Source organism: Cebidichthys violaceus, unplaced genomic scaffold (genome assembly GCF_023349555.1).
Source record: "Cebidichthys violaceus isolate CVI_PGR_0920_01 unplaced genomic scaffold, fCebVio1.0.p SCAF_21, whole genome shotgun sequence".
NCBI lineage: Eukaryota > Metazoa > Chordata > Actinopteri > Perciformes > Stichaeidae > Cebidichthys > Cebidichthys violaceus.
Window position 1 is genome coordinate 9,509,172 of NW_027176384.1, and position 63,802 is coordinate 9,572,973.

The window sequence follows — 63,802 nt, forward strand, 5'->3', positions numbered from 1 at the left end:
ATTTAATTTCCCTTTAGAGGTGAGAGATTGGAGGCGATGGTGGAAAAAAAAAATACACATTGTGTAAATTGTCCACAGTTTGCCTCTGGGCACTGAAAGAATCCACCCACTTCCAAAAGTACCAATAACAATATTTTTTGTAAAGATGTAGAGTCATTCTGCCCATTCTAGGACACAATGACTCGCCACTGAAGCCCAGAATAATTTATTTATGACTAAAAAAAAAACTCTTTTAGCTCTTTGAGGGTGAGTGGCACCAGGGTCATCTAAAGCAATATCAATGCAGATATATGCAGATTAACTTTTAACCAAGTACTTAATCACATGCATGTTAAAACACAACACTGTTCCTGCAGATAAATGACACGTTTATTATGTAGATTATCAAAATCGACGAGGTGATTGCACTTGTTTATGCACTCAGAACTTTTTCTAATGTGAGTCTGATTACTCTCAATACTCAGAGCAAGAAGCGGTATCAGAAGTATTGATACTTCAGGCATCAATGCGCCTACTTTTGGACTAATAACTACTTTAATATGAACAAATAACACATGGAAATATGTGTTAAAGAAAATGTAGACGGGACATGTACATCCAGGACCAACCAGGCGACTGCTCCAAGGCCCCTTGACTCTTGGGGCCCTGAAAGCCCACAACAACGTGGTTTTTCCCAGGGGGCCCAACACACTGGCCATGAGCAACACATAGCAACCACCACTCATTCAATACAAAACAAATAGTGCCTTAAAATAGAGGCAAACCAACATATTACTGTAAAACTAGTCTACACTCCTTCTGCATGACAAGTGAGACATTCAGGCGAAGTTAGAGGAGAGGATGTTTTGTTTATTCTAAATGCAGTGAAAAGTCAGGACCCCCTGTGTCACCTGCCAGCTGGAGGTGCTCTGTGTTTGTTCTCCAGCCTGCCTCGTGAATATTGAAGTCCAAATCAAAGTGCGTTTCTGCACCGGCTAATTACATTCAGATTAGATTACCATGTGTGAGAAAATAAATGGATTCTTGGTTGTGAGGGGCCTGACCGATGGAGACAGCAGCCAACAGGCCAAAGGACAGAGCAGAATATGGGTTTCTAATGCAATCTCAAATAGATAGATAATGGGTTATGATGAGGGGTGGAGGGGTACACAGAAGCCATTTTGGTGATTTAGGTGACAGCTGTGTTGATAAAAACGGGCCAGATGGGAAGTGTTCGGATATGCTTTACAGCAGCTGATAATGTAATAGCTGCTGGATAAAGTAATAATCACATGTCAAAATGTAATAAAATGTCTTTTAAATGGGTTGAAAACCGAGTAAAGCCTTTTAATCTATTAATTCCTGGCTAATAATGTAGCATCACCATAGCATTATCAATTTACATTCATTGACGTGGTCTTTTTGTCACTTTAAATGTTCCCACATTTTGATATTATGCAGCTGATTCTCAGCGCTGAGGCCCCCTGCATCTTCTGTGGCGACTCCTTCATCCTCTGCTTCAATATTTCCTCTGACGAGCTAAATTATGCCATTCGGTAAATGTCACGCAATTGGACCGCCATTAGTTGATTCCTCTCAGTTCGTGAGCCGTGTTTGGTGTCCCATTGACTTTTACGGGGCCTTTCAACAAAGGGCAGCTCCACATGCGTTCCAGGTGTTAAGAGGAAGTGCACGAGGCGTCTGAAGTCTTGTTATGGCGGTTCCCGGCTCCGACGAGGCCGTTGTTTGTCTTCAGAGGACATCTTGGCCGTGCAGCTCGAGTTCAAAAAAAGCACTTTCATGGTGAGTGAGACTTGAAAGACAGTGAGGCCTTCTGCTGGAAGTACAGTGTGACATTAAGTTGTGAAAGCAGGTCTGAACGCGATAATTTCCCATCAGCAAGGATACTTCAATTTGAATACGGCCTTTAAAAATGTCACTGAGTTTTGAGATAATGACGTGTGAGTAGTCACAAAGTCATTTTCAGGCTGGCGGTTGAGAAAATGGGCTGCTGTGATAAAGTAGACCAGAAGGAGCAGGCAGAGGAAATTGCACAAATATGTCCAGAATCTTTTCCACCGATCCGCTCTCACTCTGTCTGGCATGCTGACCCCCCTGCCATCCTCCTCGTGGATGAGTGCTTCTCTGCACCAGGGACCCTGGAGATTGAGGAGATTGGCCGAAGAACCAGGAGCATGAAACCGCCCGATAATGAAATATGGCTGGGTTTTTCGACAAGAACAAGATAAGGCCTGCCTCTCATCTCTGTCCTGATTATCAGCCTCACAGGATCTAACGCACTTTGAGGAGGAAGAACGTGTCCATTATTCAAAGCCGTACGTACAAACAAACCAGACTGGACGCGTGGTCGTCGTTGCAAGGTGTGTTATAGCAATAACTGAATTTAAATGTGGCTTGTACGGTACAGAAAAGAGCCGTTTCTCAATTTAAAGCACAAATAGATTTAGAAAGAACACAGGAATACATTTGCACTGGGCTAAAGTTAAAATAAGCAAATATTGCAATGCAATTTGGCAGAACAAATGGAATCCTGATGTTGAAACTTGGATATGTTGTTATAACCTTTAAACTGTTTTCTGAGTAAATCCCTGGTCTCAAAAAAGGTTTATAAATGTGTCAGGAAACGATCTTTCTCTCCACAATTCAATGTCAAACAGATGATTTTGCATGTTGTTGCAGCTCCGTCCATTTTCGGCCACAGGAGGTTTGTTTTGCTACGTATAGTGGTGGACAGGAGGGTTGTACCACATCATAAACACACTCATCAGGAGCCCAGATGTGGTCCTCAGAAACCGCAAAACACGTCTAACATTCAGGGCCAAAGGCAGGATTTTAGGAATACCGAGGTCCTGAGTTAAAGGAATACCTCAGACTGTTGTATATCAATTACAAACCCTATGTTACCTTTCATTCTTCAATAAAACTTGTGAAAACAGAGAACATTTTTTGATTCTTTGTTCGCCGTAGAATTCACACATGTATCAGTTACTCACTGAGTGAGTAACTGATATACAAATGGCCATTTTGGGGGTGAAGAATTCCTTTAAGGGTCACCCAACACACACCCTTAAGAGAAGAAACAGTCCAAATTGTTTTCATTATTTGTATTTTTCAAATCTCAATTTATTGAGTTAATTAATTTAATTTGTTAACTATAAAAACTCTGTATGTATTTATTTTCTCTTTCATTATGCGGCACCAGATTAAAAAGTTGTACTTCGGGGCATGAAGATATAAAATGCTCTTTCAAAGCTACAAATTAATTTATTTTTAATGACTCTAAAGTAGTCTAATTGAATAGAATGTAAACAACAATTATGACCTCAGTGTCCTCACTAGACCATCTAATGCCGCCCCCCCCCCACACACACACACACACTATACAAGCTGAAAACACGGGCCGCCACTTATCTCAAAAGGTCGTAGACGTGATGACATTTTCTTGCACACCATCAAGACAAAGACCGAGATCCCCGTCTGCTGACAGCAGGCGTTCCCCCGCAGTGAAACCTGTAATTCACAATCTGATCGGATGCTTGCTGAACTCAAGAAGAGCTCCGACGTTGAAGAGCCAATGAGCAGCCTCTTGTGACGAACAAGAGGCAGATATGAATCGTCTTTGCACTAAATTTCCAAATGACAGACTCGACAACTTTTCATAAAAATGCTAATAGGGATTATGGAGAGAGCCCGCAGCCGTTTCCATCAGCTGAAAGAGGCCATTATCTGGAGATTTAGATGACATTAGTCCTGATACGCCTCTGTCCACTTCTCTCTCACAAGGTGAGGGAATTAATGCGCTTCAATAGCGTTCAGTGGAGGGAGGTTTCTCGTCCCGGGATGGTGGCCTCTATGCAGTCAGGTTGGTGATTGGCACGTTGAATCATCAGGAATGTGTGTGTGTGTGTGTGTGTGTGTGTGTGTGTGTGTGTGTGTGTGTGTGTGTGTGTGTGTGTTTTGAGAGCTAGGCGGAGGAACTGAACCCCCTGCCACCGTCACATTGCATTACCGACTCAGTGGCATGGTATCATCACATCAAATTAGTCTTAATGAACACAAGCGAGTCGACTGAGGAGAGAGATAATCAAACTTTTATTAAATGACTTAATCTTCTGTACATGCATAATGTCATGGAAAGAGAGAGAGAGAGAGAGAGAGAGAGAGAGAGAGAGAGAGAGAGATGGGTGTGTGATGTCTGTCTGCGGATGATAACGTGCGAGTGTACGTGGCAGCGGAGTTATCCGTCGACTACAACCTACAGAGGATTTTGCCGCAGTAGCAGGAGCTCCTCAGTGGAGTAAAATGATCTAAATACAGAAAGTAGAAACGCCACTACCAGTCAAGCCTGTTCCCTTGAGTAAACAAAAGAGATGCATTTCAAAGAGTATGTTCCTTCAGTTCATTTGGTTGTATGCACTGTAGCTCACTCCACACATCTTAGATGCCATAAACAGAGCAGCTAAACATCTATCAAATATTGCAAAAACATCAACTTGTAAACAAATTACAGAGAGCTTTTAAAAAAGAAAAGAAAAAAGAATCCAAGAAAGGGTACTAGAAAGGGTTTCACCCTAAGTATAATACTCAGATGTTAACATTGAAATGCGCAAAGCATATAATTCACATAAAGTCTCATTTAAATTTGAAATATGTAAAATACAGGTGTGTAGATGCCCCACTGGGATTCAAATAAAACAAGAAATGATCAGAGGGATTAGAGGCTCTAACTAGTTTTCTTTTTCGAAGAATACCTCACATGAAGGCACTACGCCCACTTTGGCTGATGGTACTGATGGAGCAGTATTCATGCTTCGAGGTCTCTGATGAAACTGCACTCGGACACAATTCAAACATCGCAACGCTGGAGATCGTTTTAACTTTACCTGGGTGACTGCTGTGTGCACGGAGGTTTCTTTTGCTTTTTTTTTAAACCTCTAAACAAGTTTGAAAATACTTTGTGTGCTCTTGTTTGTGCAGCACATACATTCATTTTACTTTATTACTTTATCAGACCATATCAAAAATCCCCCCCCCCCCCCAAAAAAAAATCTAAATGGCCTATATACAATAGATTTACATTAAATATGTACGATGACAGACAGTCCCCGTGAGACTGTCGGTCCCTAGATCGCTCAGCTTTCACAACACATGGAATAAATCCTCTCCGGGGGGGAATGTATTAAAGGCTGTGAGGCTCTGAACGACTAGTTTACAGTTTCACCTCTAACACAGAAAGAGACAGAACCAAACGGATTGATGCTGGACGTGACCCTGGGGCGGGAATGCCGAGGAGGAACATCGCGGGAGGAGGCTGCGTCGGTCTACCTCGTCAGCTGACCCACCACTTTCAGCAGAGTCTTGTTCTCCTGTTTGAGTTGCTCATTCTCATCCTCGATGTCGTCCAGGTCCTGGAACAAAAAGAAGGGGAAAACAGACAGCGCCGGGGTTAGAACTTTCTGGACACATTAATACACACAACCCTGCTGCTATACCTTAGTCCCTCCAGCCAGGCTGCCTTGATAGCAGCAAATTAGACTAACAGCTCCAATTAGTTGCAAATGAGAAAGGCTCTCAGTTGCCACAGCGCCGTCTCATCAAAGTGACACTCCTCATTTTCGCTTTCTTCCATCAACCGGTCGTGATCGCATGGCCGTAGAGAATGAGCTCAACTGAGTCAAACTAAAGAGGTCACGAGTTTCCACAGAGCACGTCGTCTCTGCTGCAGAAGAAGAGCGATAGAAAGACTGGTTTCAGGTGGACTTTACTCCACTATATCTTTACTTTACCACAGAGAATTTACAGCTGCTTTTGTTGCTCCACTCGGCTTCATGGAGCTTTAAAACAAGTTTCAGCTCATTGCTTGGCTGTCCAGCTCACACCTTTACCGTTTTGGTTCATTCTCTGGTGTAAAATCCACCTGTACACTACCTGCTCAGCACCAAACAGCAGACAGACAGAAGCAGCAGAGCATTTAGCAGCTAAAGAGCCAGATGTTTTCCTCACGAGTTGGTAAAGACCAAAAAAACGGCGGCGAAGTGGCCAGAAACACCACTTCAAATGAGTAATAATGTTGCTCCGTATCCGCTTGATGTGTAAAATTAAGATGGTAGATCCCATTAGCTTCGGTCACACGGACGTATGTGCTTACAGGGATGTGAGCTCTCAGACAGGATTTCTCTCTTCAAAGCGTAAATCAAGGGGGAGATAAAAGTTCTGCAGCTGAGCTTAATCTTTTCTTTCTCTCCCAAGTAAACTTCCACGGTCACTGAGGGTTCAATCTTCCCTCTGCGCAGTGACGGCAGACTGGTTCAGCTGTTATCTCCTGCTTTCCCATCAGGCCTTGCGGGAGCCTCTCTCAGGGACATTTCTGATAGCTATCACTAAGTTGACCGTCCTTACATGAAGGGCCTTCTCTCATGACCAGCTTCCTGACCGTGTGATGCTATCAGCCTGAAGCCTCCTGCAATATTGCACTCTGAGGGGGGGGATTCACCAAGAAGGGGAAGGCCGACGCTGATGGCACCATGAACTGCAACCTCCTTTGCCATTTTTTTTTTGTTTCCGTCTCATTGCAGTTATCCCTGCAGGCAAAGCATGAATGTTGCCTTTGCGCCAAGAACACAGTAAAAATGTTCTGACAGCGAGGTCCTGACTGACGAGGTGCAGAGGCATTCCTCAAAACTTCAGGCAAGGAATTCAAATGTTAGAAACGTTATTTAGGATTTAATATCCCAGTCTGTCATCTTTCACACTGTGTAAGAAGATGGCATGATTTAAAGAAAACATAATATTCAATGCTGCCATGTTCGCTAGAAAGTCTCAGTTCAGTTACCGCCAATTCTCTGAAGATACATAATTTTTGCAAATGTTAGCGCTGATGACCAGTGAAATGGTCAGTTTTTGCAATGAGGCTCATTTGCATACAGAAGGGCCAATTTATTTTTGCACCAAATGTATGCATATTACCTTATTTAAATAGCCCTGGAGCATCGCGACGCAGCACAGTTAGGGGTGCATTTCACGGTTTCTTTTTGTTCCTTTTTGCAGGTGTAGCGGCTTCACGAGCCACACAATCCTTTTAAGAAGTTGCCCCTCAGTGTTTGCAGATGGGTTGTGTGATGTGTAGCATGACGATTTAAGTGTCAAGATAATAACTAAGCAACATTCGTTCGGCTAGTGGCTGAAAATGTACACATCGCTGACCGGTGTCGAGCTCGATTTAGTGTTTAGATTGGATTGGCTCCGCAAGGGCAGAGCTGAGATCTCTTTTTCTCTGAACATTTGAGACATGAAAGTCTTTGAGATCTATCCGCTACGTTTCCCTTCAGAGATGCATTTTTACCACCTGCCTCTGTGACCCAGAAACACGGCAGAAAGCTGCGAGTTGAGGAGGAATTGTTGACAGTCTGCGCTGGGAGGGTTCACTGGGTTCAGAGGGTTCGGGGAGGTTTCACTCCGGCGGCTGAATATAAAGAGACATCAGCTTACATGAGTATCGCCCGACCTTTCAACCACGACCGCAGCGTGACGAGGCAACCGGACCTGGAGCGGTGAGGCCAAACCAGACTTACAAAACACACATGACCCCTCCCTGCTAGCGGGTTCACGTCCGTGAGAAACGTTCCCTGTGTGATCGATGCAAGAACTCTCAAAAGTTAGGCTGCATTTTCGTAACAGATCCTCCTGAAGGAGGACTTGGAGTTCTCTTCTTCGGAGAGACTTTTAAGAAGAGCCACGACTAATACCTGTTTCATGCTTCTGGAGGTGAGATTCGGCGCCGTGTGGAAAGTCCATGCTAACGTCTGGTCGTCCAAGAATGGTCCTCCTCTCTTCTGTAGTCTTGCTCTGATGGACAGCTGTGATTGACGGCTGCTTTGAGCCGATCACTGCGAAGCCGCCCTGCACGACTCAGCGCTCCGACCCTCGGTGCATAGCTGCCCAGCACGCAATAGCGTAACATGAGACGAGTAATGTAAGAAGCACCGAGGCCCTGTTCTTTGCATGTCGGCAGATTGAGTCTGTCGTTTCAGCTAGTGCCTCACGACATGTGTTCACGTAACAAATGGAATCTAGCGGCCGAATTATTTCAGGACAGGAGCAAAGTAGGAAGTCAGGTGACATTATTAGGCGGGAGGTGGCGGATGAGTCAAGAAAACATTGGACTTCAACACGGGAGTAAAGTGGATTTTTCAGTTCATCGAAGCTAGTTTAAAATTCAACTGTCAACAAGCCCTCAAGCCCAAAACCTGAGAGTGCAAGCGTATTCACAGTTAGCTGGACTATGACCAAGACGTCTTAGAGCGAACCCGATACAATTTCAGATAGAAATGACGGCTGGCAGGCAGCTGTGAAACAAAGCCATTTGTTTGATTGCAATCTATTTCTTACACCAGAGGCAGAATGACGAATCCGCACTGATTGGTTGAAGATGACAAGGTTGTAATCTGGTGATCATTTAGTTTGGCTTGTGGCTCTACTTTACTGAATGTGAAATGACACAGTAAGTGTGAGGTTAAAATTAATTTTGAAAGATGTAATTGGAGGCTTTTTGAACTCCAGTTGCCTGGGAGTAAAGCAAAAGAAAGTAGAAACTGTGGTGTTGAAAGTTGAAGACTGTGGTGTTTTCAGCTGCACCTTCACAATGCCTTTCTTATTGATCTCTTTCTTTTATCCTTCATTCAACAAAGAGAGCTGTCCACACTGTTTGTCCAATGTGACTGAAAAACCCCTCAGATTTAAACTGACAAAAAGTCAAAAAATAAAAATTCTGTTTGCTTGAGTCATACAATCATTTCTGAAATTCTTATCCACCAGGCAGCAAATTTGTTTTGGTGGATAAATCAATAAGGCATTAATGTCACATGCAACACCAGTTTTGAGGCTCAAATGTCATCAAACCACGGGTGAGTTTTTGAAAGGCAGATTACCAATACAATGCCTCCGAATAAAATATTTGCTGTCATCTTGTAACACGTGTACACATCCAAAAATAGGTCAAATCCTAACGAACTGCAAGAAAAATCATTGGAGAAAAACACACAGCTATGGTGATTTACAAGCCACACAAGTCACCCACGCATGAAAACACAAAGGAACGCTCAAAATATCAGACATCAGAGTAGAAAATCACGTAGGCTGGACTCACTCTGTTCAGCAAGTCAATTTCCTCCCTCAGCTTCCCGATGAGGTCGTCTTTGTCCTCGTTGGATTTCAGCAACCGGTCGTTCTCCTGACGCTCTCTGGCCAGCTCCTGAAAACACACACACACACACACACACACACACACACACACACACACACACACACACACACACACACACACACACACACACACACACACACACACACACACTTGCAACGTGATTACATGAATTATACATCTTTTTACCGGATGACAACAGGGCAGGAAATTTGGATTTACGTTAAAGCACCAATACATTGCTATGGGACTAAAATCTGTAATTACTTCAGTTATAATTAATGCTAAATGTCAGATCCAAAAACATTTGCACTGAAGCATTGCTGCCTGAAAGGTAGGACTTTTTGTGGTTGGGACAGGACTGCCCTAATGAAAGGAGTTCAAGTATGTGGGCATCGTACCAGACTGCTGTAGGGAAGAGGAAGTGGAGCATGAACTTGCATTCTTTCTACTGGCCATCAGGGGGCGACTCCTCTGGTGGTAAAAAGGAGTCTAATTGTATAGAAGTCTATGAGAAAATGACTCTACTTCTCACTTGATGTATTACCATATTAAACATTGTAAACATGATTGTGACGTAATGGAATTGCTGCTCCATCGTGTTAAGAGGACACAGCAGAGGTTGTTTAGCCCTCTGATTAGGATGCCCTCTTGAACGCTTGACTATGCAGTTACATCCAACTGGGAGGAATAGAATATCCTGTGAGGGTTAAACAGTGCGTCCTATCTGGCCAGGAAAAGCCTTGGGTTTCCCCAGGAGGAGCAACAGGAAGTAGCTACAAAAAACTTTACTGTTTGGTTGTTTTATCCAAGAGAATTGTATCCTAAGGGGAGACAAAAAAAAGTAACCTTAACCTTACTACTGACCGGCATTAGAAGGCCTTGGATGTGCCAAACATACAACTGCAAACAGCTGTATTCAACATTTGAGAATATTCAGGCCTGTGTATTAATCTGTTGCCATGTTAAGCTTGCATTAGACTTCTTTATTGAAAGAACATTTTACTTCCAAAAGCATCGGGTTTTAAAAGGCTTTAAAAACCTTTTGTGGCGTGACAGTTTGAATCAAATATATAATTTCAGATTTCAACCTACTCTTCAAAACAAGCAATCTGTCACAATCAACATAACAGATTGTCAGTGAACAATGCGTCAATAATTGCTTTTTTTTATTGTGCTTTTGTGTTTCTTTCAAATGTTACTTGGTTAACAGCCAATGTGTTCCTGTCCGCCTCCTGCAACAACTACAGTTAAATAAATGGATATTGTTCCTCACAGAGAGAGAGAGAGAGTCTTTGTCCTCTATAAACAGAGGTTCTAACGTCTCACAAGTTGAAACTGCTGTTTGTGTTTATGACTGGAATGAAGATCACACCAGAATTAACACATCCCAAAAAAGAATGGAAATTGTTTCCATAGAAACCAATCAGGCAGGTACAGTAGAAGGCGCAAAGCATTAATGTAGCCGACGTTCATGCGCTCACCGGTGAAACTCTATTCATCCTGGTTTTCTTTGAACAAACGCGTCTCGTGCTCCTTTTGCACAAATATAGTAATGCAGGCCGAGTCTCCATTAGCGGATTTGTTCTGAATGTGTCATCAGACCTCTCTATCCAACCTGGGCTCAGTGTAGACACTACTTTGCTTTGGAGAACACTTATTTCTGTGAGATATATATACGTATATATTTATTAAACTCAAATAAACTGTACGTCTCTGTGCTTTTATGCTCTGCTATCTTTGTTGCAGTTGCAGGCTCAGAGTCAGAGATGTACCCGCCAGAAATCTCATACGAACAGACCTTCGACATACACACCTCCGCCTGCAGAAACGGTGCACAAAAATAAATGTGTGAAATGGGATTTTGTAAGTGCTCCTAGTCATTCAAGTGAGAGAAATACCTGACGTCAAAGTCACTGAGGTCAAAACAGTGCTTACTTTAAAAACCTTTTTTTTTTTTCCCGAAAGCTACCCAAGTGACATTTGATTCCGAGTTGAGTTTCTACAGTGGCAGCGGGGAAGGGTTGAGTGTCTGATAGGAGCAGCGTGGGAGGAAAAGACGTATCTGTACTGTGAAAAGGTCATCGCTTCAACAACACTGAGGAGGATTTCTGCCAGAAAGTTTCCAGCCATAAAGTCAGAACGGAGGCGGCCGCTCAAAGGACCCCAAGTTCAAATCCATCTGACCAAAGTGCAGCTGATAGACGCTTTCAGTCGGCCAAAAGAGTAACAAAACAGTTTATAGGATTTAACAATGATAGGACATCAATCATCAAGCTGACGTTTACTCTATAATGTTACATTTCCACGGTGGTTTGGGTCGATTTAAATTTGGTTACACACACACACACAAGAGGGAAAACCCGCTGAAACTTCGATATATTTACTCTCACTCGCTGATATTTCTTAAAAATTCACGTCCCATTTCGAGGGTGGGACTAACTTGCCTTGTGTTTCTATTGGTGGAGTATTTATTAGTATTATTAGTGACTGTAACCAAGCAGTACTATTAAAGACAGGCTCTGAAGACACACCTTCTCCAGCTCCTCCATCCTTTTCTCCAAACTCCCCGGCGCAGCAGCTCCTCCGTCTCGGCAGTGACGGTTGTGTCGTTGTCTGCTGTTCCCACCCGCCTCTTCCTCAGATCCTGCAGAGCTGTAACAAAAAGGCACACAAAAACATTAATACAATACAGAACACAACTCAAACACTCAAGGTTTCTACACATGGAAAAACGAAGGATAGAAAAACGGTACATTTTGTGCAAATTTCACTATTCAAAGTGTCCAATACTGTATTCACAGTGAGGCTGCTTGAAGGTATGAATCATACCCACATTATTAAACTTCAATGGGATGACACATCCATCATCAAAAGAACAGGTGGGACTATCTTCTGCGTGTTTGCCCATTCAATTAGCCGCGCACTATTAACAACCCCTCTCCCTTTTATTCCATTAATGGAGAAAAGGCCGTCAAGGTTTTGCAACTTTGGTGCAAAAAGGATTCTGATTAAGAAACAATTTACATATTACAACTTCAAATAGGCTGAAGAATGGCAGTGGAAACGTGTGCGTCAATGTTCTTAAGCCGGTGAGAGGAAAAAAAAGAAAAGAAGAAGAAGGGTTCTGCATGCAGCTCGAGCAGAACATTAACCTTATCTCCTCTTCACCTTCTCGCTACTTAGAGACAGATTCTGGGGCAGCTGGGGAAGAACAGTGTATTCTCTGACTGACCTCATTTCAATAACTATTGACGAGGAAACTCGGAATGAGTTGCTGGCTCTGCCCCCCAAACCCGACTCCAACTACTCCCGCTCCCCGGCAGGAACAGATTGTGCCGGGTTTACAAAATCTCCCAGGGAATCAAATTATTGTGAGTACGACTGTAGACTTCACTGGATCTCGTCTGAAGGGGCTGTCTGCATATTTCTACAGCTGAAACAGAGAGGAGAGCTGCTGGCAAGACAAACGACAAATACAACTCTTCTGAACCATCTGCACTCTTTTCAGGATCTGCCAAATATCACGTTTCCATTATTCGACTGCTTTACGAAGTACTTTTAACTCTGAGAGTCAAATAGTTTTTTTTGCTGCTACAGAATGTCGTATAGAGAACCTTTAAACAAAAGACAATTTATGTCCTACGGAGATTGTGCGACATCTTTGCCCAGTGCTGCCACAAAACACTGGATTGTGGATTTTTTTAGAAACGCTGCACAGCTTCATGATTCATCTGAAGTTAATTCTTACAGAAAGCCAATCATCGCCTTTGATCGAGAGGGGAGTCCTTGTTAAACCGCCTCTCTCATTCTAGGCTCTTCAGGGCGACTCTTCCTTTATCGGCACCAGCACACATGCTATGCTCTTGTGAGAATACATTACAAAGCGTGACAACGAACACGTCCCCTCACCGTGTGTCCGAAAAAGAGCCGAGCGCAAGACGATGACATGCCCCGTGTGCGTCTACATCCATGCATGTCATCTTGTTTCTATAGACATCTCCCTGGTTGCACACACACACCCACACACACACACACACACACACACACACACACACACACACACACACACACACACACACACAAGGGGGCTCAGCGGGTGTTGAAGCTGAGCCTAAACATCCATGGCCTCGATACTAAATATCACACCGTGGCCCATTAGCACCCTGCAGCTTGAGGTCTGGGGGAGATAGAGGCTGAGCCAATCACGCGCTCTCGGGAGGCCTCAGCAGGGGGGAAGGAGAGAGAGCGCACAGACGGGAGAGCCTTCAAACAGCCACAGGTATAACCACAAAGTCAAGTGCATAAAAACTACACTGGAAACCACAACACACAGTACTCAACCATCTGATTAACACCCCGCCTCGCCATGATTCATGCCATTCCCCCCCCAAATAGCAAGAAAACGACGAGACATTCAGAGTGCTTTTGAGCTCGTACTTTAAAAAGGTGCAAGATACAAGATTGGGAGCATTTTGATTGCCTCTCAACAACAACAAAAAGAGGAGATGCTGTGATAAAAACACACACAGAGATAGAGCGACTTCATTTTTCTGCTCAGGTAGACATTACTCCACTATATCTTTACAAAGCAAATAGTCTTTTGCTGCTTTATTAATGCTCTGAATGTTGTATTTTGCTCCTTTAAAAGTAATCAGCAATACCTCATTGACCCATGCTCCAATCTCCCAGGCCCCCTGAACTGTGCAAGATGAGCTTCTGTGGTTACATAGTTTCATGCATTCATCTGAGAGGTAGAGGGAGCTTCAGACAAAGGAAAAATAAATAAAAAATGCGTTCTTAAAAGGGCTGAACAATTAATCCAATTTGATTGAATTTAATTACTGCAATTTCCCAATCACAGGAGGCGCAATATTTGATGAAGGTGAAATGTGTGTCAAAATACCATTTAAAATTAAATATTGTTGTGCTGCAGAGATGTCCCCGACTACACATCACATTTTACAGGATTAAGAAAACATCTTTGTTTAGTACGCATCCAAGCAAAATCATTTAAAAATTAGAATAATGATGCAAAAATGATAATTCTCTCTGATTTCGCACAATAACCCCATTTATAAATACTTTTTCAGAAGCTAATGAGGGACTCAGACACATTTAACTGTCCAACAGCCAGATAATATTTACTGCGAAATATTTTTTGATCTGATCTGATGTCATCATATAACATGGAACATTGTGTGTCTGGACTTTTCAACATTACGAAATGAGTATTTGTGGAGAGCAAGACCAAACTGTGCAGCAGATGAATGACTTGAGTCTAAAAAAAAGGAGAAAAGATGAAGTGACTGAGACCGGCGAGAGTTGACAGAAAGAGAGTAAATTAGAGGGAGACACGAATCTCTAAAGTTTCTGCCCAGCCCACCTGGCGGGTTATCCGTTGAAGAACTGCGGAGCGTCCAAGTGTAGCCAAGCCAGCTGATGAGAGCAGCGGCCATAATTACATGGCCAGATTGAATGTCAGCTGGTGAACTTCGCTGTTGGGGTTGGCCACGACTTCGCAATTTGGTTTCAAATAAAGCAGAAATAAACACACACCGGACACACACAGGTGTTCTCAAAGGACTCGTAGTGTTGACTGTGTCTTACAGGATAATTCATCGGGTCAATAAGTACCTCTTTTTCTTCAAGAGTTTGCAATTCAGATTTACAAAATGTGACTATTATTTTATAAATAGTGTAATATAATGGAAGCAGATGAAAGAAGAGTTATTTTGTAAATTGTATGAAAAATAAATAAAAATCATCTGCCCAGAAGGAGGTGTCGGCCCAAACATTGTTTGAAAAGCAAAAGTTTGAAAGCCCCTCATCAAATGCAATCTTGCAAAGCAATCTCGACCGAAATGAACCACACATTTTAGAAACGTCTCAAAGCAAATGATTTACTTTCAACACGCCCTGCCAGCAACGGCAGTGAAGTGTCATCAACAGTCATCTTTCTTGAGCCATAAAAGCATGAAAAGAGCAGCATCGAGGGAGGAAAAAAAGAAATCAACAGTGACGCACCAAGAAAAAGGCCCTCGGATCATTTCAGAGGGAATCTGCTCTGGTAATTGATGACTCAAACTGCTGTTTCTCATCCCGGCCGCCGTCCCTTCTCCTGACACATTGCTAGCGATGCCGAAGCAGATAAACTCCACTCTCAGTGTCGGGGTAATAAAACGAGTCTCACCTCTTGTGGCGGCCGCTCCCAGATCTGGGGGTTTCCTGAAACAAAAAAAAAAGGAAAGGATCGCCTTCAGTCCACAAACAATAACTCAAGAAACTCTAGAGAGAAGTGCTTGTTCAGTCTCAATTTCACAAAAGCAGTAGATATCAGAATGAGCTTTCAGGTATCATTTGTTGTGTTCAGCTAGCCTTGGGTGGTGTTGGTTCGCCAAAAAGAAACACAAAACCATCCACAGGATAAGAGAAATTCATCAGGAGCGGCATTTATAAAAAGCCTTTAGGTTGTGTATGAACGTTTGTGAATCGCAGCTGCTGAGCTGATATATAGATGAGCTTTGTTCCATTTAATAGTTCAACAGGAGCTCTGTAGCCCCAAGAGGCAGAAAGGCAATCTGCTTTGTGTAACATGGAGGTGCATGTTTATCTTCTTTTTTCCCATTATTGTATGATCTAAAGGTTGTTTAGATCTATACAGCAGCGATGCTCCAATAAAACCGCCTTCGGCAAAATAGCGGTTTCCTTCGAAAAAATGAGGTGTTGTGAGATGAATGCGCATCTCCTCCTTCCTAAGGTCTTGTGCAGTGAAGAGTCCTGGGTTTGATTGAGGAGCCTTGGCTCGGCTGCAATCTATCAGTCACATCAGTGGTGAGGGGGGAGGGGGGGGGGGGGGGACGCCGTGCCCGACTCTTAGCATGCACCAGCCTCTCCGTCTCGGTGACATATCATCCATTACCCGCGGATGAAATCCCGACCCCTCATCCCTTCTCGGGCTCAAGCTTGGATAGATTTACTAAGATGGAGGACAGTGAGAGGGCGGTCTGCTGCAGCAGCAGGTCAGACACTAAATAATACATCACCTGCACACAAGACCTGCTTCAAGAAACACCTGGATTTAAGAGCGCTTTGATGAAATTTGTTCTAGAAACTGACATTTTCTAGGATTTGGTGTAATCCAACAGCTGCCACAGCTGGACTTGAAAAAGCCAGCTGTGTGGCCGTTCAAACTTCTCTACAAAATGTTTCATCAGGAGTTCAGTCAAAGGCAGACAAATGGCGCTACTCTTCAGGTGTACTGGTTTGGTTTGTTAGAAAAAGAAGAACTGTGCATACTGGGGTTGAAGATTAAAGTTTTTGAAATGAACTTGTGTAGTTTAGTTTAACAAACGTCCCAAAATAGTGAAAAATGTCCGTCGCAATGTCCGAGCGTTCTTCACGTTTGCGCTCGTTTCGTCCAATTTGAGGAGTTGCAATCACGATCTCACATTTCTGAAAAGACTTCTGTTGATCCCGTCTGCGTTTCAGTACTACCACATCCTCCTTCCCAGAGTAAATGACTCGATAAGGGGGAAACCAAATCAGACGTCTAAAGACAAGACAGAAAAAGAGGAAGACAGTATCTTTTTTGTTGAGATGTGATGCGTATAGCAGCTGTAAACCTCTAACAGAGCCTCCAGTCAATACAGATCACAGTGTAGCAACAGAAAATGCTGTCTATATGTAAATGTGTGTTTAGTCTCTTGCCTCGACAGTCAAGAGAAACTTGAATAAACCAACAGGATGATTTGAATATACAATTGACCTGGAAACCCACTCTGCTGGTCAGGAACACAGTCGGCTTCCTGACGAGGTAGGAAACAATTGTTTGCTTTCACATTTCCAAATTAAAGTAAAAACATCTGTTCTGTAAGATTTCATATTCAAAGTTTGTTTCACTACCGACAAAGGTTAGTGGACGGGATTGATTATTTTCTGAGGTGAAAAAGGGTTTAAATACGAGTCTAAACAACAATGTGAAGGAAGGTCAGGGCCGATCCTCATCTGCACACAGTCAAAACAAAAGAGCAACAATGATTCCTACTTGATATTCGTGTACTTTAAATTATACTTTGAAGCTAAAACAGAAGGGTTTCATCCCCTGCATCTCAGCATGAGAACATTTTTGGACTGCTGTAACTGAAATCCTGTCGTGAAAGTACATATTTTTAACTAGTAACTAATACCCAGGTTTAACTTTGCAGCATCAAACCCATTTTAATTGTTTGCAGTAGCTTGCAGGCCAGATTACTAATGGTCAGCACCCACCTCTGTGTGCAGCAGACAATCTGAGAATGAAATCACAGATTGTTTACAGAAAACATCACAGACTTCATTTGCCACATTATTACCGCAGTGTTTCACAGTGTCTGGGATATGAATCTGCGAGACAAGGTCAGCGTAACTCATGTGCGACTTCTCCTTCACTGCACACAACACAAGACCGTGCAACTTTATTTATCATGCTTGAGCTGAGCTGACAGCTCCCATAAGCCCCACTGCAGAGCTACTAAGAGACAAATATCAACAATAAAACGAGTACTTGAGCAGAATGTAACATTTCTTTGCGTGTGTGTGCGTGTGTGTGTGTGACATCACGCATCCAAACGTCTGACAGACATTTATGGCTGGATGACGACTCTGATTCAAGTCGACAGCTCATTAAATGCAAAAAATGCGTAAAGGAATGCCATTAAAGGTGGCATTTGCCTTTCCGTCCAGCTGCCTGCTCAGAGCATTTCTCTGTACAAAGCTGATAAAGATCACTATTTTACAGGAGGCATTCAGTAAGAGAGAGAGAGAGAGAGAGAGATGCTCTTCAAATAAGCTCACATGATTGACATCATAATAATTTATAATAAGCTAAACTAGGCAAATGAAGAGTCCCTATTCTGGGAGAGATCACTGGCAAGTACTGTGCATGTTTGTAGGATAACTATGGGCGAACATCGTACCTACTGTGAAGCTCTGCTCTATTGTTGGAGCAGATTTGCTTTGCAGTTCTCTCACACACCTTTTTTAATTTAGATGCTAACCTCACCTAGCTGTCTCGGTCTTTGATGCCGGCTGAAGAAACAGATGTCCAAATGCCAACATCAATCGAAGTCTGAGGATGAAAACAGGACCAACCTGCGAACAACACTGTAAACAGCTGCAGAGAGTCACGACCACCTCTTGCCCTGTTTTTGACCGATACAGCTATATTGGATGCGTATCAGTCAAAAGGTATTTTTCCCTGTATTTCCCCTCGGGTCCTTGTATGAACTTTTCTTGCACCCATGCAATGCCTGTAATAGAAGAAATTATCAGAAAAATGATTATTATTATTATTATTAGAAAAATCCAGGCCGCTTAATGCACAGCAGCACCTTCTTTCTATGTTTTGAATGATATCTGAATAAAGTTTGATTAAATCTGTGTCTCCGGTTTGCTGTGAAAATGATTTTCAGTTTCTCACCAACTACCTAACCTATTTTTGCAGCTAGAAGTCCTGTCAAAGATAAATATTGGTGCGGTTCAGTTGGCTTATATAACAGCAATCCTTAAAATCTTGAATCAACACAAGTGTGAGTGTGATCAAATATTGTTTCAGGCAACGGGATGAAATTCAGTGTTTGGAAATGCCGTGTGATGGGTAGTGAACGGTTCCCTCCCGCTCACACAAGACGCTCTGGTCTGAAAGGTGCTAATTAAAAATGCAAATTAGGCTCGTTAAAAAGTGCTGGATGCAGTGTGTGCTTTCCACGTAAGAGAGAGACTGGCAGTATAACTGCTCTGCTGTGGACCTGGCGCCGCATTAAATGCAGATGATCCCGAGGAATGTTCCATATGGTTCTGACTGCTGGATCACTGGAGCAGGTTTTCTTGTAGGACTTAGGACATACCAGAGGGAGGTAAGGCCAGATAACAAGGACCACATGGCTGCAGAGGGCCTCTCTCACTGTGTACACATCGGATACATGTGTCCTGTCACATGGAGGAGAGCTGTGTGTCCATGCACGCACACGCACACGCACACGCACACACACACACACACACACACACACACACTCTAGAGGCAGATCTAAATGGAGCACAGGTCCCCAAAAAAAGATGGAAAATAATTAAACATTCAAACATAAAATATTTCACATCCAAGATCCTTCCAGGAGTTTCCATTAAGTCTTTCACATGCTCCGAGACCTGCGGGAGACTGTTAACAGCCATTCGGCTCTGAACAGAAGTGAGCTGAGCTTCTTTTATAAAAAGAAAAAAAAAAGAAGCTTTTTTTTGTCCAGATATCTTGATAACAGCTACGAGGCCCGACTGGACGTTGTATATCATAACGAGCCTGACATGGCAATTGCTTGTCTCCCGTTGATAAATGGGGCCCGAGAGGAGCGGCACATTTTTTGGGACGCTCCATCTTTACAGATGTCTTACTGACAGCTCTGCAGTAAATCCACTGACCACACTGGACTCCTCCGGCTCTCTATTCCTCCCAGACCGCCTCTTCATGAGCAGGCTGGCACAGCGGAATATGAATGTCAGTGTTATATGAGTGACAGAGAGACATCTAATGGTTAGTTTCTGCATCGCCACATCTGGTCTGCGTCAGGCCTCATGCTGTGAACTTTAGTAAGAATAGATTCAGCACGCATGAATGGACGTTTTCCGTTTCAGATGTTGGGAATCTCTTAATACAAATGAACGGAGAGAAGCTGCAGGAAACAGATTCTACTGAAATGCTTGTTGTTTGTTTATGCGTATATTATTTTCTACGTCTCAGCAGGTGCTGTCACAATCTTCCTGTTAGTGTGGTGTCTGTGTACATATTTCATACACAACTCCTCGCTTTGCGTAAACAGCCTCAGACGAGTCCAGCCCTAAAAACAAAATAAGCCTGCTGATGCATAGCAGCCGATCCATCTGGAACGCAACTCTGAGCTACACCCACAAGAGTTGTCACTCAGTTGACGGAGCCATTAGAATTTTTCTTATTTCTTTCAAATGGCAATTTTCATGTAAATCAGATAGTGTTTTACAGAAATACAAACAGAGCGGTTTCAGTCGTTACACAGCTGGATGCTTCTCATATCCTGCGTGTGCTCTGTTTCTTATTGAAAACCCCTTCGTGCATTTGAAGTTGAAATGACAAACGGCGCACGACTGAATGTGAACTGCTATCCTCGACATCATAAAAGACTCAAATAACGAGCGCGTCATTTCTGATTTGGTTTCCTGTTCGTGCCCTCGCTCTATGGACGCCTCCTGGACTCATCTGGAGATAGAGCAGACCGTCTCTGCATGGATTCACTTTGATCAAATAAGCACAATGTTGCTCGCTAAGATTAAGACACTCATTTTGAAGACGACAACAGTACCTGATTCACCAGACACCTTGTACACAGAACAGATCCAAACCCCAGCTTTCAAATGAAGCTTGATGGATGTGGCTTTTAACCTCGAGGACTTGAGCTGCACGGAGAAACGCTGTGTGGTGTGTGATGTGAATGATACTGCTGTGTTTCATAAATCTATACTGCAATGAATCAATTACTCATTTGGTTTGTAAAACAATGAAAAAGGTGACATTTTCAAGTTGCTTCTTTTTATCCATCTTACACTCTAAAACCCAAAGATGTACAATTTAAAATGATAGAAAACGGAGAAAGCAACAAATCCTCATACTGCCGAAGCTGGAGCTTGTGAATATTTGGTATTTTGGCTCGGTAAAAGACAGATAATTATGAATCGATTTAAAATTCATCCCAACGCTCATCTTGTTGCAAGAAAAAAGTCACATGGACATTAGCTGCTTTGTATGTTCAACCAGCTTTAAGGAGAAGAAAGTTAGCCCGCTACAAACACCAAAGGCCCCAGACCTGTGAGAAACCGTCTCTCCGAGTAGCTTTAACAGGATTTTAGGGTGATTCTTATTGCTTTTAACTGATTTCGCAGTGATGATGAAATGCCGAAACACCTTTGGGTTTTTGCGTCACCGCAGCCTTTCAAGCAAACTCAGCTCCTGAGCTCTCCGGGTGTCTGCCTGAGCAACAGTGCCTCTGTTTGGCAGCACCGATGTATCAACCCGTACAATGAAGTGTGGTGGAAAAGCAAAACGTGATACGAGTCTATGGGAGACAACACAGGCTGGATTAGAGAGGCACTGCTGCAGAGACACAGAGTCTCTTATTGGATGCTTTTGAATGACCTCTGTATCAACTCCTATGTGGATATTAAACCTTCTCTGAATTGAAGTGGAGGAGATACAACCAGTGGTTAGATACCACCAGAGGTAGCTCTGTCCCCCTTCCTCCTGTCATGCTGTTTCTTACCATCAAGTGGCCGACGGCAGGGTCAGCTGTCATGGCCTCGTTCTGGAAAGTGTTGGCCTGCACCAGCTCCTCCTCCTCCTTCCTGTCCTTCTCCCCAGCGTCGTCATCGTCCAGCTCATCCAGGCTCTGAGGGAAGAGGAGGAAGAGGACGAAAGATCAGATCAGATCAGCCTCGGGGTGGAGCGAGTACAGCCACACGGACACAAGAAAGCAGGTTATGGGGAGAAAGCACATTAAGGCCAGTTTCTGACACATTTCAAATCATCAAAACAAACGCCGTGCTTTGTCTGCAACCGTTTGTGAAATGGGACAAAGCTAAGATTTGCTGTGCAAGAAAATCGCTTGTATGAAACAGGCACATATGGTACAGCTCGTCAGTAATCTAATTTCTCTATGAACTAGGTCATGAATATTAAGTGTATACTGGAGTTAAGATCTTTTTTTTCCCCCCTCGTCATGTATGGTGAATGTATTGTAAACTGCTATTTCTGTCATTTTTCTGCAGAGAGTCAACAGTAACTCGGTCACTTCAGTGCATGTTGACACACTGACGGGCGAGGTCATTCCCACCATAACAGCTGCGTTGACCTCTGGCTCAACACAGCCGGGGTCTCCTCTTAATCCTCTTAAGACGTGATCACATTCACTTCCAGGAATCCCCGAAGGAGCTGCAGCTCAAACACTACCCGACACTAGATGGACCAGTCAGACAACAGGAAGACGGCTCAGAGGGCCTTTCACCTCCTGGGGACAGTCTGAGGGGATTTCTGACCGTTGGAATGTCCCTTGAAAACACAATAAAAGACAGACAGAGAGCAAACGTCCCTTTAACAGACGAGTGGGGAGTTGGCTTTCATTATCTAGACAGATCATTTTTGCACATTGCCTGGCAAACCACTCCAACTCTCACTCCTTGTAATCTCAGCTTTATCATGAAATACGTGCACAGCCTCGGCTCCCCATTTGCATTGCTTTTGCAGTCAACTGCGCGGCGGAGTTACGGGGTTCATCTGTCGGGAGCGGCGAAGATTCATTGCGTAAACAGAGCTCAGCATTAGGATGGATCGGTTGGGTCGTGACGAGAGACAGAGACCCCGAGCCAAACTCCCAGAGGGTCACAATGCAAAGCAGTCTTTCCTGTTTCAAGCTGCAGGGGAGAACAAAAGGTGCCCGCTCAAAAGGCCCTTTAGAGGCAAAAATAGCCTTACAAGGTTAACAAGGAATGCAGTCATTTGCGAGGCCTTTCCTGCCAAACGCTTTATCAGTTGTCCTTGGGGGAGGGGGAGGGGGGGGGGAGCCAGCGACTTTTCTTCTTGACTCTCACTGTGGGTACAACACGAGCGCTTTCCTCTTTCACCTCATGTACCTCAGTGCTAACCAGCTCTCTCTCTCTCTCTCTCTCTCTCTCTCTCTCTCTCTCTAACATGCATGCACACAGGGGTGGACACAATAACGTGAACAAACCCTCCAATAAATACAGCCAAAATTTATGTCAGAGAGTTTTTGTATTTCCACTGTTTTTGTGCTGTTCTTGCGTTGGATTGCACCGCTTTGTGCTGAAACATGAAAGGTTTTCTTGCAGCGGTTTACGGTTGCCAACTTGACAGAGCACCATTTCAAGATTAGGACCTAACGCTATGTGGGGGAAAGAGAGGGTAGAGGAGGTTTTGGAGATTAAAAACTGTAAAGTAAACAGCAGTTTGTCTGGGTCGACACAAAGGGAATTGTGCAGTGACTAACCACTCTGCAATGCACAAACTTGCCTGAAATGTGGAATTGGGAATCTCAAAGTTTATCTTGGATAGAGATGCAGCCCGTTTTGCCCTCTACTATTCCAAATTGATGTGCGTTTCTTCTACCCCCCCCCCCCAAAAAAAAAGAGGAGAAAGCGGGATCTGTGTGTAACCATATAAGGGATGTTTTTGCCCCTGAATTCATAAAAATGAGTCAGTGTAAATAAACCTTGGACCGTGGAAACTAGCAGTGAAGGTGTGGAGGGATGAATGAGAGATGCTTTGACTTTCAATGTTTTGAGGAATGTCACATTTAATCACTGCAAAGTGTCCAAAACCGAGAGGTACTCAGAATGAGGTCAAACACTGACAAAAGCCACAAAGCACAGCGTTAGTGGTTGCAGATTTGGTTTTAACAGCATATTCTCCTTAGAATAGTTTGTGCATGAAAGCACACTTTGTACTCGTACGACACATTCTGAAAGAAGAGGGACATACATTAAACACTGGAACGTTTTGACGTTTTATTTGGAGCCTTTGGAGTGTGCAGACCTCTTTTGTGTCCTGCATATTTTCAAAGAACACATTTTTTTGTTAAATAACAAATGATGTTATGTATTGTGTATCTCATATTTATGGGAACACTTTGCAGCAGTGTAACGCAGAAAAAGATCTGAATAACACTTTCAGCTAAAGTAAAAAGATCTACAGTAACACATCTGGCCTTTTTTTTCTCCCAAAAAGGGTCATTGTAAAGCCTGCTACTGTCAATCTTAATTACACATTGGGTTAGCTGGGTGCATGCTGCCAGAATGCAACTGATTACATATGATGGACGCACGTTTTATACCACAGGACTCTCAGATGGATTAATATACAAAACTCTTCAACATTGCTGAATACTATCATCTATGATTAACTGCTCTCTAATGAGCCATCATTTAGGTTCATCCTGTAAAATGCAGCCCCAAGCCAACACACATAACCTGATCACCATGGATTCCTGTGACGACGATGATGATGATGATGATGATGATGATGATGATGATGATGATGATGATGATACACGCCAAGTCAAAGAGATTAGAAAGATGAGCGTGAGCTCAAAAGAAGCAGCCAGATTTCCCAGAATCCTCTCTGCTTCCTGTTTACAGCAGGACCAAGAGTCGGGGCCCTCATGAGAGTGTTTACTTCAGTGCAACAAGTAAAACACGTATCCTGGTCCTGTCCGTCACTCTGCACAGGAAGAATTAAAGAGGCTTCATCTGCAGCGGAGCTTCACGGTCTACTGGAATGTCTGTTGTGGTTGGAAACTCTTTTCTTTGGAGAGGAAAATAATCAACCATCTATTCCAAAGCCCCTGGCTGCAAACATCTGAATGCAGTTCGATTCTTTTCTGCTGTCTACATGTTTCTACTGTAGAAACATGGTGGACTCCATGAAGAGGATCTGCTCCCTATGCAGATATGAAGGGCTCATTCTAAGATAAGGAAAACACAATTCTTACTTTCAGGTGATTATCCACTTATGAAAACATAATAATGAATATTATATTCCATGTCTGCCAATAAATCCCCCTAAATCCAACACACTGGAGCTTTAAGTAAGAGGTGCAGTTCCATAAGACTCCTTTCACTGTAAAACAAGCAACACATAGTTCACAGAGTTCAGAACAGCAGTGAAGGGCTTCATTTTGCAATAATCCTCCAAAACATTTTACAAGCCAAATTCTTACATAATCTACACATTTTATTAGAGGAGACGACTGAGCCAAAAATATAAAAACTTCAGAGTAAAACTTGCTCTGCATTCGGCCCCTTATTGCATTCATACTTCACAAAGACACGGTAACGTTGACACCGGAGCAATTTAGCACTTTGGTCACTAATAATGTCAATAAATGACCACCTATTGTAATGGATATGCTTTACCTTTAGTAAATATTTAAGACACACCCTCCATGGAAATGTATCAGAATCCAAATCAAGCCCGGGCAATATGATCTAAAATGTACGTAACAATAAGTATATTTGAATACCAGTATATTCTACTTGTGCTATCTTACTTTTATGTTTTTTCTGGATTCATTATAGCATCACTGGTTGTAGGTATTTGTTAATTCGGACGATTTAATTACGATTAGAGTACATTTAAGGCTGGTAAGAGATTCATGTCGGTAGTTCAGTGAGTTTGGTTTACTGTCCAGCTCAAACCTGAATCTTCTTCCCAGAGAAGCGATTTGAGATCCAGCGTGAACCTCCGTGCGGCCTTGTCACCCTGCCAGTCCCCTGTCCACTTAAGTCCTCAGATTTATCTCTAAACAAGCAAAGGGCACCTCGGGCGGAGGTACACCCTCATACAGCAGGCTTAATGACTTTATTAATCACCTGCCACTCGCCACAGCACAGCGACTTCATTAAGATGATCTATTGGAGGCTGGCACACCGACGCCCACCGTCTTCTAATCAGGACCGCCAGTCAGCTCGGACATCGGCGCAGCGCTGCGCTCAGGTATGATGGCAGAGATCAAAGAGAGGACATCGGCCCCCGGAGCTGCTGATTAATGCGACACTACAGACGGCCAAGGTCAGCGGCAGGTCCGGGAGGCGTCCGCCAACTCGGAGCTGGAGGGAGACGTCATCCGACAGCCTCAAAAAAAAAAGGTGTGAGTGAACCTGCACTGATCAGCGGCAAACACTTCACCTTTAATCCTGTGAGGAAAACTAATATGTTCTGACACGTGCTGTGACCTTTATCCAAAACAAATGAAGTATTCTTTAATCAAGATATCACGATGTGACTGGTTTGACTGAGCAAAAAACGTAAGAAGTGGAAGGTACTCGCTGCCTGGTCCCCATTATATTCTACCACTCAAAGGCTCTGCTATTGTCAAACAAATTGGGCTCAACTTTTATTTCACCAGCAGGGCTCAAAATGTCAAGTCGAGGCCAAAATGGCCGCATAATTATGTTACACAGAACCGAGGAAGAAGAGTTATGACAGGAACAAAAATATAAAAAGGCATTAAAGCAGATTAAAAACATTGTTTCTCAGCAAAAACTAACGCTGCACATTGTCATGGTTTACCACCACTCCATTCAAGATTTACCACCAGTCAGTCTGGTTTCATTCACTCTTTCCAAAATCTGATGCCCAAAATTGCACAACGGGGTGTTTCGTGAGAGGGTTGTTTGGGGACAGAGTCGAGTCAAACAGCGTACGAGACAGTCTCAAGAATCAAAGCTTGTATTGGCCACAAGGCCCCGGGTTGCTTTCTTTAAAATCCAGTGTTTAGAGTATAAAAAGCCTGCCACTTATTTAGCTTTGAACTCAAAGTTTGCTTGACCCTCATTTTCACTCCAAGTGAGACTTCAATATCTTAATCAGCACTCAGCCAGACCTCACAATGAGGGGGGGGAGCAGCAAAAAAAAGAAGAAAAAAAAAAGCTTTTGACAAACAAACAGGGGTCCAGCTGTGATTGTTGACCCGGAGATAGCAGCGTCAGCGTTCCTCTGGATGTGTCAGACAGAGCTGAGGCCCTGAGGACAGGCCAGGCAGAGATCTCTGGCTGGCTGAAAAACATTTGTGGGAAACGACCCTTTGCACACTTTGAGTTTGCCAAACTTGTTCTCTGGGCTATAACCTCCAAAGTGAGATTGGAACAGAGCAGCGGTTTCGATCGGGCTTGTAAAGAGTCTGGCCGCTTGAAGGGAGGGGGGGTCACTCACTCGTTTGAATGGGACTTTACACTCCAACACCGCAGACCTCCACAGAAAAACCACACACAGCCCCTGCTCTGTCCTCTGCTCAGAGATGTCTGGCTTGGCAAGAAGTTCTGAAACCAGAGCTGCCCAATACATCAGCAGGCCGACGTCTCAGAGCCATCGGTGTTCGCAGAGCAGCAAACTGCAGCAGTAAGTGTTTTACCGGCAGCATTTGTACGACTTGTAATATCAGGCTTTCTTGTCTCGGTGACGGTCATTCAAACAGAACAGCATGTATGTCTAAGAGAGCTCTTCAGCATGGATTGCAACACCGTGAAGTGTAAAAGAAGTTCTTCAATAACCCTCTTTGCTGCTTTAAAGTGGCTTACTGCAGCCCCATGCTGTGCCTCTGACCCTCAACAGACCATAATAGTCTTGTGACTGTGGCCCCTCTGCATGCACAAAGTGACAGGCTTACCAACACCGCTGGCACCGTGTGAGCTGCACAGAGCTGAACGTTAATCCAATGAAGCATCAATCTGAAAAACAGCAGCGCGTCAACCTCAGGCGCAAAAACAATGATGATCCATTCAGACCAGGATCCAGGTGTGGATGAGCTCCCGAGGGCTTCACAATCGAAAAGGCAGGTGAAATTCAAAGTTGCACGTAAGCGACACTTAATGAGTCAAACCGAGAGGTTACATGACAGGAAGTGTAAAAACGGCAAAACACTGCTAATGGATGACATTCACTGATTATGTTTAATGCCAGGAAACTATTCAAGATCAAGGAAAATTGTGTAATTGCATGGTTTTGCCTTGGATCCCGGTTCAATATTTAGCTAGAGGTTGAATTGATGCATAACAGAAAATGCCAAATCTGGTGTGCTTTTTTTTAAACGACTTAAAATGACATTTTTGCCTCTCAAGGTAAAAAAACCCCCAAAACTAATCACCTCCATTCCAGCTGGTAGTGAGGGATTTTAAAAACGTACTAAATCTCAGTTATGCATCCATGACACATAACTGAGGGAAAAACATAGAAAATAAAGATTTGAATAAGGACAATTTAAAAGTGTGCGAGTGCATGTGAGTCAAACACATTTGCTTTTGGTTAATAAAACCTGAAGAAGTCTGTTTCTGTGTTTCGTATTCCGCTTCCTTCAGGTATAAACATTGCCATCCCCGGAAATTGAGAGCAGGCTGAACTCTTTTCTCCTGTAGCGCTGGAAGTCGTTATCACAGCTGAGTTATTCTGTAATATTTCCTCAGTGGGAATCGTGTAGATTCAATTAAGGGAAATCTGGATTTATTATTACTGCGAGTGCAGAATACAAAGCTACCAGCTGACAGCTGAAAGTTGTGTGAGTCATCACAGTGAACGTGTCACAACTACACTATCATTATGAGGTAACCCTGCACTTAAACTGCATTAAGAATGTGACGCGGCCAAAAAAACAAATACAGACTTGATGTTCATTGTGAAGGGTTATACAAGTCAAGCAAGTTCCAAGAGTCTGCCAACTGAATTTCATACTGTACTGACAGTAATGGATGTAAATCAGTGGTAGCCTAGAAGAATATGAGTATTATAAAAAATGTGTCACCAAAAATGTAGCGGATACTGAGCCAAAACTTGCACACACACACAAAAAAAAAAACTGGTCTTTTAAGGGGTATTAATACTTGTGAAATGTGATGACTATGGTTGCTTTCTGCAGAGTAACACAAATGTTCCGCCGTCCTGACGTGCCCACACCGACACTCATCCTCGTTAATACTTGACATTGAGTAAGAACCGCTTTCTCCCTCAGTCAGGCTCTGGGCTGCTTTGAGAGAGGTACGATAGTTTTAACATCTGTGTGTCCCGGCCACAGACCAGGACGGCTGTAACTCAAGCCAGATGGAGACGGCGGGGGCAGGCTGGTGGCGACTGCTGCTGGAGCGTTTATCCCAGCGGCCTCTCCAGAGTCCCGCCTCACCCGGTAATGAATCCTGTTCCTGCAAACCAGCAGCAGTGACGGGGTGCCTGCTGTGTGTCGTACGGAGGCCGCAGAGGGGGGGGAAGCGGCCCCGTGTTTTGTTTTGTCTAAAACCTCTAATCTCGTTTTCGCCCCGGCACTGGCATGCACACGTCTTCCTTCCTTCCTGTCCTGATGTTTTTTTGTCCAAAACACAGGCGCAAAAGATAAAGTCACCAGTCCGAAACAAAGCTGCTGCTCAATGGTGGTCTTCCAACACTTTTATTGTAGATAACTGTTTCTACCAGAACCAAACTGCTGATTTACCCTGTCGTTTTCAGGTAGGATTCAGAAAAACACAGAGTCAAATAATCCAAAGCGTAGAAAGGAGGATGAAAAGCCAGGAAGTAAAAGGGCATCAGACATCCTGCTGCTTCCATATGTCACGCTTCGGCCTCTATCGTCTTCTGCTCCTCCGCATCCTGGCTATTTAGGTTTCTATCTCAAAAAATATTACAATGTCACATCCTGGTGACCTATGCGGTAAAGCACCTGCACCCTCATCTCCTGGCATCTGTCCACTGCCAGCTATAATAAAAGGAATAAAAAGCCAAAAAGGAAAGAAGAACTGCTTTTGTCAAAAGAAATCTATGAATGTGTCTGTTTATTTTGAATAGTAGGAATCTTCGATTTCTCTGCGTGGTGATCGAGGAACGTTTATCCAATTTTGAAAAATAGTTTCACAAATTCATTCAATGTCCACTTAATAGCTTTTCCCGCCCTGAGATTTCATGGTCTTCATCGTCAGACGGATTGAGCTCCGTCTGCATTTTGTTCAGTAAACTCTATCCGCTGATAAAAATGTTTTTGCCAATCATGCTCAAATTAAAAAACACACCTACAGAGGGACTGTGGTGCATAAAGCAGCAGCTCATTTATAGAGTTGTTCTCATCAGCAGAGGACACCGTGTGCTGTAAACTGAGGTGTCTTCTTGCAGCAGGAAAACATACCAACTTTTGAGTACACAGGCACATAAAACTGGTATTATAAATCCATTTAAAATGATGTTGGGATATCTTGGAAATCAAATCAAACCCGATAAGCCTCAGTCATCATTTTAATGTTCTGTGTATGCATCCACCTGAGTGCATGTACTGTACATCTGGCTGTATGCATGTTTGCACTTTTGACAGAGACGGAGAAGAAGGAGATCTTGTACCTCCGAGTTAATAACTGCTTATCTCGCGGGTATTTTATCAGCAGACTACAATGTGACCTCTGACCCGGAGCTGTGGTCGGCAGCCTCCAAATTCTCCACGATCCCCCCCCCCCTCCTCTTTGGAATGTCTGGTATCCCGTCACGTGCACGGCCGAATCCTCACCCTGGCCCACGGCACGGTGCCAAATGGGTTGTTTAGCATCTGGTATCCCGGAGCATTCTTCTGTTCAACCACAGGACCGCGTTGGCCCTGGTCTACCTTGCAACCTGGCATGGACCGAACTGGCAGAGCAGAAACGAGCCCAGCGCTTAGACAAGAGCGGTATTGTGTGAGCAGCCCCTCCTCACCACGGACACCTCACTAAGAGAGGAGATGTCTTGGGCCAGTGTGGAGCTCTGACACCCGAGGAGCGGAACTCTGTTGGTTGGGTTTATCTAATGACAGCGAGAGCTAAGTGCCATTCAGTGCTAGCCGCCTTTCTGCTCGGCCATCGTGCGTTTTGGCCGCTGGCTCTGGGTTTTCTTGGCCGAGGGCTCGCACTCACCCAACGACTCCGGGACTATTCAGGTTTCATAGACCTATCGCAAAGAACCACAGACATGCTGGGGAGGAGGGAGAAGCCGGATCCACGGCATTCCAGGAAGCTACGGAAGTGGCAGCGGGAACCGCAGTGCAAACGGCTTTCACACGTTGTCGGATTGCTCGACGATAAAACTGCCCAACATACTCCAAAATGCAAAAAATGAGCCACCTATCTATACACAGTATAGTATAACTAGTAGACGGACCACGGTCTAGGTCCCACACACACACACACACACACACACACACACACACACACACACACACACACACACACACACACACACACACACACACACACACACACACACACACACACACACACACGAGGAATAATTGCATACCCCTGTTCTTCAGTACAATACAATCCATAATCATGTTTAAATGGCTCAACAGGACTTTTTAGAACTAGTTTTCAAAGCTGACAAGAAGACACCAGCTTTTGGATTACACAGCATATTCTCATATTTAAAACATTTTGATCAAGAATGGTTGAACACAGGCTTTTCAAAAGGTCTGCTCTATACTAGTTTCATACACAAACAACATGTTCTATCCACAGGTGACTCGCCTTCACAAATAAACCAAAACGAACAAAGTTACACCAATTGCAGTCTGTTCTTGTCTCAATAGAATGAATTAGAACTGGCAGAATATGACCGTATGGAGTCCTTTTCATTTATGTTTGGCTGTACCAGTGTTTGCAGTCTTGTGGGTCATTCGGTGATGTTCGTCACGATTCCAGTTTTTTCATTTACATTTCAAAGTCAATTCATTCATCAACAACATCACTCAAGTGGAATATTTGTTATGCAGAGTAAGGAATACCAACGAGGACCAACATGGTTCACCACACTGAAGCAAACGCTTGACCAATGTGGTCATTGTAGGAAACTAAGATATTTTATATTTCTATATATATTCTTGATATGTTGGGCGTCTCGTCATGTTGGGTATTGTGTCAGGATCTCTGTTTCCAATAATTCATAATTGAACAGAATTAATAAGGATTTTTTTTCTTTGAGATTTTGAGACATTGAGAATTGAAGTCAATGATCTTATATCTACATTTCTGAATATACATTTGTCAACACATATGTAGAAGGTATGCACTCCGGAATTTCTTGTGTTTTGGGGTATTTTTTTGGAGTGGTGTTATTGGTAATTATATTAGTATAAACATCTGGTCTCTTGTATCTTTGCCTTCTTAACATCGAGGATTATAATGGAAATAAGTCCTGAAAATGTTGTATTTTTGTCAATTAAACTGAACTAAAAATAACTTTCGGGGCAGAACTCCTTGAACTATCACGACAAAGTATTTCCTGCAGCTGCCGTAAGAACGCAGCGCTTCTGATGACCCCAATTATCACATGAGGCTCCAGAATGAGCTTAACGCTAGCGAGTGTAAAGCAACAAAACAATCAAAGTGCTGTCGAGAGTTCATTCCTCTCCTGTTTGTACCGAAAGGAAATAGGAAGCCCTATGATGCCCACAAGATGCCTGTGAGGAATAACAGGGAATAATAGACTCTTCTGCACAGCACACACGGCTATAAAGGAGACGGCCTGTACCTGCTGAGTGACTGATTATGAAGACAGCTGTTGAGAGAACAGAAGTGGTAAGTCAGCCTCGCCCACAGTGTGTGTGTGTGTGTGTGCGTGCGTGCGTGCGTGCGTGTGAGCGTGTGCGTGGCTGGAGAGCAGTAGCAGCCGGAGGGCACCTGATGGCAGTGCTTAACCATCCAGCACCTGAACAACACACCTGGCACTAAAAGGACTGTGGTTTGTTTCACATCTCCTGGTAAACACAGGTGCTGCCATCATGGAGTCTCACAGGAGAAAGATCAAAACGTGTCCCGGAAAACATCGCTGGGGCTGAATGGCAGGTCTGCACCATTTTATAGTATGATTTTTTTTTTTATGTCAGATTTGTTTGTTTTGTTGCTTTTTTTCCAATTCTATTTATTGCTCTTTTATTGTCCCATCCCAAATTGTATGATCATGTAAACTGCTTTTATATTACGTGACATCGCTTAGACTGTCAGGAAGATTGCCAGAAGGTCCGTGACATCACCTTAAAAATCGACTCATCTCTGCAAACTTCTAACAGCTCACGCTTTTCAGGATCAAACCAGAATTAAGCTCCATGACTGAACGTATCAGGCCGTTTAATGGACAATAAGATCAGCTGTGCCGGGGATAAGTGCCTGTAACTCTCTGCTTTTATTCTTATGTCCATTAAACTGATACTTTTTAGCTTGTTTGTGTCGTTTTAATGTCCGAGCTCGGTATCGAAGCAGACTTTCAGGAAACGTCTGGCACCAATTTAAAACAAATTTTCTGGTACAAAACATTCCTAGAGGAGGTACATACTTGAGCCAGATGGGAATGTTGTCTCTTTTGAAACGGAGGGCCGGACAAATTTAGCATTCAATCAAATAGCACACAGAAACAGTGCGGTGCGCTCAAGATGCCAGAGCGCTCGGGTATTGCAGTTCACTCTGAGCCTTGATCCAGTCATTAGTGAAGAGCGGCTCGGAAAGCAAAGATTTCCTCCTGAGATTGTTTCCTTTTTGTCGTTTTAAAAAGGGGTCTGGCCTGTTGTGGAGGAATTTCTAAGCCTAAATCGCAGCCTAATTAAAGATACAGAGCCTTGTAGAAACATAACAAATACCTCTGGCAGGCAGCGTACCCTGCAGCTTTGAAGCAGGTCACAATACAATTATTTTGGACGATCCTGTCTCTTGAATCACATTTATCAATGGGATTAGGCTGCCTTATAGGAAATAAATTGTCTTCTTTGTCTTGTTGGCTCTTTTGTTTTCTTTCCACGAAGTTTCTATCTTTTTCAAGATTTTTCCCTTGTTGTCAAAGAGTGGAAATTTCCATAGCAGTAATAACTTTAACAGAAGAACGCCACAAGCATAAGGTGCCGTTTGTAGACACGCTGTAAAAACTAGTCTGTGAATTCACAATTTCCTTATAATGCATACCATCTGGAACACAACCCATAGTGAGGCCCCTTCCACTACAAAACGGGATGAATCCACCTGTTCTAATTCATATTGTGGCCTTTAAAATTGCCTCACCCATGTGCCATGAACCCAACATGCACACATCAAATCCAAGAAGCGCATCAAACCCAAATTTGCCCAACAATAAATCACATAAACATGTGGAAAGAAAAGCGATGCCACATTTTAAGTGGCTCTTAATATCAGGTATTCGGCTCCCATTTGTGCCTCATATTGCATGACAACCTGCGTGGCTGAGCCCACATGTGGAATTCACAGTTGAGCCGTGTTAAAGCCCAGAGAGGTAGCTCCTCCAAATAAACAGAGGGACCGAGTAGCATCTACCTACCGCACGGCGCAGCAGGAGAGAGGCCTCTGGAGGCTACCGAAGCTATGATTGACACGGCTTAGGAAGAAAAACAATGAGTGGAAAACACAGGGAATACTTCTATTTAAAGCACACGTCTGCCAGCCTGCTCTCCGTGCAATACCGTTCCCCCTTTTTCATTTCTATTCATGAAGACTCCCGTGGAGAGAAAAGGCCATTTCAGATGAAAGCGAGGGAAGCCGGATGATGGATACAGCGAGAAATAATTTACAATCAAAATAAAAAAGAAGAAGTAGTTACACCCTCAGAGTTCCTTTATCATGAACGGTAAGAGTGTGGAACTAAGATGTAAAATAGGGATGCAACTTTCAGCGTCCATGTTTCATAGCTGCACACATGTTGTGAGCCCGCGAGCAAGGCGACGACGTCACCGCAACAACACATTCTCAAACCATTTGGTACCATTTTAAACCAAAAGTATGCACCGATTACAGTGTCTTCACTTTGTAAAGCAAGACAATTACAGCGTGTTCGCAGGGATTCGACTAATATACCCGGGTTGTAAAAGTGATGTGTCAACAGGAGGCAGGAGGCAGGTGGATAAAGTCTGACTTGAGCAGCTTGACAGTGAGATGAGAAGTTAATGATCTTTATAAAGAAACTGTTGCAACAACAACAATCAAACGAGTAGGATGTAAATAGTGAAAGAACCAAAAATAAAGCCTTTAATGAAGGTGTAGACCAGGAGTATAATAAGTAGAGAAAGCTGACAATAACCAGATTACTTGAGTTCATTACTAAGTGGAGCAATAGAATAAGAGCTGACAGCTCAATAACCAGCAGAGCCACAGGACTTCACAGGATTTCTGTGAGTTTGAGAGAAATTATGTGTTGTAGAAAAGCTACAAAAAGTCACGAGAAACTAGAAAAGTGAAATCAGTAGAGTGCAGATCTCCAGCAGGTGTGTGTTTCACTCTCCCACCCAAACGAAGAAAAGTTGAATCTCACTCAGCTGTCCCTCCTGTCTTTATTAAAATAAAGATGATGGTCAAGAGAACAAAAACAGGTATTTATTCTTCTCGTATCATGCCTAAACTTAGTGGATCTGGTATGGAGTTAATCTGCAGATGCTCCACGTCAAAATGAGACCAAACTTTTCTATGGATGCCCAAATGTAGCCTGCAACAGACTAGGTAAGGCTTCTTTTTAGCCGAGCTGATTGGCCACCGGAAAGACCTTTCGCCACAGAGCAGCTGTTAATTACTTGCGGCCAGTTAAGAGGAGTCAGCAGTCAATGAGGTTATTAAACAGTCAATAAAATAGGTTTTCAAAAAAAAAAAAAGTGTAAATCACTGTAACCACAACAGGTCCTTGAGCATACAGTCATGAATGAGCACAAGAAATATGAGGCTAATGGGTCCAGTAGTAGATGAGATTAGCCGTGGACAGACGGACACAAACACACACCACCGAACGCATGACCTCCCCTCTGGCTTACGCCTGGCGGAGATAATGAGAACCAAAGAGAAGGACAGAAGTTAGTTTTTTTTTTTTACTCTATGAAAATGAATAAGAGCCACAGTAGCGCCGGTGCGTGTGAGTCTCTACTTCTGGAGGAACGGATGGTCAGTCAGCGGCGAGTTCCAATATCAGAGGAATTTCAATGAACTGCGAGTGGATCCCCAGAGCCACGGCGGTGGGACACTCATCGAGTTTCTGCGGGTTTGCTTTGGCAGGTTGCTCCACATTCTCTCCAGAGTCAGCTCTTCTCGCCAGCAGAGATGAGTAGCAGACACTTAGGAAAATACCCCCCCCCATCCCTCCTGTGCAGCTGCCGAACATGAAAATGACATCTGGCGGAACCGTTAAAACTTGTGTGGCCGCTGACCACTCGGGCCAGACCGGACCGGCTATCCCATTGCAGATGTTCGCGTGAGCGGGATGAAATAGAAAAGTTAGACCTAAACATAAACGACACTACGGTGTTGACTTTGCACACCGAGAGCAATGCATGGTGGGAGATTATTAAGACGAGACGGGCCGTCGGTCCCCGAGCCGAACCAGTGCTCAATAAGTGAAGAGATATTATCTAATAGGCCTCACAATAGAACAGAATTAGACAGCAGTGTCATTTCACTGGCAGGTATAGTCTTATCTGTGCTTCAGCAGGCGCGTATCAAAACACGAGACAATAAAGATACTGCGCAGATGAAAGTGAGTTACTCTAGTGGGCTCACTGTCCTCGCCTCAGGCTGAGGACAAACAAAAGACGCTTTGTTCGCTCATCCGCTGTGTTTTTATGCTTAGTTAAGGACGATTAAAGGGCCGATAAAGAGGCCCCGCGGCGGTTCAAATGGTGCGAGCTCCATAAAAATCTGTCTCAATTCCAAACTACAAAGTATGTACATTATACTTCATGGCAAACAGTGTTTTGGAGATTACAGGATTATGTTCCAAAATGGTTTCACAACTTTATTTCTTCCTCTCGTCTCTTCCCCTCTGTGGGTCTCTCATGTATATGCAGGGTTTGTGTCATTTTTTCCAGGTCTCTGAGGTACAGAGGTGGTTTTTGTGGTCCAGGTCCTGCCTACTTTACTGAGCTGATATTGTCATTCTGTTTCTCAATACTGTAATTTCATTGTTTGTATTTCTGTCTACTCTGTATAACAGCTATTGCACGTGTGTCAGTGTTCCTCAGGTTTCCTGCTTCTCTAATTCTGTTAAAAGGTTTAAATGTTTGAGGATTTCCTTTGATCCAATGGATGTTCTAAAGAGAGTTGGTATCGTATGTTGGAACCGATAAAGCTCTGCAAAGCAAATTTAGGATTTGTAATTTGGGGCTATTTCAATAAACTTGACTTGACGCAGTTCAAGTAATACTCAACTGATAAACTATTCTGAATTATTAAGCTCTCTCATTTTGTTATTAGACAAAAGTGAAACACCCAACTGGTCATAATTTAATTAGTCAGTATCAAATACGTAATTTTTCACTTTGTTGAATCTTTGTTATAGTTCCTTAAGATATTTATTACTTTCTTACTCAAAGCTGTTATGAATTTGGATGCAATAATCGGATTTTGTTTGTGCGGCGGGTCGGCTATGGCTTTAGACCACACCTTCTCAGTCGTTGTTATTATCAGTTTTTCACACCGACTCATTCATTGACAGCCGTAGAGTTCTGTTTTCATTTTATTATTCATTTTGTGCTATAACTTTGGAAAGCCGCTGCCAATAAGACATAAAAAGTGTACTTTTTGCTCTCAGATGTTCCTGGAACATGTCTCACCACAGTCCACAATTTGTCTTAAATCTTGTCCAGCAGCTACTCCTGTTTCATACAAATATTGTGACTTTAGTGTGCGCACTGACATCTTTGAGTGAACTCAATTGAAATCAACTCAAAACCAACTCGGAATTCTTAAGAAGTCTGGAACTGGGAAGCAGTAAGCACTTCCTTTAAAAAAAATAAACATGTGGCATTACTGGAAGCTCCGACAATGAGTGAGGGGATTTGATAAAGGCAGAAGAAGCTGGATGGGGAAAAGTCTACAGTATATGTGTGTGTGTGTGTGTGTGTGTGTGTGTGTGTGTGTGTGTGTGTGTGTGTGTGGCTGCAGTCTGTGATTATGTTATATAATTTCTACTCGAGGTAACAATGTTTTTGCCTCGTACTGCTGCATGCTTGCGGCACTTTCTCTTTCCTCGCGGATTACATCCTTCCCGGGGATTAATGGGGTCAAAAAGGGCCGTTATCTTTTTGGGGCAGGGGTCTGGTCTTTCCATGCAGGCAGGCGGACTTCGCACCAGGGCGAGAACACGCTGAGAAAACTTCAAGCTACCATCTGCTCTCCTCGAGGCAAACTCTCTGGAGCAATCAACACTGCAATTCCTACCACAAAACAGCGGTTGAATGCATTTTCTCTGCGGACAAAATCGAATTTTGGACCGTAGAAACCGTAACACCCTTTGAGTTATGGTTTCAGTCGACTACATATCCCAAAATGCTTGGTGCAAAAAAAACTAAAAACTAGCAAATGAAGCAGTAAATGTGGAAAGAATAACTTGCCACAGTTACACAAATTACAGTAATTTCAAATGAATTCCTCTCTAATGAAGACTGCAAGCTCCAAAGAAAGCGATCTGATGGTGTGTGTTCACATGCAGCAAAGCACGTAATCAAAGTAAACAGTGATAGGACTTTTCCAGACTTACATTGACGTCACTCGCTGCTCTTTAAGTACACCCACTTATGCAGAAAAAGGTGGTTGATGTGCTTTTAATTATTATAATTGCAGGCTTCATAAAGGGCTTTGTTGTCACAGATCTTTTACATGTTAAACATTTTGTCATCACATTTCGTCATTAATACATGGTTTCATTTGACTACAGTGTACTTTGAGATGATGATAGAGTGACGGTAGAAGCTTCTGTTAGAACAGTGACGCAAAGCCAATTACTGGTGTGACATGAAACTAGGGCTGGGCATTAAAACAATCTTAAAAATGTTCACGATGGTCTCTTCCACGATGACGATGCATTTATGAGATTTCTTTTTAAATCCGTTTTCCTCTACCAATAAAAACAGTTATTGATAAACCAAAAAAATGTGACAAAAAACCCTGATTTTTAATTAAAAAAAATAAAATAAAATATATATATATATATATATATATATATATATATATATATATATATATATATATATATATATATATATTGTGATGATTATCGACATCAATCAACATAAAAAAAAAAAAATATCGAAATACAATTTTTGGCCATTTGGTCCAGCCCTACATGCATCATGTTCCTCTTTTTATCTTGTATTTAATGTCCATTTACTGAAAGAACGACTGCAGTTCAACCAAAACCAGCAGACACATCCCATTTGGATTTGGGCAGTTTTTACAATTCTTTGTCTCCTGGAGTCGTCTTTGGACTTTCTTTCATTGCGGAGTTAAATATACAAGAAAAAGGTTTGGTGGGTTAAGCGGGGTTTTGTTTCACCGACGTGCTTTTGTGTCTTGTACTTTGCTTCGCGGCATTTCACATTACACAATTATAGTCTGCGAATGGCTCCGTGTATTTATAGATGCTGTAAAGCCAACAGAATAAATTGGTCCTGTAACAGGCCATAAAGGCTCTGCGGGGAAGTGGAAAGACAAACAGTTGTACTAAGTTATGAGTGTTACCACTCCTCTTGAATAACTGTTAACCCTCCTCTGAATGAGCAGACCCACTGCTGTAAACTGGCCGTCTATTCTCTGGGAAACGTTAATGTCAAGTTAAATCCTAAATAACAAGAACAGTTTACTGTTCTCGGTTGTTAGAGCCTTGTGGTGAAGTCTGCTTACCTTATTTCTGTAAGATTTTGTAAGATTTTGCAAATCTTTAGTTACTTATTTACTTCCATCTCCATCCCAACACAGTGGTTGTCTACAGACTTGTGTTTTGAATATTGAAATTTAAAAACCCAAACATCAAAATGCATTTCCAGACACAACGTCCCAGTTACTCTAACTTGTAACAATCTTTATCGGAGGTACACTGCAATCCTGGTTGGACATCTACCTCTCAATACGTTTAGGTGGCAAATCTTTTTAATTGGACACCATGATTTTCATCTTGTTGTTGGCTGTGCTCAAGCACCACCAACCACTTAACTCACAATAACCCGAAATTAAAATAAGTACTCGAAATGAAGACGCTGATTAAATCCAGTGGTAGGCGATTTAAGAGCGATAGTGAATGCAGTTAGTTATTCATGATGTATGTAGCGTTGGCCTTAACCTGCCAATCAGTTTGTTTTGTTGTAATAAAATGGTGAAGATACAGATGGTTTTATGCAGTTTCACTTCAAAGATTCTGGAGTAATCTTTTAAAAAACTGCACTGCTTAAGTACTTGGGAGTTACAGAACTTTGAATCACCTCAGTGCATCAATCAAGACTAAGTCACAGGGGAATCCTCAGTCACCTGACTCGGCTGTAATCCAACACATCTCGGTAACAATCCGCTGACACGAGGAGAGGTGAGTGGACCCGATGCAGCACGGTGACACACGGGGGCTTTGGTCGTCGTGTGAGCGGCTCAGCGGCCGTCACTTCGCTCTGACGTGTGGAACAATCCGGGGTGTCACATACAAACCATGAAAGGGGCAAACGCAGAGAAAGAGAGAGAGGAGCTGTGACAGCAATAATCGGTCGTTTGACCAGTAGGAGTCAAGCATTTCAATCAATTATGACTCTTGGCTAAAGAGAGTTTCCATTCTGCACATGTGCAATACTCAAAAGTTTTAGTTGTGGTGTTACATCCCAATGCCAAGTACATTAAGAAATAAAAAGTGCAAATCCATATCAGAAATACATTATAATAAATATTCACATATATGTTTCCTGCAGTGTTTTTAACCTGCATCACCTGAAATATTAACGCTTCTTTGAAATAGAATATGAAGCCAACTAAGCTTCAGGGAAACCGAGCAGCAGTGCTGCATCACACAGCGAGGGGCGGGTATGTAATGAGTGGGGCGAGTGTTTAAACTGTCATTTAACTTCATTGATAATGAGATGAAACGCGTCAGGATTCAGCTCAGCGGGCGACTGATTGATTGAGCTCGTCGTACTTCTGCTTCAGAGAAACTAACCGGAGCAGCACGTCACACTGTCGGGCGAAAAGAGAACCTTCTGAGTCGTTACAAGTTGGGAAAAGTAGAGACAGACAGAGCGGTCGGTCACAATATGGACCTGATGAATGAGGAAATAACTTCGTCCAATTATGCTCTTGTGTTTTCATACAATGCCGATGTTAACAAGTCTTCAACAGGATCAGAAAACGTAAATAAATTCTTAGATTTAGTTGGTCTCTGCATTAATCTCACTGTTATTGCACTTCAGTTTGCAGAAAACAAATAGCGCCTTTATATCTCATTTGTCATAATAGTTTTTGTTTTTTTTTAACCTAAGGCTTAATATGTACAATTAATTATTGGTTGCAAAATATGCAAAACAAATATAAAAAAAAAGCAAAAGGTCAATTTGATAGCTGTGCCGTCAGCAACAAATTCATAAACGTCACTGCGTCTCAAAGCTTTCTGCTGTCAATCATCTATTTCCACAAAATAATCTGAAGAACGCTCTGGAGGGAGTTAAAATAAGCCTAATGAAAAATGCACTGCGCTTCAGGCCAGACGATTAAAACATGTGCCAGAGTCCAAGATCATTTTTTTTATCTGGTGGGAATGCAACTGGTTACAACGTCTCATGGAATCACCAGAGCTGCAATATAGTTGTACTGCAGGAAAGTAGAGCACAGCGTGTTCTAGGAAACAATAGGTCTCATGCTTCAGCTCAGTAGAAATCTCTCTGCTATGCAAAGCACGCAGCTCCTGTGCAGACCCTTTCTGGCTGTTTTAACTGTGGAGTTTAACGTCTCGTTAATTATGTTTAAGTAAACAGGAAGGTCTTATGGGACACACTGCTTCTGTTTGCGGGAAAACGACATGTGATAAGCGCTGAGCGGCGCTGATATCTGAAGATGTGTTACACGCTTTGGGACAGGTGAGGAGGTGTGGAGGCCGTGAGAGAGCAGGGAGAAGACACTCTGAATACCGGCTATTGTGCTCTGTGGTACAGTTCGGCCTGGATTACTGATTGTGTCACAACATTCCCGTCATAGCGAGAGATTGGGATGTTAAGGGGGGGGGTGTGTTCACCTCTTCCTGGAAGACCAGGACAATAACCACGTCCCGCTCCTATAGCTGCTTTGTACCTTTACGTCGCTGTGTCTTGTATGGAAAGAGAGAAATGGTTGCCAAGTGCAGACAAAAGGCAATGTGGCTGGCAAGGGCAGGGCAGCTCAGTTGCGTGATTAGTGCATTCCTCAGCACTCCACCCCACCCGACGCAACAACACGCACACACACACACACACACACACACACACACACACACACACACACACACACACACACACACACACACACACACGTCAGTGGATGCGCTCACAGCAACAATATTTCCCTTCTCCATTCCCGTCTAGCTCTCTCTAAAGAGGCTGATTCAACGCATCGCTGCATGCCCGTATTTACATACAAATAAGAGAGAGGATGTGGATAGTCCCCCCCCCCCTCCCCCCCCCCCCCCCCCCCCTCCTCCTCCTCCTCCTCCTCCTCTGTGTATGTGCACATTTCTGGTTGTTTTCTAGTTTTCTCCCCTTTTTTTTTTTTTTCTTGTGAGGAGGTCAGATTAGAAAAGCCACTCAGTTTGCCAAGCTATAAGAGCTCTAGAGCCTCCCTCCACCTGGATATGTAAACACTTAAAAAATGCCACTATTTTCATCGTCACACAGATGAGATTTGACCCCGGAGTGTAACCCATCTTAAGTAGAAGTATTAGGAGCAGTGGGCTGCTGTTAAGTGTCCATCTCAAGGACACTTCGACATGCAGACAGTAGGAGATGAGGATAGAACCGCCGATATTGTGATTGAAGGACACAGAAAGACAAATATGACAGCATAACTGCCTTGAAACATAAAAGGTGTGAGATGACAGCAGCTGGAGGATAACAGATAAAGCCTTGTGCATGCCTCATCGGCTTGCCAACGTCCTCCTGTGAGATGCATGAACTCAGCTGTGTTTGTTGTTCTATTGTAGCAGGTGGATTTACAGCACGCTCATCCCGCTGCTCCCTTTCCTTAAGTCTAGCGCGCAGAGAGGATCGCCCCCCCCCCCCCCCGGAAAATGTGCAATAACGTCTGCGGGGCTTTCAGAAGCAGCACTGAAGATCGAAGGTGAGAAAGCAGAGAGTCGGCGTGAACTCGCTCCCCCGAGCAAAGCTCTGTTTGTTATTCATGAGAACGCTGGCTCTCCTCGTGAGACTCTGGGTCTGGACAAGTGAACTGCTTTTCTTCAGCGCTGGACAGGAATGGCTGCCCGTCAGTCCGCAGTCTACCACGACCCTGCGCCCTGCTGTGGCTTATCTTGAAAAAAAAAAAAAAAAGAGGGTTGGATTTGGTGAGTATGTGAGAGGAGGAGGAGGGAGAGACAGAGAAACGAGGGAAAGCAAGAGATTGAGTGGGGGAATTAGTTCAGTATTTGGCTAATGGATATCCTTGGAAAAAGCCCAACCCGCTTGTCGGGGGGGGGGGGGGCGTGGATGAAGACAAAGAGTGCAAAGCAAAAGAATGTGCATTCAGGCATGTCCTAAGGCCAAACCCAAGCCTGTTGAGCCTAAATTTGATTGATATAAAACCATTTCTCCTTATCTATTCTGAACCCTTCATACTCTGCACAGAACACTCAAGTCTGAAAAGTGAAAGGCAATAAAACACAACTCTGAGATATTTGGTTGCAACACGTGCCGTTACTCAAGACATCTACTAATTACGGCCCATTATTGTTCGTAGGTAATGCTACAAACGCTGGATGAGACCAGCCTGAACATAAATATATAACCACACACAGCTGATTGCACCTTCTTAATTTTTCAAGACTAAAGCTCTTTATCTGTTCTTTGAAGCATCACTTGGGGAAAGAAGGGCAGGTCTAAGCTTGAAGAGAGAGAGAGAGAGAGAGAGAGAGAGAGAGAGAGAGAGAGAGAGAGAGAGAGAGAGAGAGAGAGAGAGAGAGAGAGAGAGAGGGCAGCAGAGCTTTGCATGCAAATGAGGAAGCCGACTGGAAATCACGGCCAGATTAATTGAACGCACCTCGCTCACAGCTCACAGCAGGTCCTGAACCAACACTTGTCACAATGAGACTTGTCACAATGAGACATGTCACAACATCCCTGCTGGAAATAATAATCCAGACTTCAGACTGCGAATCTGTCTCGTCCGCGAAATCCAAAAACCGTCCTCCTGATTAAAGAAGAGGTGCATCAACGCGGCTCCTGTGCTAGGACTCAGTTGCGTAACACCACGCGCCCTGTAACATTATGTAAGTGATCTCGGGGGCAAATCGATCCCCCGTTATAAAACATTCTCCCCTGAGGCAGAAGAGATTTACTCGGCTGTTTGGCGGCAGGCGCCTACTGCTGCGTTACCTCCCTCAAGAGTTTCATCCTCCCTCCCCTCCTGTGCAGGAAGACATGCCGAATGCTCCACTTAAAAGAAAAAAAAGGACTCAAAGTGGAGGGTGGACACTTTCTCAAAAAAAAACGACAGGCCTCCCATTAAGTCTGAGTGAGTGGGAGGAGGGTGGACCGGCGATTAAAGATGGCTGAGAAACGAGCGTGCTATGTGACAACGCAGAGGGGAGTTATTACCGTGGGATTTCAGAGCAGCTTGTTACTTTAAAACACCCAGAAGTTTCCTCCGGGGAGACGGTGAGAATAGAAAGTCCCGAGCACAGGAGGACAAGCCCGACAGTCTGGCATGTGATTGTCTGCTTCTTTAGGCCGCACCACCACCACAATAATCACGCTAATGTTCATGAATGCGCCGCAGGTCCCAGAGGAGCTCGACTTCCAGTCAGAAGCACTGCGCGTTGAAACACTTCCCGTTTAGAGAAGTTAGTAGAACATCTCAAAAGGAGTGACGTTCTAGATGTTGGTTTCATTCGTTCTTTTGACTGTTCTTTGCCTCGTCTGTGTTTTCCCGTTCCTTTTAAAGAAACAGGATCATGGAATCTTTATATTTACAGAAGAGGACTTTTACTTAATTCATTGATGCTTTACGGATGAATAAAAAAGGGATGCTGTGTGTGTTCGTAGGGTGGCGGGGTGGGTTGTGAAGGGCACCTTGCCTGCCCAGTAACTCAATACTCTGATCTACAGTATCGGAAACCGTTGAAGCATGTTTTGCATTCCAGCAGGAGGGAGGCTGGACTATTGTGTACAGAGGCCATTGTGTTTGTCCGCTGGCAGACACCAAACCAGACCATGAGTCATGCTAAGCACCGTCTGAACTCCCCCCACCAGCAGCTAACAGCACGGCCCGGGAAAGGTTGCAGCCCGTTCACCACACAGACTCTCAATTCAAGCCCGGTTCTACTTTTAAGGTAGCTGGACGATCGCGACGTCAGACGAGCACATGATGTGACAAAAGCACACGGGCTTGGAAATGAAAAACTGGGGTGGAGTAGAGGAGCATGCAGTATGTAAATACCGTGCGACAGTGAGAGAACAAGCGCCGCAAATAAGAAATTCAATTTCACTCGTCACCCTGGGATCACATGGTTGCGCTCCTGTAAACTGTAGAAATTGATTCATCTGATTTTGAGGTTGGTTTCTTTCTTACAGTGGAAACTACCTTCTGTCCCGGTGGAGGCACAAGAAAGGATTGAGCTATTTCAATCGAGCTCGATAATCTAAGTTCAGAAAAGAAACCAGCGATTGGGTATTATTTAACAATCCACTTGGACAATAGGCGATCAACGAACGGAAGTGACAAGCAGCTGGAAATGAGCTTTAACAGCCAGAGATGCACACTCTACTGCCATGATGAATTATAATGCTTTGTACAAAAGGCACCAGAAGCTGAATATGTAAGTTGATGTTTGTAAAGGACAGTGAAGTATTTCTTCACTCAATTTAAATTGGACATACTATGCTCATTTTCAGGTTCATAAATGTATTTGGGGTTTCTACTAGAACATGTTTGCATGCTTTATTGTTCAAAAAACACATTTTGTTTCACATACTGTCTGTCTGAATAAAGCTGTATTTGCAGTATGTCTGAAACGCTTCTTTTTACTGTCTGTCTCTTTAAGCCCCGCTCCCAAAAAAGCCAAGTCTGCTCTGATTGTTTTGAGAGAAAAAATAAGGTGCACCTTTTCAAAAGGTGGTTCTTAAGATGGAGGGCTATATATATTCTAATGAGCCTGCGTGAGAAACATGCAGGCGAGCCAAATATAACTTGACTTGTTGAGTCATGTTCTCTGATCCAGGCAACCATCAAACTGCTGCCTCGGTTGTCTTTATTTCACCGTTTCTGGGTCGGTAGGCCCTCCAGATACCCAGATGTGTGCGCACAAGCATGGTTTTCCACGATATGTCCCCTTTAATGCATAAAATGGGAAACTGAAAGAATGCCAAATTTACTAATCACTGCAGTTTTCCACTTGAAAACCTCCACAAACAAACTTCCTTGTAACTTGAGAGATCATGGCGTTCACGAGAATTTTTCTTCGCACGCAGCCGTTACACCCCCCCAGGCGATATCGCTCCCGCCAAACCAACCTATTTGTGGATACCAAAACGAAACCATTCCTTAGCGAATACCTCAACCTAAACATTTTCGTTTATGGAGCTTGTTGGCAACACAAAAGACTACGGTGTTGTGGCCACAAATAGCTCGTTCCCTTTTCTTTGGCACAAAGAAAGCAATGTGTAGGGATGTAGTTGTTATTTTGAGGCACAATAATCCCAACCTGAAGAGACTGTACAGGCCCAACCTGCAATGTCTCAACTAGCGGCTCCACTAAGGCAGGTGTATTTGGATGTAAACGTCATGCGCTGGTTGGTGCGACTTGAAAGTGACTTTGAGCTGTCAATCATGAAGTTGCTGCACTCTGTCTACATTCAGTAACGTGTGGAAATGAGTCCCAGGAGAACACGCTAAACCCTTCCTCTATCCTCTACGCGACGGCGGCCCGGCGACTGTTTGCACTTGAGTGTGTGACCTTTCAGGCTGACACGAGGAAGATGAATCCAGCCCCCCGTGGACAGACGGAGCTGGTGACACCGGGTCATTCATCCCGGCCTGGACAGCCTCACATATGAATACTGGACCAACGGTGAAGGAAGGGAAAAATAGAACTGAGGAGAAAGAGAGAGGAGGGCACAGAGGCCACACACACACACAGCTATACCTCATGTTTACTTATGAGCTTGAAGCCTGAAATCTTTGAACGCAAACAAATTACTATGGATGTATGCAGGGTTGAGGTTTGATTTACTAATGAACTGTTTGAGGAGATGCTTTTTATTTGGAATCAAAAGGAGAGAACAAAAGGGGAAAATAAACCAGAAGCATCCACGGGGCAAATACCAGAAGACAGATGTGAAGAAAGGGACGAGACAAAAATGCAAACGAAAAGCATACAATCAACAAGGGCGGCCTGTGACGAAAATCCAATCTGTCACGCTGAACTGAGAAGTTTCATTGGCTATGAATCTTTTAGGAGGCCGTCAGCGCCACAGGCAAAAGGTTAACACCACAGAGAGAGGCCGCTCGGCTCCCTGTCCACGAAGCCATGACTGAAACGTCTCTACGGCCGTCTGTTCAGCTTTCACTTTAGGGTTTGGACACGGTTTGTGGCCAGACAGCAACAGATAAAATAAAAATTAAAAAAAATTAGAAGCAGCATCCATCATGCAACAGTTTGCTATGCAGTGAGGAGAGGAAGCAGAAAAAAACAGCTGCTGTGATCATTGCTTAGTAAGACACTGGCATGGAAGACGCACAATTCATCAACAAATGTGCTGGTCTTTGCTTTGATGCAGCTACTTATCTCCGCCTGTAGTCAGGACTCATAGTCTCACTCAATGTCCCGCCCACAGCATGATCTGATTGGTAACGCGTCACGAGTGACAGCCAATCAACAACACTGAAGGCAGGTACACTCAGCTGCATGATCAAAGAAAGTTGTTGTATCACGTCTAAACTTCAGTCCATACTCACACGTGTTTCTTTCTTGATGGATGCACCAAAGAAAAGGTCTAAAGTGCAGTAAAATCTCTTTTTGCAACATTTAATGAAACATATGATTAAAGGTCTTCAAACTAAGTTTGTGTTATTCAAAATGTTGACACGATATTGCTCACCAGTCTACATGCTAATAATCGATATCGGCCTTGGAAAAAAAAACCCTGTCTACCTCCAGCCACCAGACCCCTGAGGAAACATGGAGGACATGACAGGCTCCGGCTGCACTTCACTGAAGATCTTGTAACAATTTGTTCTCCTTCGATACATCGCAGATCTGACGAGCTGCTCATGTTTGTGTCACATCTTCTCAACTGAGAAGGAACCGGAGAGCCGAAGCAGAATTGTCGGTATTCTGTAAAGTGGTTTAAACGCGCACCTTTAAAAAAAAAAGGTAAAGGATGGATATTTTTGTACCTTTGAATATTCTTCAAATCATCACAAATAATAATCAGCATGATAAAAAGCCCAAAAGGGTTTTGATTGAGCTTCCATTCTGATCATGACGGGCATCTTAAATGAATGTATTGCAGAGAGCACGGTGTATAACAGAGAGCTACATAACAGTGGATACTCTTTGAAGAAGAAAAATCAGACAAACAAGATGCATTATTTATGATCAGTCTGTTTGCACATCTAACCCGTACAAGATGAGTCGCCAACAACATGAAGGACGAGCAATAACCACTGACGACCTGGTTATTAACGTGAGGTTAACACCCACAAATCAGAGAAGTCATCACAAAAACATCTGCAGCAATTGGGAAAGGAAAACACAGCAGAGGTTAATACGAGTCAAACGAGACTCAAAAGCACGGTGAGCTTCCGATCATCCATCACGGCATCGTCTTCTGTGAGAGGGATCTGGTTTGTTTACTTTCGGGACAGGTTCAAATCCAGCCAGACTGACGCAGAGGACAAGATCTCACCAGCTCAAAAGAAAAAGCTAAAAACAGGAAAAAAGGACAAAGAGTCCCTGAAAGACAAAATACGGCAGATAACAGAAAGGTGTTTGGTGCATATTGGATTTGAAATGAAACAATGACTGCGGATGAGGTTAAAGTGCTGACCTTCCGCTTTAATTTAAGGGTGTTCACATCAACGTCAGATAAAAAGTGGAGCTACAGTCCACCTTTTTGTTAGGGATGAGTATTGGCAAGAACCTGGCGATATGATAGGTATCATGATACAGAGGTTACGTTTCAACATATAGCTATTTCTTTCCGCATAAGCAAACATGATTAGATGATCAGACATTTGACGCTAGCTCGCTGTACTTGACGTATCTCGATACCTGGTGCAGGCCTAAGGACACGTTGTGTGAATCACATGATCAGTTGGATTGAGGTCAGCTGACTGACTCAGCCAGTCAAGAGCATTCGTTGTCATTTAAATAACTAAATAACCTCAAATCGATCTTATTGTCATTGTCTCGTAAGAAATGGAGCGATGGAAAACACACATCATTGCCCCCGTCACTCTATTTGCACTGTTCTGTATCTGTGTCCGCTAAAGAGGGCGTGCCAACGATGTCATGATTGACAGCTTGCCGCTGGTATCGGTTGTATTTGTCTACATGTTGCTAGCGCACCGTTGTTTACTCTTCATATCTCAAAAGTAACTTCAGGTCTCATGGCGTCAGTATGGAACAATAAGTCGCTGATAAGCTGTGACTGACATCACGCCTTCATGTTCATTTACTCTATTACTGAACAGTTAATCACAGATTCGGACACTTAGAAAACAACATTTTTGCGTCGTTGATAAAAAGGTGTGAGGAGGCATTGAGCTCTAAGGAGCAGATGGTGAGGAGTTGTGTGTTTTTAGGGTTTTTTTAAGCTATGGACGTTACATTTTTTGTTCCAATTTTTTCGAGCAAACTATATTGTTCGTATTATTTTGAGATGTCATACGACACCTGCTCCATAACACTGTAGTTTATGTAAAATATTTCACTTTTTAGATGCGTTTACCTACAAATATGTCAGAGAGACTCTGCAGAACCTGCTACATGTTATAGTATTCAAAAACCATGATGCCATTGAAGCAAATGTTTGATGATTTTTCTAAAAAAAAAAAAAGAGAGAGATTTCCACCGGCGTTTCATATTTTTATATCCACACAAAACAGGAAATTATGGACAGAATCCTCCCATGGAGGTTTAGTTTGGCTTCTCTAAATGCATGCAGCAGAAGAGACGTGTCGGTCAAACTCATGATGATAAGTGGAGGAAGACAATATAACAGCAGGTGTTTCTCAGCACATGCTGGAAATGGAACTGCTTGGACAGAATATATTACCCTCACCCTTCCCAGTAGATTTAATGGTTGTCAGGTTTTCTCCATATACATGATGTAATACTGTAAAGTGCAGGTGGTGTTTCTGGAACTCGCTGCCTTATGCTAGTATTTAATCCGACAGTGTAAAAGTGCATTTAAATGTAAATCCAATGCTTGTGTGGTCTTTATTATACTGTTTTATAGGCTTTAAAGACTATACGTTCCAATTAATCGTTCAGCAGGGTTTGTGAGAGATGCAAGTCTTTTGCAATGTCTTTTTTTTTTGTCTCGTTTCCTAGATCGCAGTACTGTGAGCCGCCTCACACATCTGCCCTTGCATGCGGGGATAAATAAAGCCGTACTGAAACAGAAGGAAATGAGTGAACACGTACTACACACTTTGTATTATACAACAGAGCCCTCAAAACAAAAAGTGCCAAAAGTAATTTGCCGGCGAGAGAGACAGAGAGCTGGAATGATTAAACGAGGCTTTTTGTGGGCGGTGCGGTCAGGAGAAGATCACTCCCCTCCAGTGTTGTGAGTCGAGTGGCTCACAGGCTCGGCAAACACAACACATGCACAAGTACATGCACAAGCACAAAGACAATCGAGCTTCAAGGCATGAGCTTGATAATAGGAAGGCCCTTCTCGCTCCTTTGTTGGGAGGAAAGGCTTAGAGATCAAGGCTCCGTGCGTTTGCCAGTTTAGGTCCACACATTTATTCCATTTTGAGGGTTGAGCTGCATTCCTGGGCCGCTTCCACCGAGCGGTGTTTTCAGTACCGTGTCCTTTTGAAGAGGGACTTTCTGTGGCGATTTCTCAAGACAACCATGGTGGTAAAATCCTGTACATGTATATTATATTCAGTCTGTCTAAAAAGGGGAAAACCTAATCAATCCGCTGGCGTTAAAAGTATTTTCACTCGGGTCTGAATTACCACATAAATCTTCATGCGTCTTGCTCTAATAAATCCTATTTGTTTTCATTCAAGGGCAACACAAGAGCCAAGAGCACCATTGACGTTCAGTGTTGAAATATTTTTCTTAAATTAAAGTTTGTCCTCTCCACGGTAAGAAATAAGAACCGAAACCATCGTCGTGTTCGGCCGTCACTCCTCCCTCTTTAAGTGATGTTGTGTTCATCCTTCCCCAGCAGCGGGTTCGGTTACACGTGTAACAGAATCAGCTGGTCAGATAACAGTGACGCTTATCATCAGGTGGAAAAACTGTCTGAGCGGGATCCATGGTGACATAACACAGAGGCAGTGCGTGGAACCTGTTCGAGCGCAGACAGGATCGGTCTGTTGGTGTTCATTCACTCATACAAACAGAACTGAGGCTTATTGTCCCTCATGAGAGGAAACGGCAGAGCGAGCAGAGGACTGTCGCCGCTTCAGATGTGAAATCTCAGACGGCCCCGGTGTTGAATTATGGACTATAACTCACAATGTGTTACACGTCAAGTGATAATTGACTGAAACTATGGAGAGGCACATTTCAAGGCTTATGTGCTGAAAATTAAAGTTATTTATCCTCTTTCAATTGAATTATATCGTAATTGAATCATCGTTTAAACTGATAATAACAAACGCATAATAACTCAGAAAATCTGATCAAACTATTTCCTAAACTTACTTCCTTATTCTGTATTCACGTGCATGCATGTAAACATAGTCAGTGTATCGATGGAAATATCTATCTATGTTTTTCTCTCTATATTTTTACTTTTTGCATGAACTTTCTTAATTCCAATTACAAAATACTCAGTACTTTTCATTTTTCAATTATTTAATTCACACACACAGGAGAATATTTATTTATTGAACTCGCAAAAAAAATGCTACATCTTGACATGTAAACATGCACCAGTGTATTATTATTATCGAGACATGAAATGACCTATATCCTGATAGAAGATTTTGGACATATCGCCCAGCTCTATTTAAAAACTGAACTCTTGCCCCTCTGCAGATCACAGTGTTCAGAAGAGTGAAGAACAGGCGAACGTGTCCCAGAATGTAAAATAGACCAGAGTGGGAAAACGGAGACTCGGGTCTCCAAGTAATTCTACTTTAATGAACACAAACAGACGGGCTCCCAAATGCCTTATCATGCAGAGTGGCCTGATTAGGGCTGACTCACCAATTCCCCACAGTCGTCAGCAAAACACACAGGAATGTCCGGCAAATAAGTTCCACATTACGGACGCACAACATCCCCACAGACACTCACCCACTCCTCTAATCCACAACAACCCCCCCACCCACCCACCCAACAACCACACAACGACGGGACGGGACACTTATTTCCAAAAACTGGAAGCGTGAAAGCGATTATCGCTTGTTTCGGCACGCCTCCTATAAACTACTAGGATTAAAACCACGAACGGTCCATTTCTATAAGTTACCACAACACACCCAGATCGTGCTAAGCTGCTAATGAGGGGAAAATAGGACAAAGGGAATAACAGGAGACGCTCTGAAAGAAAACGTGTGGATGACCTTAAACAAAAAGGTGGAGCATTTTTGAGTTTGACTTGAACTTTCAGAGCAGAACATTGGGCTGAATCCAGGGTCAGACAAAGACCATTTCACTCTGACAGAGGTTAGCGCCGGCAGAGAAAACAGCCAAAGTGGATTGGGTTAAATATTTACACTGGGTTAAGAAGCACACTGGGTTTAACCAGTTTACTCAGCACGGCCCTTTTCAAGATACGAATGATCCAAATTCCAGAGGATCAATCATGTCTGCTCTATTTAGGGGTTTACTTTAGAAAGTTGACACCCATACAACAATGGTTAATAGATGCAGAACGCGTATGTTCTGGATGTGTACCCACTCAGCAGTTAAAGATTAGCCACAAAGGCAGCAATCGTGTCACTCGGGCAGTAGCAGCGAGGTGAGTAATGTCTCACACACACACACACACACACACACACACACACACACACACACACAGAGTCCTGACGCTCCTCTGTTGGGAAAGCTGTTTCAGTGCTCGTCCAAGCTGACGCTGACTATTTTACCCTCGATTTTGGGATAAAAATCACACTGAGATCGGAGTTGTGTTAATGGCTGAACGAGCAGCCGCTCCCTCTCTCTCTCTCACTTCCTCACTGGATGTGTGCTTGCGACGTCAGTGCTCTGCAGGTTTTGCATGACTGTGCATTCCTGCGCATGCCGCGTAGGGGGTACATTGTCCTTCAGTAATAATCTACAGTCCGTTTCCTGCAAAAGCTCGTGAGCAGCCATAACTTCAGAGCAGTGACCTGGATAATAATTAAAAAAAAAGAAGGACTTTAAACTTTGTGTGCAAATATCAGACGAAACTCCAAATATCGAGCAGAAAAGGACAAAGTTTACCACAAACCAGACTTTGAATGCATCCAATATTTCACCCGACAACAGATGAGCCGGGTAAACTTTTCAATACGAGTGAGTTTCAGTAATGATGCCAAATAAATCCCTTTTGTGATACATCTTCAAGGGATGATGATCAGCTGAGAAACCGTTTGTAGATCAAATAACCGCAAAGGAATACATGTATGCTGAGTTAAATACGTCTCTGACCTTCTCTTAGGAGCCAACATTCGGTACTAAAGGCTACAGAACCATTTCAATCAGAACCAATAAAGAGAAAGGGACAAGGTGAGGCAGTGGCTTGACTAACTTGCGGTCATATTTCCTTCTCACAGCCCCGTTGGCTCTAATCCAGTGATGTGATGCCACCTGACAGCATAATGGACCCTCACCTAGTCAGGGGGTCACTTTAATGGGACCTGAAGTTTTACGGAACATTCTGACAAAAAACGAACAGAACGTCGTGCGGCGGCCCGTTACGAGGGCGCCGCGTGTGTTTTATGAGGTGCTGAGAGACCCCGAGGTGCTTCTGAGGAGAAGGGGCCCGACAACACTTCCTCTTTCCTCCCCTCTGTGGAATTCCCTTAAAATTTCACGGAGCAGCTCAACTGGAACTTTTATTTCCATTAGTCCTCCCCCCCCCCCCCCCCCTTTTTTTGAAACCTGTCCAGTGACAGTGGCCCTCGTACACAGTCCAGAGTTCACTCCAGTAAGTAGACCAAACAAACTGGCTCTTCTGGCTGAAACACTTTTGAGAAACATGTGTTTGAATGAAAGAGTTTATTTCTGTTGTTAAACTAGTGAATAAAGAGGAAACACAACAGCCAGCTAAGTCCATGATAAAATCCCTGTGGTATTTACTGCGATGATGTGACCTTGTTTGGAGAAGCTTTTAACAGCAAGAGAAACAAGCACATGCAAATTAACATCTGTGCATTATTTTGCACAGCTGTGAATTAAGAGCCTTTTTATATTTAATAAACACACAACTGTGAGGACTTTGGGAGTGTAGCGAGTCACAGGATTTATTACTGACAAAAGGTGTCAAAGCTCATTTAATACATGTAGACATTTCATTTCCACCGTCAGTTATATGGACTAAAGAGTAAATAAGTTGTTGATCTATTGTATAGTCAGACATTACGGCCACCCGTAACACCAAAATAAAAATCTAACAAATCTGCGGTAGGCAACAAAAATGTTTAATAAAAGTGCTCATTTTATTAAACCAGTGTAAAAACCATACCTCCTCTGCAGCTGCACAGAATGTAATGTTTTTCAAACTCCTCTCTCAGCATGCCTCCTCCTCCAAACACACAGCTTCACCCTTCACTGAACCGCACCGCGGAATAAAAATGGAGCAGAAACACATTTGTGCACAAACAAGGCAGAGGGGGCATCAGCTGATTAATGTCAGCGCACATGGACGAGTCCACGCCCAAACCCACTGATGCACACGGACTCATTCGATATGAGACGCAAATGTTTTGCATACCCTGAAATATGGGGACTTTTATGCAAAGTATTTGAAAAAAAATGCAAATGTTTTGTTTTAGACATCCCTTGAATTGAGTTAAACTGAAGCATAAAGTTGGCAAAACAAATCTTTCCCCCTTTTTACGACTCCCTGAAGTAGCTTTAAGGTCGTTAAAGTCATAATATTTCACGCTTTCTGACAGTAACACATCGTATATCCACTTGTTTTTAATGACTGCACACTACCATAAAACGTACTTAGTAATATTCTATTCACATCATTTTGAAAACCTAGAATTCTGGTTATCCGGCTTCTTTAGGACCTTTGGGATCTCAGCTAGAACCTGAACTGGAGGCCTGTGGGTTTGAGCAGAGTTTTGTCTGAGAATCCTGCATTCCTCCTGACAGCCGGAGGGTCGGCGGTGTCTGAGAGGTGAAGATATGTTTGTACAACATTAAACGTATGAACAAAAGGATCAGGTTAGACAAGGACCCCTCTTGTCTGCCATGTCCTCTCCTATCACCAGAGTGTTAGCTGCCTGAGCGCTCGGCACAGTATCGCATGTTAAACCTATTGACCTCTCCGGTGACGCAGCAGACAAATAGCTGTGAGGGGCTCCACCCCCCCCCCCCACCACCACCACCACCACCACCACCACCAGTAGCCTCTGTGGACCAGATCCAGCCGTCCACATGAAAACAAAGTTCACACTCCTCATTGTGTGTCTGACCACGGCCTCATAACTCACTGAGGTCGTAAAAAAAAAAAAAAAAAAAGCCGCACAATGAGGCACCAGACCACATGCGGCGTGTCCTACGGGAAACATGCTCACATCACAACCCAAAACAGTTTTCCTATGAGTGTTGCGGAGATGCTCAACCTCTCTGTGACACACACACACACACTTACTCATGTCCACATTCCTCCGTTGCATAAGCTATGATCGCGAGCAACGGTCAGAGGTCAGCGTCGACGGCAATGCCCTCACGAGTGGGGGTGTGTGTGTGTGTGTGTGTGTGTGTGTGTGTGTGTGTGTGTGTGTGTGTGTGTGTGTGTGTGTGGGGGGGGGGGGGTGGAGCCCCTCACAGCTATTTGTCTGCTGCGTCACCGGAGAGGGGGGCGAGAGAAAGCAGACGCCTTCCTGGAGCGACCGGGAGGTGCTATTGATTGACGCTGTGCAGAACCGGCCTTTCTCCAGTGGAGCAGGGAGCTTTTATCAGGCCATTACGGCCTCGACGGCCAGAAGATTGGGTTCCCCCGGTGCTCTGAAATCCCGCTCAACAGCTATTATGCTGCGCAGAGCGAGCGGGGAGATAATCCCGGCCATCTCTTTTCACACCTGTCCGCTCATATTCACGTCACAAAGAAAGGGCCTGTGTGAGGGGAGGCTGCATTTGCATAGTTTGGTCCTCTTTGTATGCAACAGGAGGAGACGTCCGATAAAAAGGGAATACATATCTGCTGTGCTGCCGGTTTGAGCATGTTTATGAATCTCACTTCATGAAGATCTGAGAGATAAATCTTCCATTAAGTGTGAAGTGTGTGAGGTGCTGCCAAACAGTAACGTAGTTGAATATGCCATCAGTTTAAAAAGGACAAACAATAAACATAAAGAACGATTAATCGAGGGAAGAAATCTTCAAACAAAGCGACCGATTAGTCGACTACTCCGCTAGGAGGGGGCGGCCCTACAACAATCAACATTATTATTATAATTTAAACATCAATTAAGTCATTTATCAGGCAAAAAAAACAAACACACAGATTTGCTTGTTATCAACTCTGAATATATCAACAATTGTTGTTATTATTGATTAATCTGCAGATTATTGTCTTGATTAATCGTTTGATGTCAGAAAAGAGTGAAAAATATCCATCAAATTGCGGAAATTGCAAAAACCCAAAGACATTGTATCCGTGTTACACTTTCTGTTCATCACATTCTTTGTTTTACTGACTGTTACATAACTCAAACTGATAAGGGACCTGCTCACATGGCAGTTATTAATGACCATAGATCTGTATACCCATCCGTCAGAGTATTCTGTATCGTATTCGGGACACTCCAAAAGGCTGATCACAGCCAGGACACGAGTGGACATGTCAACGTACTCGCTGTGTCTCCTCATGGGACACTCTGCAGACTGTACTGAGACCACAGGCCTCCGGTTGGGATCAGAGACTTCCAGTTCTCTCCCTCCGCCTCGCTCGCACAGATCAGCTCACCACTTCATCAGATTACCCCGCCCCCCCCCACAAATAACAGTCTGCTCGCCCATTTCACTACATAATCAGCTGCCTATGGGCTCCATCTAACATATCTGGCACGGCCCGGAGTGCTTGAAGCCCAGCATTACGGCCTGGCTGGTGACCAGTTCTCAAACGGCTCCGCTCGGCACTGCTGAGCGCCTAATAACAGGATGTGGAGCGCCAACCCCAAAAACTGGTCAAACTCCAAGTTGTAAGAGGAGGGGATACTGGGAAGCAGGGTGGTTATGGAGCAACACCACCATCAGCTTAATAAAATAAAACATTTATTCCAACAACTTGTGGCCCGTGAGTGCTTGTTGGCGGCCGAAGCTTCATATCAGAGTTCCTGCATGTGTCTGAACTACAGGAATTAGGCACGAGTGATTTAAATTCAATAACACTGAACGCCCAAACACCTCCTTCCAATACACACACACCACCAGTCTACAACCCTTCCCTCCTCCCTCCCTCAGTTTCGTCCCCCCCCTCCCTCCCAAACATCTGAGAGCTGCTTACATTTATCTCGCCACAGAGGTTCGATTAGACCAGACACGCGTATGGGAGGAATGTGGAGACTTTTGGAAAACGCTTTTTTCTTTGATTTGAATTATTTATGGACGTCCGACACGCACGCACAGAATCCAAGGCATAGATAATGTGTTAAGTGAGAACATTTGTCCAACATTGTCCCAAGAAAAGCCAAGAAAAGAAAAAAAAACAACAACTCACCCTGAAACTGACATCCATATCAAAAATAAGACAAAAATGCAACAATAACTTAAGGACCCAACCTTTCACTAATAATGTAATATATAATATAAATAATATATATATTCAATTAATCATTGGAGTCATTTATCAAGTAAAAAAAGCCAGCTTCCCAAATGTGAGGATTTGCTGCTTTTCTCTCTTTAAATCGTTGTAGAATGACAACATTTGGGTTTTGGACTTTTGTAAGACAATATAATCAACTTGAATACATCACAATGGGCTCTGGGAATTTGTGTTTGTGACAATGTATGGACTAAACAACTTAAGTATTAACCGGAAATCAATTCATATATGATCTAACTGCTAAATGTTCCACTCAGGACACACACTTTGGTCATAAACTCTTGACTCTTTTTTATTAACTACATTTAAGGGATAGCAGCTGATGAGTTGTTTTTTTTAAATATTGATATTGGTCAAGTAAAATTCACCCATGGTCCCAATCTCAATGCGACATGAGGTGTTCTGACTTGTGACGGACACCTCTGATCACTCCACAGCAGGCTGAATAAAGACACCTCCTGACTCAAAACCTAACACAGCAAAACGGATCCACTCTACTGCGCATCTCTTAACTTCCCGGTGGAGAAAAAAGGTGCTTTCCCTGCAGGGAGATTCACTTTTCACATTGTTTTGGCATAAAATAGAAGCAGGCCTGACTCACCTCACTGGATGGAATGCTGACGACACCTGTTGATCTCCTCTTTTCTCTCAGCTTCCTCTTCTCAAACTGCCCTTTCCCCTTCCTCGCGCTGAGACCACCGGTGCTGTTCTTCTCCTTGACCTTACCGGGCGACGGGCTTCCCTTGTCCCCGTCATTGCACGCCATGGAGCCGGAGTCCGGGGAGTCGCACGGTGCCTGCTCCTCCGTCTGAGGCGTGGCCTTCTTCAGGTCGCTCCCCGGCGGAGAGGCGGCTGTGGGTGAGGCAGGGTGGTGCGTTTCCTCCTCGGGTCTCTTTAAAGCCGTGCCGGAGGAGGACCGAGCCACCGCGTAGGAGGGAGGGAGGCAGTTCCCTGCGGAGGCGCTCCGGTCCGGGCTGCCGTTATTGGTGAGCTCGGTGCGGTTACTGTTGTTGTTGTTGTTTGGGTTGCTGGCACCCAAGGGCGCGCCAGTGGCTGCGGCTATGTCCCCCAGCATTTTGGCTCTCATTTTCTCCCGTTTCGCTTTCCACTCCTCCAAAAAGTCCGTCGTGGCGTTTGGCTTGAACCCGCCCGTGGCCATGATCCCTTGTTTTAAATAAATTGGGTGAAAATTAAGTTAAAAGTTGATATGAAGTGTCGGCTCCCCGTCCTTAATGGCACCGCATTCCTCAAGTGATTAACCCGAGTGCTGTTGACAGGTAGGAGGGAAACAAAGTCATGAACAACTTTAAACTGTGGTTTGATTTAATGCCTCTTTTTCTAAACCACGAGACGTTAGACTTCCACGTCGTGACACTTCTTCGCGTATCTAACTTCAATAATAGCACCTTCTTAAAGTTTGCTGCGAAAACAAAGTTGCAAAAAGTTGCAACTATCCGGGTTTCTCTGAGTCAAAGTAGCTCAGAATGTTCTGAAGTGGACCAGGAGTGTAACGCCTGATGGGAACTCACCTGTGTGGAGCTTGTTTCAGGCGCTAATCTGCTCTCCGCGGTCCGACCAGATGAATAACGCTTGTCTCGTGCGTTGTGAACCGCTGCGCTCGGCGCTCGGCGCTCTGCCCTCTGGCGCACCGGGTGAGTCCGACAACGCCCGAACACTTCCGACTGGAGCCGAAGCAACCGGAGCTCAGCCCGAAAACAAAGTCCCTTTATTGGTCCTGTGACATGCCCATAGGGGCTCGTGCTTTCTCTAAGCCGATTTATGGTACTTTTTAAAGGCATTTACGGTATTTTATACTATGTTTGTGTTATTTCCATGAAGACAATGATTATATATTATCATGCTTTATTGTTATCAATATAATATATCTTTCATGGTTTTCTAGTGCACATCTATTCATTTTTTTTTGTAGTTGCTATAGAGTTTCACTAAACTCGAAGTAATATTTTTTTTATCTTTTATTATTCAGAATATAATATAATATATAATGCAATATAATATATAATGTTTAATAATATGTACAAAAGTGTGCTGATGAAAGGAATAGTTGATTAATCAAATGACTGAATAGAGAGAAAATGTATTAAAATAAGATTTTAAGAATGTTTTAACTGTGATTATTAATATTATTATTTGTATTATTATATGAATTATATATAGAGTGAGGGATGGCCAGATAAAGCTATATCAGCACATCTTTTTAGTAGGCATTTTTTATTTATTTTTACTTACCTTTATTACAAAGTCTTTTATTTACCTAATATTTTTTTAAATGATGAAAGATGATTAATACTACCGAATGTTGGATGCCCAAAATAAGATATATTGTTGACATTTTATAGACTAACGATTAACTGAATATTACAAACAAAAGAGATTTAATTGATAAAATAATGGTTCAAGTTGAAGCCCAACATGGGTGGGTAATAAGTATGGTTTACCACAAATCATTTTTTCAAATCCTTACAAAAAGTTCTGAACTGAACATGTCAGAAGTAAGTTGAGTTGTACGTTGTGTTCCATCAGCCACAGACAGATGTGTGTTTATAAAAGACTCTGTACACCAGCAGCACAATGTCACCGATGTCTCGTCTTCAACCGGCCTTTCATAGTCGCTCAGTTGGACTGCAGCTTTTCTGCAGAGGAGCAATCATCAACAATCCAGTTCTCGCACGCAGATCAAACAGAACGACTCCCTCAGGCGTCGGGTGACTGGTCCAACCAGCTCTGATCACATGAGAACCTCCTTGTTCATCTCGTGCCGATGTATACACACTTCATTCCAGCTGAAGGGAAGGTTGAGGACAGTAAGATTGACAGGTTTGCTCTCTTGAAGCTCGAGGTGATGATTCATGTGAATACTGAAACTGAAGGTAGAAAATCTCCTCCACACCTCAGTACGTTTCTGTGTCTTTACAGGCCACAAAGGCAGCGATGCAGAGCCTTTATGTCCACATTCAGCTCTTTATGAGACGCTTTCAGTCCAGGCCTTTCAAAATGTCCTCGATGAGTAACACATATTAAGGTACGGGGCATTTTTACAGCAATGTTCAAAAGCAGCCTAACGACTTCACATGAGAGCAAATAACAAGCGGAGAGAAACATAACAACACAACCAATACATACTTCAAGATGTGTTTACAGACTTAAAAAGACATATAGAGACACAATTAACACAAACTGGAGGGACGTGGAGACGGTTTTAGCAAGTTTTATCATTATTATTATCATTATTATGTCTATTTATTTGTTATATTTTAGATTGTATTACTGCGATTGGTTTTACTTTTGCAAATTCGCTCCATTCTAATGTCTTTTATTTACTTTGTTCTATGAGTGTTTGGTTTCTATGGTGGAAGAAGTGAAGCTCTACTGCTACTAATACAAGAATACTCTACTAAGTCCAGGTAAGAGTATGTAAGTATTATTAGCAAAATGTACTTAAAGTATACATTTTAACTTTAACAACAGCAAGTAGCATGAAATGCAAAAAGTACCTCAAATGTATATTTAAACTGGACTAAAAGTTAGTTTGTAATTTGTTTTTTGTGTGCAGCACTTAATACTACATATAATAGAAATACAGATTGTTGTTTTCATTGAATGTTTGCTGGTCAGAAGGACCTTCTCTGAGGACATGAGGGCCCCTCACAGATTCATGGAGATAAAAAAAAAGAGGAAAATTTACAATTCATTGAAAAGTGAGCAAACTCCATCTGCTGAAGGAGACCGATCGGACGGACCGCTCCCTTAATAAACAGTTCGCTAACATACATCAGAGTCTAAAAACCAGTCAAACATTCAGCATCGATGTCTGCAGCTCTCCTCAGCTTAGAGGAAACAGGATGAATCCAACATTCTGCGAGTCATCGCTGCGTGCACGACGCAAAGATCCATCGTGAGAACGCTGCACTGAATTCCAGTGACATTCAATCCTCTTGTCATTACCTCACCGAGCAGCTTTCTCCCCACACAGCGATTTTAAGAGTCTGCTATAGGTGCTTACTGTCAGAAACCTCATTTCATGCAATGATACTAGCACTATAGGTTAACTGTGCTGAAGTGTAAGGAGCCTTGCGGTGCTGGATGTGTGTGCTCCCAAAGGGTGCACTGACTTCCAGGCAAGTGTGTCACTGACATCACTGATGAAAGATGTGTTATTTGCCACACAGGTCCACATCCCCACGTTGGCAAGTGGGAGACGAGGCATTCGGCCATTATCTCTGCGAGTGCCAACCCTGTTATGCTGATAATGAGAAAACTTGGGTGGAGCAAAAAGGGAGTGAGGCGCCTTTCCTAAAAATAAACCCTGATCTGTGGACTCAGGTCACACTGCTGCATATTTAGCATATTTCCGTCTGCTTCTGGAGGAGGAAAAAGAGAACGAGGGGGCTGCTGCTGTTGTCGCCGACTGTTTTCCTCTCATGCCAACACAAACGCTGCTGTGCTGCTTTTAACTGCATCCCATTCCCAGCTATGTATTCCCAAAGTATGCACGCTCAGACTCCACGCTAAGTGTTTTATTCGAGATGTATTCAAACCGGTCTGCACCCTCTGAGAGCTCTTTAACTAATAGTTATATCGTGCAACACTTTTTCTTTTTTTTTTTTAAAGAGGGGGAAAAAAAGAAAAAAAAAGCATTGCTTTCTGTCAAATGAGCAACGCCAAGTAATCTGAAATTCCTATTAAACACAACACCGTGTAATGGCCACTCTTGCGTTCACACATTTTCATTTTATTTGACAGTAATGTTTCAGTCAAAAGCCATTAGGTGGGTAATTTTGTAGCGAGGAGCCGACACGAGGAGCTCACTCCCCCATGAAATTGTTTATCCAAGTATTCAAGAAATGTTCCTCCCGAGTCTCCCAGACGTCGGGTTTGCACAAACTCCGCTGCAGACCGGATCTACACGTACAATTCAACCCCTTTATTCATCAGTAAGTAATGAAATGCTTCTTCTTTAAAGGAATAGTTTGACTTTTTTTTTGCGGAGATATTTGCTTTCTTGCTGAGAGTTAGAGATACATTTCATGATTGTGGATTAAACAAACAACACGTTAATATGTGACATTTAGATGTGCTGGTTGGTAGAGATGAAGCTACAGCTAGCCGGCTGCTAGCTGTAGCTTCATATCTACAGATCTGAACATCTTCAACAAACATTACTGGCAATCCATCCAACAGATATTTACTTTGGCACGGCTAAAATAAACAGAGAGGAATGCAATCACATGGTTAGTAAAACACTTAGCATTGTTAATAATATTAATAATAATAATACATTGGATTTATAAAACGCTTTTCAAAGTTCTCAAAGATGCTTTTCATACTTTTTTTAAAAATTCAACAAGCATAAAAACTCTTAAAAACATGCAGAAAAAGAGTAATTACTCTTAAAATGATTTAATTCACATTTTATTTAATTTTTTATAAAAGGGCTTGAACATGCTTGGCGTAGCCTTAAAAACCACCAGGTGTACATACAATGGCTCAACACTAGGAGCTGTCTAGTGAAACCAAAGTGCCTTTTTGTGATGCAAGGGGATACATAGAGATGTTGCTCACACTCCCTGATGACCCTGGATTGGAGCTGGTGAGCTTCCTGTCACCGGCCTGCTGTGGTGTGACCCTCCTCCGTGAACCCGACTGCGAGTCAGGAGTTTTGAAGTGAGCTGAAGGCAGGAAGGAAGTTAAGTCGAGGGACAACAGAGAGCTTTAGGTGACACACTTCCTGTGACACACAAGAGAAAGTGAAAGTCATCATCGACGTGTACTTAATAGATAAAACCCTTCTGACGTATTATAAAGAGTGAGATAGTTCCCAGGATGAACAAACACAGGACTTTCACCCAGGAGACCGCTGTTTGTGTCCCCG

The 63,802-nt window shown here is 43.3% G+C and overlaps 1 protein-coding gene across 2 annotated transcripts; it reads right to left on the reverse strand.

Moving 5' to 3' along the window:
• Positions 1-4,069: 4,069 nt before the first annotated feature.
• pawr (PRKC, apoptosis, WT1, regulator) lies at positions 4,070-59,543 on the reverse strand. Of its 2 annotated transcripts, none has more exons than XM_068717224.1 (7): positions 59,439-59,543; positions 58,511-59,176; positions 21,520-21,645; positions 15,393-15,427; positions 11,734-11,854; positions 9,146-9,250; positions 4,070-5,408 (listed from the first exon to the last, which is right to left on the reverse strand). In XM_068717224.1, exons 2-7 carry the CDS (start codon positions 59,066-59,068, stop codon positions 5,322-5,324), a joined length of 1,032 nt encoding a protein of 343 aa, XP_068573325.1. In that variant the 5' UTR covers positions 59,069-59,176; positions 59,439-59,543; the 3' UTR covers positions 4,070-5,321. The 2 variants fall into 2 exon arrangements, with proteins under 2 accessions (XP_068573325.1, XP_068573326.1); XM_068717225.1 differs by having other exon boundaries at positions 58,511-59,073; positions 59,439-59,487.
• Between the last annotated feature and the right edge of the window lie 4,259 nt (positions 59,544-63,802).

Bases quoted from the DNA above. Each gene is read 5' to 3' on its own strand.
- pawr (XM_068717224.1), bottom strand. From the start codon at position 59,068: ATGGCCACGGGCGGGTTCAAGCCAAACGCCACGACGGACTTTTTGGAG. The intron at 15,428-21,519 runs GTAAGAAACAGC...TTTTTGTTTCAG, and splicing joins CTGCCGTCGGCCACTTGATG to GAAACCCCCAGATCTGGGAG. The intron at 5,409-9,145 runs GTGAGTCCAGCC...TTTTTGTTCCAG, and splicing joins AAATTGACTTGCTGAACAGA to GACCTGGACGACATCGAGGA.